Below are 72089 nucleotides of genomic sequence, written 5' to 3' on the forward strand. Positions count from 1 at the left end.
GTTTCTCTCGATTTTTGTGGTTCGATATCAAACTTTCCATTCAGCCCTGGTCTTTTCTGTGCAAATACCTGGAATTCTTCAATTTTGTTGAATGCCCATACTTTCCCCTGGAAATATATAGTCAATTTTGATGGGTAGTTGATCCGTGGTTGCAGGCCCAGCTCTCTTGCCTTTCTGAATATTGTATTCCAAGCCTTACGGTCTTTTAGTGTGGAGGCTGCCAGATCCTGTGTGATCCTGATTGGTGCTCCTTGATATTTGAATTATCTCTTTCTGGCTTCTTGTAAGATTTTTTCTTTTGCTTGAAAGCTTTTGAATTTGGCAATAATATTTCTAACCGATTTCTTCTCTGGATCGAATATGGTGGGTGTTCTATGGATCCTTTCGATGTCTATATTGCCCTCTTGTTGTAGGACTTCAGGGCAATTTTGCTGAATAATTTCTTTTAGTTCGGAGTCCAGGTTTCTATTAATTTCTGGGTTTTCTGGAAGACCAATTATTCTCAAATTGTCTCTTCTAGACCGGTTTTCTTGGTCTGTCACTCTCTCATTGAGATATTTCATATTTCCTTCTATTTTTTCAGTCTTTTGACTTTGTTTTATTTGTTCTTGTTGTCTTGAGAGATCATTGGTTTCTAATTGCTCGACTCTAGCCTTTAGGGACTGGTTATCGGCTATAATTTTTTGGTTTTCGGCTATAATCTTTTGGTATTCCTTTTCAATCTTGTCATTTCTGGTGTTCAATTTGCTTATCAGTTCATTTGATTTCTGAGCCTCACTTTCCAATTGCAAGATTCTACCTTTTAAACAGTTATTTTCTTGCCAGATCTCTTCCATTTTCCTCAAAATCTCAGTTTTGAACTCTTCCATAGCTTGTGAGGAGTTTTCCTTATTTGAGGAGGGTCCGGATGCTTGTTTGTTCTCCTCCACTGTTTGCTCGGTTGTCTGGATTTTCTCTGTGTAAAAGCTGTCGAGTGTTAAAGACTTCTTCTTTTTGTTATTATTCTTTCTCTTCTGAACCTCCTGATGCTGATGCTGAGTAGTCATCATTAGCCCAGCAGCTTCTCAGCTTTATCCTCGGGCTCAGTGTCTGTTCCCAATCTATTGGCTCCTGAGGTCTGAATTCTGGTTTTTTCCAAGGTCAAGCCCCCTGGTGGGCCCTCTTGTTTGATCCTCTGCTGGAGGTTTCTTTACAAGTCTCAGGGCGCTGCTTCCACAGTCGTACACCCGTCTGCACTGGTTCCCCACTTAGGCTTAGTTCTGCCTCCACCCACGCCTCTACTCAGCCAGCACTCTGCGCGCCCAGCGTCCTGCTCCGGCGCGCGCGCTCAGATTTCGCGTGCTTTTTTTGACTTAATGGGGTCCTAAGTCTTGCTGCTGTCAGGAACAGGTCCCGGAGCTGCTGATGACTCGATGGGTGCCCCAAACTTGCTCTATTTCTTTTTAGCTGGGTTCGGAGCTATAGGTGAGTGTGGAGGGGGTGGGGGTGGGGCGGTTGCTCAGCTCGCGTTTGAGTGAGTGAGAGCCCTTTTTAGCCTGGAAATGTCTCGATTCCACGTACCTTCCACGCTGTGCCCTGTTGTGGGGTTCCTCCGTTCGTCTGGACTTGTTTTTATGTCCCCTTGAGGAGTTTTGTATGTTTCGGTCAGGAGAGGTTAAGAGCTGGTTCTTACTCTGCCGCCATCTTAACCCGGAAGTCCTAGCTGCTTTTTTAAAATAAAGTTATCATTAAAATGTTAGAAATTGTCTTTCAGTACGTCAAATCCAATTTTTTACTGATTATATATAGCATATTTTCACAAATGCTTTATCTTCATCTCTTACTGTTCTTGACTTGATAATAGTTACTAGAACTTTATTTTTCTCATATCTACTCAGTCTCTTTCTAGTAGTTGCTTCATTACTTCAATGAGGTATATTGAAATTCTCTTCACAACTTATTCATGGAAAGTTATAGCCAATCTGGAGGTGAGCCTTTAAAGATTTAGCTAGAGTGGTCCTTGGATGATAGATATATAGTCTGTCAACAGACATATTCTTGAAACTATTCTAGCTGGGTAAGTCTTGCCCAAATACTAGCAGAATCTTCGAGACACCTTGGTCACCAACAGGTCAGCATGTAAAGTACTGGAGGACTACTAGAGCTGAGGATCTTTATTCATTGTTTTATTGATTGAAGAGACCTTAGAATATGATAAACAAAATGTTACTAATGCAGCTTAAACTTATATTTGTGTATATGCATGCATTTATTTGTACACATGTATAAAACCAATGTACATATATTTTCTCTCTCAGAGCCATTTGCCTAATATTTCCCAGCACACCCCTGCCTCTACCTTTAAATCTATCATCTGATGTTCCCTTGAACTAACCTATCATTAGGACATGACCTTGAAACTTCTAACTACATACAATGTTTTGGTCATTCTGCTATAGTGAAATTTGTTGTTGTTCATTCATTTCAGTTATGTTCTACTCTTCATGATCCTACTGCAGTTTTCTTGGTAAAGATACCAGAGAGGTTTGCCATTTCCTTCTCCAGCTCATTTTGTAGATGAGGAACCGAGGCAAACAGGGTTAAGTAACTTGCCAAGGGTCACACAGCTAGAAGTCTCTCTGACATCAAGCCCAATTCTCTACCTGCTGTACCACCTACCTGCCTCAGTAGTGAAATGATTAAAATTAAATCTGTATCAGTAATGAAAATTTAGAATCAGCATTGAAACTGAAATCCCACAGTCCCCAAGGATAAATCAGTGCCTTAAAATATCAGTATTCTCATTGACTCAATTGAAAATCATTTAGTTTCCATAAATATGAATTTCTGATCACTGGCCTATATGTTTAAATATAAATTCACATATCTATATCTATCTTTAAACATCCACGACTCTTAAAAGGAATCGTGGGGCGAACTATTTGGTGAAGCAAAGATGCTTTCCATAATGTAATATTGTTCATATGCTTATCTTTCTGGAAGATGCATATTCTTTTTTTTTTAACCCTTACCTTCCATCTTGGAATCAATACTATGTATTGGTTCCAAGACAAAAGAGTGGTAAGGGCTAGGCAGTGGGTGTTAAGTGACTTACTTTTGTTTGTTTATTTAATTTATTCTTCTTTCTAAATAACAAAGATCAATACACTTTCCCTCCTTTCTTTGCTTTACAACAAACTCCACTTAAGAATTCTTATTGGCTATGCTCAAAAAGATTTTATTTTATTCTGCATTCTGCCCCTCAAGTTCATAAACTCTGTCAGTTAGATAGCATCCCTTTTGAAATCATATCTGGCAATTAAGCTGAATAGAGTTCTTAAAGACTTTCATAATTGTTTCTTTTTATAATGTTATGATTATTGGGTGAACTATTCTTTTGGTTTTGCTTACTTTACTCTGCATTGCTTCATACAAATTTTCTCAGGTTTTATTGAAACAACCTATTTCATAATTTCTAACAGAAAGTCATTTCATCACATCCATAAAATCACAAACTGGCCATTCATGAACTTTTGGTCACCCTCTCAGTTTCCAGCTCTTTGTTACTACAAAAAGGTCTGCTATAAATATTTTTGTCCACATTAATCTTTTTCCTCTTTCTTTGATTTCTTTGAGGTTACTGACTCAATGATTGTTTTCTGTGTGAAAGGGGATGCACAATTTAATGATTTTGAGGTATAGTTCCAAATTACTTTCCAAAATAGCAATAAATACACAGCTCCACCAACAGTGCACTAATGTGCCTGTTCTCCAATAGCCACTCCAACATTTATCATTTTTTTCTTTTTTTTTAAATCAACTTTGACAAGCTAATGGTAAAATCTGAGAATTGCTTTAACTAGACTTTTTCTATTTACTCATGATTTGGAGCATTTTTTCTTATAGCTATTGATAGCTTTAATTTCTTCCTTATAAAACTCCCTATGTGTATTTTATGACCATTCATCAACTAGTGAACCTGGCTCATACTGTTGAATAAGATCAGGAAAATGGTCAATAGTACAACTTAGTGAAATATAGATGAGGAAATTAAGATTCAAAGAGGCTGCTTGATTAAACCTGAGGGCCATATAGATATTAGGTACAAGAACAGGGCTTCAAACCCTTGCATTTTGGCATCATCCAGAACTTGAGGATTTTGCTTTTTCTCCTTTTTGTTGGATTGCTTTGCTATTTGGTTTTGCATATAGTTTTGTTTGGAGAATTTCTTTAATAAAAAAGAATATAGTGATTAGGGGAGCAAAAAACATCCAGTAGAAGGGAGTTATCAACAGATTCAAAAAATAGTTGAGACCTCAAAGATGATAACTGAAAAGACATATTGTTTTTAGTAATTAACATGTCATCAGTTACACTACAGAGAGCACTTTCAATAGAGTATTAGAAGTGGAAATCTGTCTGCAAAGGGTTCATTAGAAAGTGGGTGGAGAGGAAGTGAAGACATCCAAAGTAGATAAGTTTTTCAAGAAGTGTTTAGCAGTGAAGAGGAAGGAGATTGGTAATTTCTTTTTGGTTAGAAAGTCTAGAGAAGGCTTCTTGGGGGTGGGGGCTTTTGGGGACTTTGATCATGTTTGTAGGCAGAGGGGAAGGAGTCAATAGAGGGGAAAATTGGAAATGCATAAAGGAAAAAAGGACAACTGCTGGAGTTAGAAAGACGAGATGAGCATAAAGGATCCAGATAGAATGATTAGCCTTAGTGAAGTACTGGGATATTTGACCAGACAGAAAGAGGAAAGAATAAAAAATAACATGGGAAATTTTTGAGGTATGAAGGAAGGTAGCTAAAGGAGCCTAAGTTGGATGACCTCAATTTTCTCAATGAAAGAGGAGACTAAATCAGCTGCTGTAAGTATAGGGGTTGTGGTGTGGCTGTGGGTTTAAAAAGAGAGGAAAAGGTTTGAAACCATTGTGGGGGGTTACAAAGGGAGTCAGTAGCACAGCATAGAAGAATTATCAAATAATAAACAGAATCTAGCTGAGATTTTGTACTATGAGTATATAGTGAGTGAAATCAGTTTGATCATATACCCTTTTTTAGTGATACTTTGTAGATTCTAATCAGGAAAAGGCTGCTCACCAGGTAGCTCCAGCTGATGGGAACCAGTATGCTAATGAATCTCAAAAATACCTGATGTGTATATACTGATCTAAAAAACTAGGAATGTTTAGCCTGGAGAAGAGAAGACTTAGGGAAACAATGATAACTGTCTTCAAGTATTTAAAGAGCTTTTAGTGGAAGAGATATAGACTTCTGCATTACTCTATAGGCTAAAACTAGAAAAAATAGGAAGAAGTTTCAATTTAGGTTTGATGAAGGGAAAAACTGTGTAAGCCTTAGTTACCCAGAAATGGAATGAGCTTCCTCAGAAGTTTGTAGGATCGTAAATTTAGACTAGGAAAATATCTAAAAGCCACATAGTTTGACTTCCTCATAAAAAAACAATTTTTTTTATTATGAACTCAGCCAGCCTCAACAAACATGAACCTTTCAATATAGAGGTAGCAAAAGACTGTATATGAAACTGGATTTCATTTATCTACATATAATCTTTAAAGTATATGTTAAATTAACTATGACAATAATAAGACTCTCCTGCTTTGTCTTACCTTCTGAACTTCCTTCTACTGTTTTCTATGTGTTTTTTAATAGTCCATTGCCATTCTTTTTCTTCTTTTTTGGTGAGGCATCTCTATCATTACTCACCAACTCTCCTCACTGACCCACTGTTCATTGGAAAAGATGTTTTCAAAATACATATAATCAGAGTCAGGCAAAATGAATATAGTAGATGCTGGAAAATATGACTCATTCTATATTTCTCTAGTACATCACCTTTCTGTCAATAAGAGATAGGAATGTCCATCATCAGAATTCTGATTAGTCATGACATAGGTTAGAATTCTTATATCTTTCAAAGCTAGTTTCCTTTTATACTATGTGTAGTCACTAAAAATTATTTTCTTGCTTCTAATCAAGTTTTTTGTTGTTCAGTCATATCTGACTCTATGTGATTTTATCTGGAGTCTTCTGAATAAACAGTACTGGAGTAGTATGTCATTTCCTTCTCCAGTATGTCCTCATTTTACATATGGAAATTTGAGGGAAATAGTGGACTTTCCCGGAGTTAAACAGCTAGTAAATGTCTGAGTCAGGATTTGAATTCAGATCTGCCAGACTTTCTGACTTCTTGAGGTCCAGTGTTCTATCCATTATACCACCTAGCTGACTCCTACAAATCTCCCCAGGTTTTTCTGTATATGTCTTATTTGCCACTTTTTATAGGCTAATAGCATTCCATCTTGCCCACTTTGTTTCCAATTCTGTGCTACTATAAATATTTTTAGATAGGTCTTTTCCCTATTTCTTTTTCTTTTGCAGAGTGGGGGTGGGGAGAAATACTAGTAGTAGAATGAAAGGGTAAGCATTTTGGACAGGTAGTGACTCTGAACACAGTTAAATTTTTTTCCCCAGAATTTCCAGAATTCAGAATCACAGCTCTACCAACAATGCATTGGTATGTCTATCCTTCCATTGACTCTCTAATAATTGCAATTTTCTTCATTCTTCCATCTTTGTCAATATTATGGGTGTGAAATTGAAGCTTGGAGTTGTTTTAATTTGTTCTTGTTAACTATTTAGAAAATTTTTCAAATATTATATTTTATAAGTTGCATTTCCTCATTTGAAAAACTGCCCGTTCTTATCCTTTGATCACTGACCTAATGAAGAATTGTTTTTATTATTACATACTTATATCAATTCCTTTTATATATTCAACATCAGATAAATCTTCTGTAAAGATTTTTCCTAGTTAACCATTTTTATATCAATTCTCACAACATTGATTTGTTTTTGCAAAAAATTACAATTTTATATAATCAAAATTGCCTGTTTTATCTTCTATAACATTCTCCCCCCCTTATTTAATTTAGAATTCTTCCTTTGAATTTAATTGGGATAGCTAGTTTCTTCTCTTATCCTCTAATTTGTTTATTCTATCATCTTTTATATTTGGATCAGGTAGGCATTTGGAGGCGTTATGATATGTGACATGAGATATTGTTCTAAATATAATTTTGGTCAGATTGATTATACTAAATATGGATCTTAAATATCTTAAATAGTTGACATTTAGGGGCTTATTTACCACTATATTACTGTATTTGGTTACTTTTGGATCTTCTTTACCTAATCTATTCCAGTGACCAATTTTTTTCTAATCATACCAAATAGTTTCAATAATTACTGATTTATATTATAGTTTGGGAATTGGTATTGCTATTCCTCTTTTATTCCTACTTTTAAAATTATTTTTTCTGAGATTCTTGACTAAGTTGTTATTTTCTACTTAATTTTACAAAGTAACTCATATGAAATTTTATTTAGTGCTAACCCTATAAATCTATGTAGATGGTGTTATCATCTTCATTGTAGTAGCATAATCCAATCATGAATAGTTAATATCTCTCCAATTAAAGACTTAATTTACTTAAAGTGTTTTGTAATTGTATTAATATAAATTCTGAGTGTGTCTTGGTATGTGAACTCCCAAATTATCCCTCCCAGAACCAGCCCAGGTAAGAAATGGAACAGGTCAAAGATTTCTTACTAATCAGTAGTGGGATTAGGTCCATGACTGCTACTACTCATCCTCCAAACTGTAGGAGAGAGATTCAGTCTTTAAAAACAACAACAACAACTTATTCTCTAAGGTTTCCTTCCACTATGATATTCTGTGGTTCTATAATATTTGATTTCTGGTATCCCTAGATCAGAAGGGTTACTGTGGTGGTTTAACTGTATTTTTAGAGAATTAGTCACAGAAAAAGAGTGATGAGTGCCTTAGGGAGGGAAAAATATCCAAAATTTTTTCTCAAGAGCTTCAATATGATATTGATACCTATTAGCTTGAAAACCAATAAAAATATATACCTTAAGGGATGCTGAATTAAGGGCCTCTGGTTCTCTGATTCAATGTAAAGAAAAACATTTATTAATCTCATACTATGTGCAAGGCACTGGGCTCGATGCTGTAGATCCAAAGACGACAATCCAAAAATGACATAAGGAGTTTACATGAGGTCAACTAGGTGGAGTAGTGGATAGAGCACTGGACACTTAGTAGAGCCTGGAGAAATCACTTCACCTTGTTTGTTTGTTCCTCATCTTTAAAATGAACTGAGAAGGAAATGGCAAACCACTCCAATGTCTTTGCCAAGGAAACTCCAAATGGAGAGTCACAAATAGTTGGATACAACTGAATGACCAAAAAGGGAATTTAAATACCTCTCTCCCACCCCATTCGTCCTAAACCTCTCCAACCAACTGAATTAGCTTGGTAGAACCAGATAGATAAAGATTGCTTTCTGATTCCAAGTGTGTAATTGGGGTTCAAAAAACTAAAAACCCTAGTTTTGGGTTCTCTCAAAAATTTTCCCAAATTTGATTTGGGTTGCTTGGATTTAGTCATCAAATAAATGTTTTCTAGGCAGCTCTTTATTGTATTAATTGTACTAAGTTCTGGGAAAACAAAGGAAAACCAAAGGCAGTTTCTGTTCTCAAAAAGTTCACCATCTAATGGGAGAGACAACATGCAAACAGGTAAATACAAATAGGATTCAGACAGGGTTTACTTGGCATTTTCTCTTAGGAAAGGCATTAAAATTAAGAAGGAATGGCAAAAGCATCTTACAGAAAGTGAAACTTCAGCTGAGACATGTAGGAAGTCAGGACAGCCAAGAGGCGGAGATGAGGAAGAGAACCATTCCAACCATGGAAGATAGCCAAAGAAAATGCAAGGACTTGGGGGAGTATCTTGTGGGAGGAATAGCAAGATGTTCTTATATCAAGTCTTCATGGCTTCCATTTCATTGGTCCTTTACCTTTCCAAGTCTTTGATATATCATCTAAACTCAGAAGATCAGATGAGATCCAAAGATGAGGATAAAAAATGATCTAAGGAGCATCAGTACCTACAACAATGCTTTATGGTGCTCTTACATTCTCTCCATTGGTCACACTCAAGAAGATATTTCAAGATGAATCTCTGCAGAGATATTAAAATGCTCTCTTTTTTAAAAAAATAATTTTTATTTTTTAGAAAAGTTATCATGGTTACATGATTCATGTTCTTACTTTTCCCTTCATTCCCCCACCATAACCAAATGCACATTTCCACTGGTTTTAACATGTGTCATCGATCAAGACTTATTTCCAAATTGTTGATAGTTGCATAAAATGCTCTCTTTTAAAAGAAGTTTCTTCTCCTCTAGGTGCAGCATACAGATTAGTTTCCAAGTTTCATTCCCCCTCATCAGTGCATCACTAATGTTTGAATGATCAAATGGTCAAGTCATTTAGAGTAATTCCTGAGTGTTCTCCTCTGGGATGACTTTATGAAACATTATGTGTGAGCTTCCAGGTATTTTGCATTTTCTTTCAACACTTTTATAGTATCATCAGATTGTAATCTACATCAACTTCTAATATCATATCTCTTCATTTTAATACCAATAACATTTTGGGGGAATATAATGATAAATATTAATAAATGGAGGTAATTAGGTGGCTCACTAAATTGAGAGTCAGATCTGGAGACAGGAGGTCTTAGCTTCAAATTTGATTAAACACCTCCTAGCTGTGTGACCCTGGGCAAGCCACTTAATGCCAATTGCCTAGCTGGTACCGTTCTGCCTTGCAACCAATATGCAAGGGATGGGTTTAATAAAAAACTATAAATACTTTTAAGTCAACTTAACACTTATCTTTTCAAAAGTTTGCTGTATGATTAAGAAAGTCAAAGAAATAAGTAATGCTCATTTAAGCAATAAAGCAGCAAAGTGGTATCACAACATCATAGTAAGGAAGCCTGTTAATTAATTATTGTTGTTTAGTTATTTTTAGTCATGTCTACTTCTTTGTGACTTTATTTGGCAGAGATAATAGAGTTGTTTGCCATTGCCTTCTCTAGTTCTTTGACAGATGGGGAAATTGAGGTAAACAAGGTTAAGTAACTTAGGAGTCTTTCTGACTAGCCCTGGCACTCTATCTGCTGCCCATGTTAATTTTGTTATTCAAGTCATTTCAGTCATATCTAACTCTTCATGACTCTATCTGGGGTTTTCTTAGCAAAGATACATAGTGAGAAAAAATGCAACTTATGTCAATGCAATGGAAATAAATTCAAGATCACGAAAAACAATATCAATAGAATTTTCACGGACCAAGGTATAGCAATTAATATGTAGTGAATTAAAATGCTTGCTCAAGTGTTTCTAGGTCATGCTTCATTGATTTAGTTGATCAGTTAAGAGCATCAATTAATCAATCAACCTGTATTATGCTCTTACAATCTAGTATTGTGCTAAATACTAGAGAGACAGACAAAAGTAATAGCAATTTGCTTAACACTATTTTCATGGCAGTGGATAGATTGCAAAAGCAATGCATTTCTGGTTGAGGCTTGGGGATGACATCCAACAAAAATGAAAAACTAAACTACTGATGGAATAAGATCTTCCTGGAAAAGATAATTATCATTGAATCTGTATACCCCCAAATGAAAACTAAAACAACTGGAAAATGCATTCAAAATGAGAAGATGCAATGCTTGATTGTGGTAGAAAAAAATTCCAGAGTAGTCTTATGGGGAAAACCAGGGGAGATAATTTAAATATTATATGTGGGTTCAGAAGGGTGAGTAGGAGACAGGAATGACAAAAGGTGGGACCAAACAAGTTAGGGAAACTGGGTTTAACTATTAAGGGAAAAGACTGTAGACAGAAGTGACAGATAGGCCCCAACTGTCACCTGGCTTCTCCTAGACAAGGGGTCTGTAAAAACCAGCAAGTAAAATGACAAGAGAGTTTGTAACAAATTTAATTAAGGGAACTATGGTCTAAAGCAACGGTCAGCAACCTTTTCGGCTGTGAGAGCCATAAACATCTATGGAAGGAGGAGGATGGAGGCAGAAGGAGCTGGAATATGGAGCCGGGGCTGAAGGGCCCCCTGGGGCACATCCTGGGGCTCTGCCCGGACTGCCTGGTTGGGAGGTGGAGCCAGATATGGCTCAAGAGCCATACGTTGCTGACCCCTGGTCTAAAGGATGGGAATAGGGGTTTATATACTTCCAGACTACGGGCAAATTACAGGGTCAGGGGAGGGACTTATCTACCCTGAACTGAGACCTAAACAAGACAAGGCCCAGAGAATAGCAGGACTGAAGTGGGTATCCTCACAGCAGAGTCCTGACACACTCCAGCGATGTTGCAGCTCCTCCAGGACCACTATCTGCACTCCTTCAGGTGGGTAGATTTGGGAGCTAACCCAGCCCAAGTTAATCTGCTACTCAGGTTGGGATTAATAGTCTCTACCAAAAATCTCCCACAAGTAGATGACAGTCTTCCTTCAGGATCCCAGGGAATCAGGGTACAAACTCCACTTCCTCTGAGGTCTCCCAGAGTCAGTCACAACTTGTTCCAACCACCAAGGAGTCCATCTCAGAGAGAGAGGCCACAGTTCCTGCTTCCCCATTCATTCCATTTAGACTTCTCCAGCCCTTCCTGTTAGGTCTCCTAAATAATAATTAAGTAATCTTCCTCACAACAGTTGAGAGATTAAAATTCTTTTGGATGTAAAAGAAAGAAAGTGAATCTTAAACAAAACAATAACTAAACAGAATTTTAAAGGTAATGGTGGAAAAATATTCAGTAAAAACACAAAGATTAAACAACTGAGACAATACTTTCAAGTGAATGAGACAAAATTCCTTTAAGTTAGCATTAACAAAGCCTAAGCTATCAACAAGCTCAAATTTCATATTGTCACTGATAATACCAAACAGAAGAAAGGATTAAAATGACCTTTGAAGGGGGCAGCTGGGTAGCTCAGTGGAGTGAGAGTCAGGCCTAGAGACAGGAGGTCCTAGGTTCAAACCCGGCCTCAGACACTTCCCAGCTGTGTGACCCTGGGCAAGTCACTTGACCCCCATTGCCCACCCTTACCAATCTTCCACCTATGAGACAATGCACCAAAGTACAAGGGTTTAAAAAAAATGACCTTTGAAGAAATGATAAAATAAACAAGCAATCAACCATATATATTTTTATTAATAATGGAGAAAAAAGCCAGAAGGAAAACCAAAAAGAATCAAGTAAACCTTCAAGAGTTAATTACCTAGGATGAGGTAGCACTAGGTTATTCCCACAGGTAGGATAGATTCCCCTTTTGGGGGTTTGGCTTGGCTTAGCATAGATCTAGAAGGTTTTTTTTTATATTTCTGTTATTAATCTCTCTGTTGATAAAAATCTTCTGTTTATGGAAATAAACCATTTTTAGGGAAATTATTTCAGTGTTTCTAGGATCATTATGACTTCTGAATGGGATCTGTCTGCTCCCCCTCCTTCCCTATGTCTTAGCCCCTTTGAAGCTATCCCTTTACAAAAATTTAAATCTTTCCCCAAAATTTTAACTACACCAGCATTAATCACATGAAGAAGAATTTAGTAGCTCTAAGTTTTTCTTTCATTAAATAGAGGTAGAAAAAATTATAGCAATGAAAGATCAGTAGCAATTGGGAATCATTTAGCTAAGAAACTATTGCTTAGACTGCTAACTGTAGAGATTGAATCAGCTTCTTCCTGAGGTCAGGCCACTAAGGTGAGGGGGAAAAAAATCATCCACCAACTAAGAGAAATAAAAATTTTGAGCCCATCCCAATTTAACAGTCAAATGGGTGGTAGGAAATCCACAGTTATTTCTCATAGACATACTCATCAGTTTTCCACCCAGGATCTGGGGAGAAGCCTTCTCATTAGGTTTTGATGCCTTTGTTTTTGACAGGAACTTGATGAATTGTGGAGCAAGAGTGGTAGGGGGGAGATAAAGGGGAGATAGCACCTAGAGATAAGGTAGCCTGCTTGATTCTCAGCATCTTCCTCCCATCTATGGAGAACCAGAATGGTGGTTTGTTCTGTGCTTCTTGTTCCTTCCCCACAGAAGCTTTAAAAAAAACATATCCCAGAACTACAGAATACATCACCAGCTTGTAACTCTGGTCTAGCATCTGCTTGAATCTCTCCTCTCCATGGCAGCCCTCACAATGCAGATGCTACACTGAAAAATAATTATGATTAATATGATTCAGTTTCTCCGTTAGTATGTACACTCATTGGTTATTGGACATTAAGGATACCAACAGTTAAGCTAATACTAATTTGTTTCAGTTGTGGATGACTTTCTTTCGCTCCATTTTGGAGTTTCTTGGCAAAGATGCTAGAATGGTTTGCCATTTCCTTCTCCAGTTTTTTTTTTTAAATTTTTTAGGGGCAGCTGGGTAGCTCAGTGGATTGAGAGCCAGGCCTAGAGATGGGAGGTCCTAGGTTCAAATCCAGCCTCAGACACTTCCCAGCTGTGTGACCCTAGGCAAGTCACTTGATCCCCATTGCCTACCCTTACCACTCTTCCACCTATAAGTCAATACACAGAAGTTAAGGGTTTAAAAAATTAAAAAAAAATTTTTTTTTTACAGATGAAGAAACTAAAGCAAAAAGGATTAAGTGACTTGCCTAGGGATATATAGTGAGTAAGTGTCTGGGGTGGAATTTGAGCTCATGAAGATAAGTCTCCCTGATTCCAAGCTCAGCGCTCTATCTACTGCTAAAATGTGATTTTTAGTATCCTTTGCCTCTCTTTCCCATTACTCTGTTCTCATCAGTGTAGAAATAAAAAGGGATCGCACAGAACTAAAGACCATTTTGCATTTTTCTTTGTTTTATTAGCTTCCATGTTCAAATGATTTATCTTTATGGATCTCCTAGTGGAGATTTAATTACTTAGTGGAGTACTTGTACTTAATTAGCTAAGCCTCAGAAAGTATACACAGGCTGTTGCTCAGATTGTACTTTAAGCCTTTTTTTTTCTTTTTTTTGGCAAGGCATAAATCCTAGCACTAGAGCTAGGATTTAAAAACTTATTTCCATATCTGAGATATTTCTTGCCACAATGAGACATCATAGCAGGAAAAAATACTGAGAGCAACAATGATGCTGTTTCAAAAGAAATCCTATAGAGGCAGCAAGGTGGCTCAGTGGATAGAGAGCCAGACCTGGAGATGGGAGATCCTGGATTTAAATCTGACTTCTGAGGTATTCCTAGCAGTGTGACCTTGGGCAAGTCACTTAACCCCATTTGCCTAGCCCTTCCCACTCTTCTGCTTTGGAACTGATCCTTGGTATTGATTCTAAGATAGTAGTGAGTGTTGTTAAATTCTTCTTCAGTTTAAGTTTTTGGAAAGGGAGAATTTCAATGGAGCTAAGGCATAGAGAAGGAGGAGGAGCGGACAGATTCCATTAGAAAGTCATAAACATCCTAGAAAAACATTGAAATAATTTCCCTTACACTTAAGAGTTTTTAAACCCTTAACATAGTTCTTAGAATTCATACTAAATATTGCTTCCAAGGTAGAAGAGCAGTAAGGGCTAGTGACTTGCCCAATAAACTTTTTTTATTTTTCATTTTTTGTTTAATTAATTAATTTAGAATATTTTCCCATGGTTAGATGATTCATGTTCTTTCCCTCCTTTCTTCCCTCCCCACTCCTGGAACCAACAGGCAGTTCCATTGGATTTTACATGTATCATTGTTCAAAACTTATTTCCATATTATTAATATTTGCAATAGAGTGATCATCTAAAATCAACATCCCCAATCATATCCCCATTGAACCATGTGATCAAGCAGTATTTTTTTCTGTGTTTCTACTCCCACAGTTCTTTCTCTGGATGTGGATAGTGTTCTTTCTCATAAGTCCCTCAGAATTGTCCTGGATCATTGCATTGCTGCCAGTAAAGAAGTTCATTATGACGGAGCAGGCACTGATCTGCATTGGTAGAGGATGTTTCCTTATTGATCATCATCATTATCATCAACATCATTGGTTATTATAACACCATTGACATTTTCCCTTCTCATTCCCAGGTTTCCCAGTATTGCTATAGGAAGCCATAAAAAATGCTAATCTTGTCCTCTAAAAATTCATAGTTATGATTAAATTCTCTGGAGACAATATTAATTTATAATTTGTTATTAGTAGAGGCAAGAAAGAGAGATCACATGATCACCTGGCCACACCTAATTAATAACCATTTCAAACTCTGCTTCAGATTGTCCAACAAAAGTGGCTTCAGTTAGCCAGTGTCCCCAGTCTTTGCATGCCAAGAGTTAAATGCCCTAGAAAAGGGAGAATTTGAAGACAGTCCAGCAAGAGAGAGCTTGTTCCTGCATCCCCTTTCTGCCACTCTTCTGGGACTCTCCGGTGGACAGACTGAACCTCAACCCAGGTCTGAGTCCTGACTTTTTGACACACCACCCATCATGTGGGGACTTTCACCAGCTCTATCTGTATGCCAGGATGCCAGGATGCCAAGATGCCAAGTAGCCATGCAATGCCTAGTCAAAGGGTGGGGCTGATACCGATCAAAAATGGGTTTTCACAAAATCCCTTCTCTGATTCTTTGGGAGATTAGCATGCTAGTTTTGCCAACGAACCATCCTGCATAAAATATCTACACATTTCAGTATTGTCTCACCAGAGTGAAGAAGGACACAAATATATTATATATTTCATGGACGGGCTAACAACATTTTAGGTGTTTCTTAACATATTTTAAAAATGATTCATGGGCATTCCCTTTTCTGGCACAAGGGTTTTATAATCAGGAAAAAATAATGATGCATGAGAAGAACAAAAGTGAATGGAAGACCCAACCCCTTCATAGTTCAGTTCATTATATCCAAAGATTCACTCAGAGTCTTATGATGTAGTAGTTGATTTGTGGGGACATCCTGGATTACTGTCATGTTTTTTTTAAGACCTTCTGGAATCATGATGGTCCTTATGGCATCTTCTCTGGGAGATTTGCTTTCCTGGTTTAGGTTGTTGGTGATTTCATACCCTAAATTTGCTTTAAAAAGATCTTAGTCTATGGACTTTTAGGATTACTTCACATCATTATATTTAGTTACAACTGGGCACTCATTTCCATTCAGCAATCCCATAATAATAATAACAATTATTATTATTATTAAAATCTTAATCACAATAAAATTTAATATTGATTCATACAATATTGTAACATGTACCAATAATAATCTGTTTTTTAAACTCTTTCCTTCTGACTTAGAATCAATTCTAAGTGTTGGTTCCAAGGCAGAAGAGTAGCAAGGGTAAGCTAAGAAGTATCTGAAGTCAGATTTGAACATAGAACCCCTCATCTCCAAGCCTAGCTCTCTAATAATAATTTTAAATATTATTATTATGTTTTAATCAAAACTGCCTTCTCCCTTGGAAAAGGTCTTTTCTATGCTCAACAGAGCAAATGTTTTTTATAGGAATCAAAATTTTATTGAGTCAAAAGTGACTTGTCAATTCCATTAAATTTCTAATTTGGCAAAGTTTGGAATGCAGAAGATAACAGATACTCTCTATTGCTTAGAAGGAAGCATCTGAGAAGTCCTAAGTTCCTCCAAGAAAGAATATGATGACTAGAAACATATGACTTTACTAGAGTAGACATAGTAGGCAAAGGCTTCAAGATACTATCCTTCAATGGTTTTTCTTCTTGACCTTCGTCTCTTTTCTTTTTGGTATGTAGGAAAATAGAGCCTTGCTTCTGTTCTTTCTTCTTCCTGGTTGATCAAGTATTCTTCCATCTTTTTCAGGAGATTACATGATAGATCCTGCTCTGGTTAGGACAAGTATTAGTTGGCGATCCATTTCCATATTTCTTCCAGGAATAGTTACATGTTCCATGTATTTATATATATATATATTTTAAGATTTCCATTTTCAGTTTTATAGGAAACATTTTAATGGAGTTCTACTTTGCCTTGAGTTACTCGCCAGGAATTTTTTTTTAAACCCTTACCTTCTGTCTTGGAGCCAATCCTGTGTATTGGCTCCAAGGCAGAAGAGTGGTAAGGGTAGGCAATGGGGGTCAAGTGACTTGCCCAGGGTCACACAGCTGGGAAGTGTCTGAGGCCAGATTTGAACCTAGGACCTCCTGTCTCTAGGCCTGGCTCTCAATCTACTGAGCTACCCAGCTGCCCCCAGGAATTTATATTCTAATAGAGGAGAAAACAAGTATATTGAAAAACAAACAGCATAAAGTTAATTAATAGAAATACATTTCAAGAATTTAAATATAAAGTAGTTTGAGAGGGAGAGCATTATCAATTGGGGTAGGGAGTGGAGACGGATCAGGGAGAGTGTTATGCCAAGGCTAATGCTTAGCTATCTGGAAGAAAATCCGTTTCAGGTATGGGGAATGGCTAATGCTAAAGGCACAGAAATGGAAGGTAGAGTATTGCATGTAAGAAATAAAGAGAAAGTCAGTCCAAGCTACAGTGAGAAGGATTATTATTTCCTTCTATAGCATGCTCAAAGAATCACAGAATTAAAATCTGACTCCATTTTGATTTAGAATAAAAAATTTCAATGTTGCAGTACAGCCTTTAAATTTAACAGAAAAGATTAATGAGTCCAAGAAAGATTAAGCAACAGGCTGATAACCAACTTCAGTAACTAATTAGTAGCAAAACCAGGAATCATATTCAAGTCTTCGGGCTCTTAACCTCTGTTCCTTTTTTTCTTTTATTTTCTTTTACTCTATCTTATCAACTTAACATATTAAGTTTCCTGGCTCATGATTTATAGTTGATTATAAAGGTAGGAAACAGATGGTCGGCTGCGATGTGGCACATTTGACAGTTGAGAACAATTTTGGTTAAGCTGAGGTATAAAGGTTTTTATGTGTATATCTACATGAGGGCATATCCTTAAGCATTTAAATTAATGGAATTTTTCTGACATTTTCCCTAAGAAATAGATGATAGAAAGCTAAAAGTCCAGATGTAGAGTCTTCATTATGGTTGTGGTAAGGGTTTCCTGTTGAAACAGACCAGAGAAGATGACTCGTGTTACAATAAACCATGATTAAAGAATTTATAAATGGAAGATAAGGAAAATCTGACTCCACTGGGGTAGAGTAAATTAAATCCACATTGAAGACCACGAAAAATCCTGGAAAATCTAAAAGAGAATGAGTCAGCAATGATGGGAGTAAAAGAGATTGGTTAGCTCATTATTGGTTATCCCAGGAGAAAATCAGAACTGAAAGAAGCACAATATTAGAGAGCCTTGCCTCAGCACTGGGAGGCTTAGCAGGTTCAAGCTGTCATGTTATAGCCAGTAACTGATCACTTCCATTCTGATAAAAATCAAAATGATTAGACTGAAATTTAGAGAACTTGAACAATTTTTTATTTCTCCTTCAAAAGAGGTATTAGAGGATTATAAACTCCTTGGGCTCTTTTGAGATCTCACTGCATCTATAAGAAGGTAAGCACAATGTTTGTCAGATAGAAAATGCTTAAAAAGTAGTTCTTTAAAAAATGAACAATATGGAAATATGTTTTGCATGATAATACATGTACAGCCCAGATCAAATTGCTTGCTAGCTCTAGAAGGAGAGAATGAAGGGAGGGAGACAATTTGGATCATATGACTTTGGAAAATTTATGTGGAAATTTGTTATTACATGTAATTGGTAAAATAAAATATCTTCATAATAAAAAAGTAGTTATCTATCACCCTCTTTCTAATAGAGAAATTAGCATATCTGAACCATAGCTGAAATTTTGCTTATGGAAAAAGTCTTGATTTACAATTTTTCTAAAAGTAAAGTCTTAGGGCTTTAATATTTAGGATATCATCATATTGGGAAAAATGGATTTGTCCGTCCTGGGAAATAAATAAGTTTATTTAAGCAGAATTGTTTAGAACTTTGTGACTTGGAATTTTAAAATGAAGTTATATTAAATGTGAAATCAACTGCTCCAGGAAAAATTGGTTATTTTACAAATTGTTGCTATTCTATTGTAGAAGTGATATTTTTCTAGAGTGAATGTGAGGATGTAAAACAGATGCTTTAAAATACAAGGGTTTAAGGAGTGTGTTAACTAGCAATCAATGATGTTTAGATATTTATTCAAATAAGCAGTCCAATAAATGTATCGAGTAGATCAGATACCACAATGAATTTCTTGAGTTTATATGAATGATTTAATTTGAATTTCATTGGCTTGGGATTTTTCCTCCAATAACTATGATCACTCAAAACCCAAAGACATTCATTAATACTCAACAGTAGGTACTACTTCAACAAAATTAAATTCACTCAAAATTTGATAAGTGCATTCTCCACAAAAGGCGTTTTTCTAGGTGTAGAAGATATAAAGATAAAAACAAGATTGTTCCCACCCTCTAGGAACTTATATTTTATTGAGAGGGGGAGGGATATGACATGTGAACAAACATAAGAGTAAATTAAAAGATTAAATTGCTTTTGCTGTATTGATTATTTCTATGAGTTCACAGTAGGGAGTTTCCCCCTTATAGGCAAATGTTGTACAACTTCTGATCCTATAGAGTTGTCTGGGACACTAAGAGATTAAATAATTCACAAATAATACTATGATAAGAATGTGATAACAGGTGGGACTTGAACTTGGGTCTTCCTCATTCCGGGACGAGCCTCTACTATCCCACAATGTCTCTTACAATGCAAATTAATTTCAGCAGAGAAAGATTATTAGTTGGGGGTGTTGGGAAAGGTTTAAGGAAGTAGTACCTTAACTGTATTTTGAAGGATAAATTCTGTAATATAATAAAAAAAAATAAATGTAAATTCTGGTGCTGTGGAAAGAGTGCCAGGTTTAGAATCAGGGAGATTCATCTTCCTGATTTCAAATCAGGCCTCAGACATTAACAATTGTGTGACACCGGGCAAGTCACTTAACTGTCTGCCTCAGTTTCCTTATATGTAAAATGAGCTGGAGAAAGACATGGAAAACGACTTCAACTTCTTTGCCAAGGGATCATGAAGAGTCAGACACATAAGAGGCTAGGAGAATCTGGTTGTGAGAGGAGTGAGAATTAAGGGTCAAGAGAAGTCAATAGAGATGCCAACTTTTCAAAGACCAGGATCTTGAAATTGAATTATAAATACAAAATTCATTTTTATCATATCATTTCTTTCTGTGATATTTTGGGAGCAATCTGCGTTGGGTTAAATTATTGTGATTTTTTGGTTAAGTAAAGAGAAATGCTGTTGGATTTACTGTTTTTAGTTCCCTCTTTCTTTAAAAAAAAAAAAAAACTGATCTTCCATCTTAGAATCAACAATGTGTATTGGTTCCAGGCAGAAAAGTAGTAAGGTCTAGGCAATAGGAGCTAAGTGACTTGCCTACGATCACACAGCTAAAAGCTTCTGGGGCTGGATTTGAGCCCAAGAACTCAGCCTTCTATTCCTGGCCCTAAATTCACCAAGCACCCAGCTGTCCCACTAGTTCTCTCTTTCTGGTGTATATGGGAGGGAGGTGGCAATCCGGTGTTGGAGAAAGGGAAATTATTTGGCTAAATGATTAGATAAGAATGTGGTTGGAACCACCAATAGTCTGCTTTCTGATTAGCTATAAGCCAGGATTATAGAATAGCTGCATGATCTCTGTCCTGAATGCTCTGATGAAAAGATCTCCAAAACTAACTTGAAGATATTTTGGTAAGTGATATTCAGAACTCAAGAATCTGAACAAATTAAGCCAGGTCTGGAGAACTTTAGTTCAACATTATTTTGAAATTATACATGTTTTCTTTAATATGAATATTGAGTTAACTTTCCCTAGCATCTTATTTTTTGAATGAGTTTCTCTTTTCTCTCAAAAAATATCAATTTATCAATTCTGAAGCATTTATTTAGGACCTACTATGTGCTAGGCACTAGATACAAATGTAAAAAATGAAACAATTTTTCTTCTCAAGGAACTTACATTCTACTGGAGAAGACAACACATTTCTATATAAGTATATATAAAATAAATTATAGATGGCAGACACTAACCCATCAATGAAGGCTTCATGTGAAAGGTGTCAGACTTGTGCAGTATTTAGTGTAGAGGATACTCTACAGAAGATAGGAACCAAGATGGAGAGACAATGGCAGAATAAAACATATTGGCAGCTGGGGGTTAACTAAGACTCTGAGCACAGGGACAAAGGAAGATCAAGACTTATAATCCATCAAGTTGGAAATTCAATAATTTATGAAAAAACTTTTAGCAAGTAGAGAAAAGTCAAAGTTCTGAGCTGGATTCTTTGTAACCAAGCTGCATGAACTTTCCTCTTCGAAAAAAGTTATTTCTTAAAAATGTGGTCTGGTAACCCTGGGGTATTATTGAGAGAAAAGCTCTCCACCCCCCTCCCCACCATGGTTACTTTGAATCTGGAAAGATCATATGGTGTTGGTTTCTGTAAATAAAACAAAGCTTGTTTTCTGTGCCCAGCTAGTTCATCTATTGTTATTTTAATTTTATTTTTGGTGCTCTGCCCCCCCATGTTTTCATAGTCTCCATGCTAACATCTGTTTGTAAAGGGTCTGCCTTCCCAAAATCAAGACTATATTTTGGGAGGCAGTTTGGAGGCTTGGTGTATTGAAAGCCAGATTTAGAGATAGAAGGTCCTGGATTCAAATCTACACTCAGACTCTTCCTAGCTAATGATCCTAGGTAAGGCACTTAACCTCCATTGCCCAGCCCTTCCTGTTCTTCTTCTTGGTAGCCAATATACAATATTGATTCTAAGGTGGAAGATAAGTTTTTTTTTTAAGACTGTGTTTTTATTCCTTCAGATTCCAAATTGATGATATATGTTCAGGCACTATACTAGGGAGCTCTTGGTGACACAATGTGAGGGCATCAATGAAGCAAATGGTAAAAGGTATCTGAAAAAAATTGACACAATTAATGGAGAGGGTGAAGTGGGGATGAGGATGACCTAAAAACCCCAAACCTTTTTAATACCCAAAACAAAGTTACTAAGGGAACATCAATGACTACCTACTGCCTACTTTCATATCTATACAAAACTATGAGAATTAAATATACAAAGAGAGAGCATCATTGTAATAGATCCATAATTAAATGTTTATGAAAATGAATTAGCTGACATGTCATTCCTCTACTGGATACTGACCTAAGTTACTGCCTATCAGAGAGCAGCTCCAGACTGGCACGAAGTCTTTTATTTAAAGCTAGAGAAGTTTTTTGTTGATCATCTATTGCAAATGTCTTAAATTATAGAGGAGGAAAGTGATATCTAGAAATAAGTGGTTGACCCAAAGTCAAAGTATTTGTTAGATCAAGTCATTGATTTTGGCCAGAGTGGAGGGGGTCATAGATGGAAATGGCATGAGCACTAAGACCCTTTATTTGGTTGTCTCCCATTTAAATACTGACCAAGGGTGTCTAGTGGCTTAGAATAAGAACCAGAAAAATTGGAATCTGTCTCTAACTGGATCAGTACATTTGCTTTTTTCCCTTAATTTGAATAAGTATAAAATAGCTATCTTTCTATAATGTGAATGTAATTAAGAATAGTGATTTAAGCAAATAAACATAAGGAGAAAAATTAGAAAGCTTTAAAAGACTATAATTTTACTTAAAATTGTATGTTTGTATTTCTATCCTTGAATTCTAACCCTTGACAATGAACCCTCACCCTCTCACTCACACTATTAATTTTTTTATTTTTCATTTTTTATAAACCCTTACCTTCTGTCTTACAATTGATACTGTGTATTATTTCCAAGGCAGAAATATGGTAAGGGCTAGACATTTGCAATTAAGTGTCTTGCACGGTTTGCACGTCTAGGAAATGTCTGAGGTCACATTTGAACTCAGGACCTCTCATCTTTAGGACTGGTTCTCAAATAGCTGTCTCACTCCACCCCCAATTCACATCATTTAAAAAAAATACATTTTCTTACAAAATTTCTTCCTGACAGGTATACTAGCCAGCAGCAAAAGCAGCTACTCTGACGTCTGGTGAGTAGAAGAGGTGCAAGTGATTGCTGACACAAACAGGTTGGGACCACTCTATTTGCTTAAATTAAGAGTAAAGTGCTTAACTGCTTGTATACTTCAGGAAGGCGTTCTTGTGTATGTGATATAGAGAAGGGGGAGAGGTCTATTCAGATATCTTAGTTTCCTTGATGAGGTATACAGAAGACTGAATTTGTAATCAGGAGAGAAATGGGGATTTGAAATCCAGTACTGACATTTACTAGCTGTGGGAACATGGACTAGTCATTTAATTTTTTTGAGTCTCACTCAGTCCCATCATCTCTACAATGGGGCTAAAAACACCTGTAATTCTCATGTCAAAGGCAATATATGTAAATTACTTTCTAAACTTTATGCCCGTGTAGATCATTTATCTTTATCATACATACACAATTTGCCTGAATAATTACTGATCCCTTGCCTCTTGAATCTGGAAAACCTTTAGCTCTAAAAGATTTGATAATAGTTGAGATGGGGGAAAGGAAAGTTATTATCTTATAGCATCTGTCATCAGAAAACTTGGATTCAAATCCTACTTTTTCTTCTCACTAGCAATATGACATTGGGCAAGTCATTTGAAAATCTCTAGAACTTGGTCTCATCTTCAAAATGAGCTTTTAAAATCCCTTTAGTACCTACTTCACAGGGGAGCTAGATGGTACGGTGGATAGAATACCAGGCCTAAAGTCAGGAATACTCATCTTTCAGAGTTTGAATCTGACCTCGGATGCTTTCTAGCTGTGTGACCCTGGTCAATTCACTTAACCTTTTGCCTCAGTTCCTCATCTGTAACATGAACTGGAGCAGGAAATGACAAACTACACTAGGATCTTTGACAAGAAAACCAAAAATAGGGTCATAAAAAGTCAGATACAACTCAACATCAACAAACCTACTTCACAGTGTTATTGTGAGGATGAAATAAAATCATTCATATAAATTGCTTTTGAAATAAAGTGTTTTAATTCTTTCCTAATATACTCTGTCAAGACTTTCCTAAATGGGTTTTGAAATGGAACAGTAAAAATGGAGTGGCTGCTGAAATGCATCAGTTGTCAGAAAGGATAATGGGGTAAAAGGATTGTAAATTTATTACTGGAAGGGATCCGAATATCTTATGAGGAAATTGAGTGTTAGTGATGTGATGTGACTAGCCCAGGGTCCCCCGACTAGTCCATGTCAAAAGCAGGATTGAATCTCTGTCCTAGTGACTGAGAGTCTAACACAATAACCATTATAAAACACATTTTCCTGGATCTGCAGGGATAGACATAGTTCTCAGGATCCAAAATAATGTAGGGAATACAGTAGAAGCTTAATTAATAATCCAGCATTCAACATTTTTACGTGCTTAGTATATAGGAGGTACTGTTATAAACTCTGGGTATATAAAGAAAGCAAAAAGGTAATCTCTTCTCTCAAGGAGCTCACACTCTAATGGAGGAGACCACATGCAAACAACTATGTACAAACAAGACATATACTGGATAAATTGGAAATAATCAACAAAGGGAAAGAACTTGCATTCAGGAGGATCAGGAAAGGCTTCTTACAGAAGGTGGAAATTTAGTGGAACTTGAAGCCAAAGAAATTAAGAAGTGGAGCTGAAGAAGAGAGAATTCCAGGCTTAGGAGACAGTTAATGAAAATTCACAGGGTTGGGTGGTGGATTGATTTATTCATTCTTTTGAAGCTCTTTATGAATATAAATTGTGTTTGATAACTATGATTTCCTTCTCAGTCATTTTTTTTGATGCAAATATTCTTTGCTATGTTCTGGTCCTTATAGGGAACACCAGAAATTTGGTGGCTTTGTTACCACATGCTACTGGTCCAGTGTTTATCATTTAATTGAATTGACCTCAACTGAATTGGAAAAAATGGCCTTTTTGTTTTTCCTGGTTCTATCAGCTCTCTTTATGGAGTTCAAATCAGCAATTAGAAGTAAGTTTCTGTCTTTTTAATGATTTTTTTAAAAAAAAAGGTATTTTATTTTCCCAATTACATATAATAACCATTTTCTACATACATTTCCAGAAATTGTAAGATTCAAATTGTTTCCCTCCTTTCCATTCCTTCCCCAGACTCAGAGGTGGTAACCAATTTGATCTGGGTTTCACATGTATAATCATGCAAAATATATTCCCATATTGGTCATTGTTGTAAGAGAAAACTCATATAAAACCAAAACTCCCAAATAAAAAAATAAACAAATGAATGTGAAAAATAGTATGCTTTGACTTGCATTCTGACTACAACAGTTTTTTTCTCTGGAGCTAGACAGCATTCTTTGTCCTAAGTCCCTCACCATTGTCCTGGATCATTGTATTGCTGAGAGAAGCTAAGTCTTTCATAGTTAATAACTGTATGATGTTGTTAACATTATGTACAATATTCTCTAGGTTCTGCTTATTTCACTTTGCATCAGTTCATGTCAGTCTTTTCAGTTTTTTTCTGCTATCATCCTGCTCATTATCTTATAGCACAATAGTATTCTATCACCATTATACATCCTAATTTGTTCAGCCACTCCGCAATTGATGGACAACTCTTCAATTTCCAATCCTTTGCCACAACAAAAAGAGCTGCTATAAATGTTTTTGTACAGGCAGGTCCTTTCCCCTTTATTATGATCTCTTTGGGATACAGATGCTGTACCAAAGGGTATGCACTGTTTTATAGTCCTTTGGGCATAGGCCAAATTACCTTCCAGAATAGCTAGATTAGTTCACAACTCAACCAGCAATATAGTAGTGTTCCAATTTTGCCACATCTCCTCCAACATTTATCACTTGCCTTTACTGTCATCTTTCTATTGATTTAAAAAGTGTTTTAGTTTGAAAAAAACACCTATCTTACTTTAAATAATAAAACTCATTTCATGTATTTATGCTTTATCTTAGGGCATTTGCTGGGTCTAAGCTATCAAAGCCAAGGTTCTTTTGTATCTCACTAGTTTTCTTTTAGCAATAAGCTTTAGGACAAAAAACTCATTTGAATGTGGACTTTGCTCCTACCTTTCCATTTATGTCTTTGGCCAAGTAAGTCAAGACAATCATACAACTTTTTTGTCTCTCAGTTTTCCTGTTTGTAATATGAAAGAACAGGTCTCTTTTAGATTTCTTCAACTCTAGAGTCTGAGTCTTTGACAAATGTAGCCTGCTCCTACATAGACAAGTAGCTTTTCCTTTGAAATATGGTAGACCCTTGTTTTATGTGACTAATACATTCCAACACCCTTCATTTAAGTTCAAAATTGTATATAATAACAAACTATTATTTAATAAATATTCTTTATACAAAAACACTTAGGTACTTTATGACTTCTTAAGATTATCAGAGCTGTCAGCATCAATACTCTTGTATGTTGGAGCTATTATTAATAGCTAAATAGCTTTAATGAAGCAAAGAGAAACACTGCTCTGACACGGGCATGATTTATTACAAGAGAGAATTCCCAACAATGACTAAAGTAGGAACTAATGTTCAGCACAAAACAATGTAATGATTTATACTAATTTTTCTTAAAGTGAGAATAAGTGTGACTGGGTGAACTGCTGGGAGACTTATGCCATGTGAGATAATGGTATGGATTTAGCACATAATTTAAAAATTTTATTTTACCTATTTTTCCTCCTTTATTTTTTGGGGGGTTGCCAATCATGTATACTTTAATTTGTGTGTATTGAGTTTAAGTAGAATGAGCTCCTACTATATTACATTGAATCTAGTTTGAAATTATAGCATCATAGGTTTAGGGCTGATGGGGACCTCAGAGGCTCACTTGACTAACACTCATTTTCCAGATGAGGAAAGGAAAGAAACAAATATATATTAAAGTGCCTACTGTGGACCCATAAACACTTTACAAATATGTCACTTGATATTCATCAATTCTTTGAGGTAGGTGCTATTATTATCCCTTTTTTAAAAAAGATATTTTTAAAAACCATTACCTTCTGTCTTAGAATCAATATGCTTTGGTTCCAAGGCAGATGAACAGTAAGGACTAGGCAATAAGGGTTTAATGACTTGCCCAGGGTCATACAACTAGGAAGTGTCTAAAGTCAAATTTGAACCTAGGACCTCCTGTCTCTAGGATTGGTTTTCAAACCACTTAACCACATAACTGCTCCTCATTCTCCCTTTTTTAAACAGTAGAGGTCCCTAAGGCAGATAGGTTAAAAGACTTGTCCAGTGTCACACAGTTAGTGAATGTCTTAATTCAGATTGTTATGTAAATCTTGCTGATTCCAGGTCTAGCTCACTATCTTCTGCCACCTAATTGCTTCTGTGGCTTAGGGTGCGTAAGTAAGCATTTCAAGACAACACAGACAGTAAATATCAGAGGATAGATTTTAACAGGTAATCCAAATGATTACCAGCATCCTTTCACAGCTGTATCAGATTCTAGCATATTAATGTCTGATACAGTTAGGAATTAAAATTCTAGCATGAAACATTTTTCAAGTAATTCATGGGGAGATAGGGTGATGGAGAGAATGGTAGGTGATACTGGGGATAGAGTGCTGAGCCTGGAGTCAGAAAGACTCATCCTGCTGAGTTCAAATCTGGTCATAGATACGATCTGTGTGATCTTGGGCAAATTACTTAACCCTGTCTGCCTCAGCTTCCTCATCTGTAAAATGACCTAGAGAAGGAAATGACAAACCACTCCAGTATCTTAGCCAACAAAACCCTAAATGAGGTCATGAAGAGTCATATAAGATCGAACAGTAGTGACACTGACAGAATGTGGAAAGTCTTTTTTGTTTTGTTTTGTTTTTGGATTCACTTTAGTCTAATTTGTCTTCTTCATTTGTAGTCAGAAGCCATAGAGCAATGGAAAATGAGGCTCTCATTGTGTTGTGTCCGAGACGACCAAAATCACCCGGGTCTCAAGTTTATTGGACTCACTTTGAATCTAATAAAAACATTACTACTAGTAAAAAAAATCGGGTATATTCCTCAGGGGTCCAACTCAAATTCCTACCAACTTCAGTGAATGATTCTGGAATATATTATTGCGCTATAAAAAGGTATGTAGTCCTAGGGGGAAATAATAAAATAAAAATTCTTCAAGCAGTCAACCTATGAATGTCATTTTGATCTCAGTCTTGGCAAGATGATCTCTGATGAGAGACAGGAGAAATAATTGATAAAGATCCTCCCACGAAGCCAGGAGGACTTGAGTTCACATCCCACATCTGACATAAAATGTGTGTTTCTGGGCAAATCAACTAATATCTCAGTGCTTGAGACAACTCTCTGAGAATGGCAGTTTCAGAGAAGGCAATGATTGCCACTGGAACAGGAACTTTCCTCATTTAGTAATTGGGTACTCATGAAATTACAGCAACCTCTAACCCTCAACATTTTCTCATTCCTCTTTTAGGTATTTCTTTAAGGTTCCTTCTTTGACGCCTCCTTTAAACAGTCTTCTGAACTTAAAATGATTGTAATTTGGAATCAATGCCAATAGCTATGCCAGTAAATGTTTTTGCCTGAATGTGAATGACAAATATAAAGCTAAATAGGAAAAGCACCTGGCTTTACCAATGACTGAAGGGACTTAGAGAAAGCTTGGCTTTGAGTTCATGGAAAAAATAAGAATCAAAAAATAAGAAAATTCGAGGGACAAAAAGGTAAAACAGTATATTTAAAACAGTTAAAACAGGGAGTACTTGGAATAATCAAATGAACAGATTAGAACTTATTAAATTCAAAAAGGTAATATTTCACTGTATTTTTTTCATTTTGAATATCATTGCCATGTTTGAGAAATATAAGCATATTCACCTTATGTGGAGAAAATTGATAGAATAGAATCTTTGGCTAATAAAAGGATTTCAGTTTCCCCCCCCCCAGTCATTAAGCTTCTCTGGTCCTTAGTTTTGTCTGATCTTAAAGTTTTCATAAGTTTTAGCAGTGATTCTAAATATAATTATTAAAAAGGAAACCACAGACCAATAAAGCAAGAGGCCAAATTTGGAGGAAAAACAAAAAAGAAGCAGGTAGATTTTAGATGATTTGTCATGGACATTTTCAGTTGTGTCCAACTCTTTGTGTCCCCATTTGGGGTTTTCTTGGCAAAGACACTGGCATGGTTTTATTTCCTTCTCCAGCTCATTTTACAGATAAGAAAACTGAGGCAGATAGAGTTAAGCAATAGAGTCACACAGTTAGTAAGTGTCTGAGGCCAGATTCAAATTCAGGAAGATGAATTTTCCTGACTTCAGGCCTGGTACTCTCTCTAATTCAATAAAAGGATTACTTATTCTTTAAAGTTTTAGAAGAATTTTCTTTGCTAATTTACTGAAGCCTACTGTCCAAAATGTGGCAGATCATTAATGGTCTCAGATCTTGAGATTTGTCTGTTTTGTTCTGTCTGGTAACTTTCTAGATTTTATTAATGTCAAGTTAGGCTAGTAATTCCTGATAGATTTCTTGATTTATTTTATATTTGTTGCAAGATCTAATTTCAAGATTTGGTTATTTGATTTTTCTTTTTCCCTTTGAAAAATCAAATTTCCTAATGGTTTGTTTCAAAAGTATTAAAAAAACTTCCACCCAAATTGCTTTAGTTTTATTAGTTTTATTTATCATCAATTCAATTGCTCTATAATTTTCCATTCAACTAAACTTTATTTAGTTTTTCAATAATTGAATAACAATTCAATTAATCAAGTTCTGATCTTGATTCTCTCCCCTTTTCCACTTTCATTTGGGTATTTATTCATTATCTAATTTAATTAGACTGGAAACATTGAGGTATTTAGTCTTACAAATTTGCCTCTAAATCAGCCATTTTTCCCACTCACTTGGGCTATTGCAAACACCTCCTAAATTTGCCAATATTGTTTCCCGACTTCCAAAATTTCCTCTCTCCAATTCATCCTCAACATAACTGCCAAACCGATATTTCTAAAGCATAGACCTGACCTTATCAATTCTCTGATCATGAAACTTTCTTCAGTAGCTGCCTATTACCCTTAGCAATGTGTTTATCATTCAGTAGTCAGCCAGGGGACATAGTTAGCCAAGGCATTTATTGGTATAACATGGTTAGATTTACAATAGAATGTTTATTCCAACAAACAAAATCCATGTTCTCCATCAGGTATATATGCCATCAATGGAGAGATTGAATAAGTCTAGAGAGTATAATACATGCAGAATGCATGTGGAGGGGCAACTTGCATCTCCCATATCTCAGGGCCATTGGTTTCTTCTCATGGTATTCTCAAGCTGTTCCTCAGTGACTCTTGGATTAGTCAGTCTTTTGTATTCTTTGGTCCTTTCCCTCACTGTCCATAGCATCACTAATGGACTTATTTGGTGTAGTTCCCACCAGCACACATCATTTGTGTTAGATGGGGCTTGTGATTCCACTGCTCAATCATAGTTTCCATTGTCTGCTGGGATCCTGGTCTTTGGATGTGTGGTGTACATTTATGTGGCATGAATGTGACTTTTAATCAAGATAGATTATGAACAACAAGCCAATAAACTGTTAGAGTTACTGGAAAAATTAACTGAATTGTGGAAAGAGCAGAAACCTTTAACCTAGCACCAACAGGAACATTCCTAGATTGATTCCTTCAGAATCTGAGCTCTGAAGCTTTCCGTCCATGAAAATCAGCATCCAGATACTCCTCCCCTACTCTTGAGAAAGAATGATTATCTCTTTTAAATTCTAACATCCAACTGTGGGCAGAGAAAGGGAATATGCAAAGGCCAACTTCATATTCAGGGTCAAGTCGATTGTATTTGCCAATATTGAACTGGTCCCTAATCATTTTATAACCAAAGTCTCATGCCCTTGACAAGCTGCAAATTTTAGGTTTGACACCCTCAGTGAGATCAGGATGCCCAATTTTATTAAGAGCCCCCTAATCATTCCCTCTATTTTTTTAAAATTAATGCTTTGTTTAATAAAAAATTGAGAAGAAGCTAGGTAAAACTGTGGATAGAGTGTCAGGCCTGGTGTTGGAAGTATCTGAGTTCAAATCTGCCCTCAGACACTTCCTTAACTGTGTGACCCTGGGTAAGTTACTTAACTACAGTTTCCTAGTCCTTACTGCTTTCTTTTCTTAGAACCTATATTTCGTATCAATTCTAAAACAGAAGGTGAGGGTTTTAGAAAAATAATGCATTGATAAATTTTGTTGAATTTTATATATTTTTATTATATTCTGTGTTCTGATTGGCATGTAATATTTAAGATTTTTAAGATGTCATTTGTAAATTTCGCTTATGCCTTATAACATGGTTAAGTTTTATCACTTATCCTCATATTTGAGGCAAAATGTATATTTATGCTCTATTACCCCAGTGCATTATCTTCATATATGGATTAAATCTAGTGTCTTTAAAACTTTGTTTAAAGCCTTATAATATATTCTGAAGTTATGTTTGGGTATGTTTGCCATGTTCAAGTTGTGAAGTATTGAAACCTCCTACTATTACTAATTTTCATTTTTATTTTCCATGAGACAATAAGCTTTTTCTTTATATGTTTAGCTGTTATTCAAAATTAATATGCTTCCAAGGTACCTTTGAGAATATAATTTCTGTTTTTAAAACATGGTCAGATACTCTTCCTGAATTTGCACATTTTCTTGATCAAGGTGAATAGAATAAATTTTAGCTCATAAAATTTATTTGAATCTTGATATCTTTTGGCATTAGATATATTTCTTACAAGGAACATTTTTGGGGGTTTTGTATATTCTTAATCCTTTTGATTTTTTAAAATGAGTCCAATCCATTTATATGACCTTGGAATTGTTACATTTGTCTTCTAACTTTCTTTGTCAAATTGTAATCTGTTTTTTAAAAAAGCAACATATATTTACTCTTATTTTTTCTATTCTTTGACTATACCAATAAATTTTTGTACCATTTCTGATGCTATTTATTATATTCTTTCACTGTTCCTCTTTTCCAACAGCTTTCTCCTTTCTTATAATATATTTTAAAAGTTGTATCAGTTTGTTGCCTCTTAAATGAATTTTCATTTTCTTGAAGGATTTCTGGTAATTTTGTTTCTTTTCAAAATTTCAATTGACTTTATTTTAAGGGTCAATTACAAGAAGGCAGGTTTAATTGCAACTTTCATCTTCCTAGAAGTCTCATGGTCACTATTTTTTCTGTAAGAAAAAGATAATTCTCTATCAGTTTCCATAAAGTATAAAAATAATAAATTACCAAGGTTAGGTTTATTTTCTTTCAGATTCCTTAGTGGCCACCTTGATTTTAAAAATATTTGATTTTTCTTCTTTTTATTTTAGCAGCCCTGATATTGTTGGATCTGTGAATGTTACAATATATCCGAAACAGAAAGATTGTACTTTCCCCAAAAATGTGTTATATATGCCAGAAGAAGGAACAAAAATAGCATCACAGATTCATTGTCCTACATATGAATATTATAATAAAACATCACATTTGGAATGGTTTAAGGTAAATGAAAAAAAGCAATGATGTGGATTGATGATAGAAAATTGATTAAGAGCTTAAAAGGTAACTGGGAATTGAATTACAATATTTATTTTTCAGGATTGTAAAGCCCTTAAAGGACGAAAGTACTATGTAAAGAAAGATTATCTGATAATTCAAAACTCAACTGCTGCTGATACAGGCAATTATACCTGTAAATTAATTCACAGTGAAAATGGAGTTAATTATACTGTGACTGCAACTAAGTCATTGATATTTCAAGGTAAATTGATGTTTGATAGTGAGGTCTTTGGTGAGAACAAAGTAATAGTTAAAAATATGTGCTCTTTGAAATCATCCCACTGCCTCACGTTCTTTGAGAATCTTTATTGATAACATCAAGGATGGATTTTCCCAAATTGTGGTTATTCTTTTTGCTTTGCCATTTGATTTTCTTTAATCATAAATTGCTTTAGAACCATATTATAATAAGGGACAAAGAAAGCGCCAACTTTCCATAATATATATTTCCCATTTCATCATTAAAAATTTGGAACATAAATTCATAGCATCCTAGATTTAGAGTTGGAAGGAACCTTAATGGCCATCTAGTTGAGCTCCCGCATCTAATTAATCCCCCTCATTTTGCATATTAAGAAACTGAGGCTAGTAAAGATTAAATAGCTTGCCTAATGTCATGCATAGGGAATAAATTAATAATAATAATAATAATAACAATAATAAATGGTGGCTAGCACTTGAAATTGGGGCTTTTGGCTCCAAATCCATCACAGAAAAGTTTGACCATAATGTAGAATACAGGAAGGGGAATAGTATAAAATAAAGACTCAGATTGAGATTACCACTCATCCAGTTTATATTTTATGTCATATTTTGTCTTTCAAGCAATGGGAAACCACTAAAGACATTTAGTAGATAAGTGGCATAGTCATAACTGTGTATTAAGAAGATTTCCTGGCAGCTGTGGAAAGGATGATTTGGAGAGAAAAGAGAGGAAATGAATTAAGAGATGGTACACCTGGGGGGAAATGGTTAAGAAGAATTCAACCATCACAATAGGTCTGGGAGTAGAAGAGAAAGGCAAAAAAGGGATATTGTGGCATTGGATTGAATATGAGTTGGCAATACATTGGGCAATAGTATAAGAAAATCATAACAGTCAAAAATTGTTCTAAGATTTTGAGGCTGTGAATGATGGGTAATTTAGTAGGAAGAGTAGATTTGGTAAGGAAGACAATGAATTCAGTTTTGAACTTATTAATATTCTGAAATCCAGGTGGAAATATCCAGCAAGCAGTTGGAAATGTAAAACTAGAAATTAGAGGAATGGTCAGATCTGGAGACAGAGATATTGGTGTCATCTGATATTAAGGAAAATTATAGACTCAGAAATGTGAAGTTTCAAAGTTCAAAAGTTTAGATATCAAGCAGAAGACGGCAAAGAACAAAATCTGATGGAATTCCCATATTTAAGAGGTGAGAGAAAGAAGAACTAGCAGTGGAGATTTAGGAGAGATCAAAAGAGATGAAAACTAGTCCAGTGCTTTTTCCTAGAGTTCAAAAGAAAGATGCTAAAGATGGTGAGAGGTGATAAACAGTATCAAATGCTTTAGTAAACTAAAAATGAAAATAAACAAAAAAAGCAAAGAAGACTAATAGAAGATTCCCTTGGATTTCATGGTAAGGAAGTCATTAGTGACTTTAAAGAGATATTTCACTGTATGAGTAGGGATGAGAGAGCCCATATAGGAAACTGAAGTCTATGTGGATGGTAAGAGCATTGAAATTTAGTGTAAGGAGTTCTTCCCAGGAATTTGGCAGTGAAGGGTATGAGATATATTGTGACTGCTTTGAAGGACATCAGGATCAAGCAGAGATTATCTTTAGAGGCCCCATATAATTATCACAATATTTTTTTAAAATTCACTTTAATTCTTAAATATATAGTCTGTTGACTTTTCAGGAACAATGAAAAAAAATGTCATTCTATGAAACGAATGGCATAGTATCATGACTCTTGGGAAGCCAAGGTTCCCTAAAATAGTCTGCTCTATAGGATGAAATCATCTCGCCTGATATATGGGCCCCTTGATTTAAATGAAGGCAATATAGTATAGTGGATGGAGGTCTGGCCTTTGAAAGGAGGCAAGGGAGGGAACAAACATTTATTAAGTGCCTGTCCTAGACCAGACATTGTGCCAGATTATTTACAAATAATAATTCATGTGAACCTCACAACTATGGGAGATAGGTGCTATTATTACACACCTTTTATAGTTGAGGAAACTGAGACAGGCAGAAATTACATGATTTGCTATATATCTGAGGTCAGTTTTGAATTAAAGTCTTCCTAACTTCAGATTCACTGCTCTATCTACCATACCCTCTATGAGACATATTGTTAGCATGACCATGAACAAGTTAATTAATCTCTCAGAGCTCCAAATAACTACTCCAAAACTGCATCAATAGATCATAGAATATGAAGATGGAAAGGACCTTAGAAATCACCCAATCTTACACTTTCATTTGCAGATGAGGACGCTGAATTCTAAAAAAGCAGAATACCTTGGTCACAGTCAAACAGATGAAAATAGGAAAAATGTGGAGTTCCATGCCAGAAATTCCCTACACAGCTAAACAAAAAACAAAAACAACTAAATTAACAAAATGCTTAAAATGAAAACAAAGATCAGAGAATACTGCCTACAATTTCTTTAAGCAAATCCATGAACTCTCCATTAATACCATTGTTAAGGATAGCTGGATGGTACTGTGGATACAGTGCTGGGCTTGGAGTCAGGAAGATTCATCTTCTTGAGTTCAAAGCTGGCCTCAGATATTTACTAGTTGTGTGATCCTGAACAAGTCACTTAACCCTATTTTAACTAATTTGTAATTTTTTCATTTCTTTTTACTTTTATATTTGAGTAATTTTACTCATTTCCTCAATTTACTCATTTGAAAAATGAGGTGGAAAATTCCTCGAGGATCTTTGCCAAGAAAACCCCAAACGAGGTCACAAAGAGTTGGACAAGACTTAAAAATGACTCAACAAAGCTTTCTAGATTCAAGACTAGACTTAATAAGATTAGCAGCTCAATTTGTGTTATTGGAAAGGTGCAGCAAACCAAAATTCTCATGATGGAATAAATGACTTTTTCCTTCCAGGAACCACATGCATTGGTAGGATACTGTGAGTAGTTAAGAAGAGAGATTGATTCCTAATTGTGATTGGGCTTCTTCCAGTATGCTTCCCTAGTTTCCTTTGATTCAGTTGGAAAACATCCCATGCATAAATGATAACTTGGAATCTGAGCTTCAAGGTCCTGACTTGCTTAACACTTGATATTCTCTTCTTTACTTTTAAGGTGAAATTCGTTTCTCTATGCTTCCAGAAATCACTTCCCCAGTGAACCAAAGTGTAATAGGAGTGGAACTTGGTAAGAATTTCTTCTAATACCATCATGGTGGATTGAAATGTTCAGGACTTTGTCAAATTTATTTGCTACTGATTAGGATTCTTACAGTTCCTCTAATAGGTTTTGGGAAACATTAATGTCTCATGAATTACAGTTCTAGAGATTTCAGAGCATTTCTCTGATGTCACTTGGCATAGCATGAAAATGTCTTAGTCCATATGATGCCAAATAAATGAATAAGTTAAAAAATGTATGGTAAAAGCACTTTACTAAGTGCTGGGGACTACAAATAGGAAAATCCAGCAGCCCCTGCTCTCAAAGAGCTCACATGCTAAAAGGACATAAGAAGAATTAGATGGGTTCCAGAAGAGAAAATTTGACAATAGCTGCAGAAGATGCCTACATACTCTTTTGCTTCTTGCTAATAACTTGACTTTCAAGGGAATCTGTGTTTAGGGGTGGGTGGGTGGAGTTTCTAAATATACTTATTACAGGCAAGTTATTTTTTTATATGCTTTATGGTCCAACTGGAGGTTGCAATGGGAACTGTGGTCAGTGCCAGAGTAAGTAATTCAAGGTAAAGGGAATTTCTGCAAGTGATATACCTTTTAAAACATTGTTATATTGGAAATGAAGCAAACTGAGGGTCACTGGTGGCAGAAAGAAAGAGGATTACACTGAGAATTCAGAGAGGAAGAGTAGAAAAAAAACGTTAAGATTATCTCATCTAAGATTTCTTAATGTAGAAGCCATGAACCCCCCTAGAGATCCATGGAGAGATTTCAGGCAGTCTGTGAACTTGGATGGCAGAAGTGATACATCTTTATTTTCACTTATCTCTTACTGAAGTTTAGTCTTCCTTTCAATTACAAATATAAACCATTATTCTGAAAGGAGTCCATAGGTTTTACCAGATGACCTTATATCCTCCAAAAATAAAGAACTTCTGATCCAGTCTAACTCATTCATGTTTTCATATTTTTTTTATAAAAAGAAAATGAAGTCAAGAGAGGAAAAGTGACTTGTCCAACAGTAAGAGCTATTAAATAACAAGTTGAGGACTCTGTCTTGGGTCTTTTGGCTTCATATTTAGTGTTCTTTGGGGAAGAGCAATTTATACCTTTTATTATTAGTAGAGGCAATGTGGAATAGTGGGTAGAGGACTGGCTTTGGAGTTGAAAGGACTTGAATTCAAACATGACCTCTGATATGTACTAATTAAGTGATCATGGGCAAGTCATTTCCACTTTCAGGTGATTCCTCTAAGACTATACTTACAGATGAGTTGTGTTGCAGGTTTGTATTGATGAAGGGAGTTTGCATCTATGGAAGTCTCCTATATTAGTGAAATCACAGATTAGTTCCTTCTTTTGAATTACATATGTATGTATAAATACACATCATGCACATGCACACATACATATGTGTACAACCTGCATGTACAGTGCATATTTATTATATGTGTAGGCCCATAAACAAATGTAAAATTGTATAAATACAGTATGCAAACATATATATAGATGTGTCCTTTCTCCCCATAACTAGATTAAAATCTATTTGAGATTAGGAGCCATATATTAATTCTTTAGATATTCCCCAGTACCAGCACAGTAACCTATTAAATAATTGCTCAAAAAACGTTTGTCACTTAATACACGTATAACCCAGTGGAATTGCTTGTTGGCTCTGGGAAGGGGGATGGAAGAGGGGAGAGAGAGAATATGAATCATTTAACCATGGAAAAATATTTTGAAAATAAAATTATGTTAAAAAAAGAAAAAATGTTTGTCACTGATGAAGAAAGCTCCACTATGGGACAGGGAGCCAACCTTTTAAAAGAATTACAGAAAAATCCAATTTAGAGTTTGAAGGAGCCTCAACAATCATCTAGATAATTCAGACCCAAAAGGAACTCTGATTATAACATTTTACGAATGTTTTTCTAGTCTCTGAATGAATGTTGCCAATGAAGGGGAACCTATCACTTCTCAGGGCATTCCATACCAGTTTCAGTTGTTCTTGCATAGTTGTTTTTAGTCGTTTCTGACTCTTTGTGACACCATTCGCAGTTTTCTTGGCAAAGATACTGAAGAGGTTTGCCTTTTCCTTTTCCTTCTCATTTTACAAATAAGGAAACTGAGGTTAACAGGGATAAGTGACTTGCCTAGGTTCACATAGCTAATTTGTGTCTGAGAGTGGATTTGAACAAAGGATGATGAGTTTTCCTGATTCAAAGCCTGGTGCTCTGTCCACTGGGCAACCTGACCGCCCCACTTTCAGCTCTAATTATATTAGGAAGTTTTTCTTTACATAAAAGTTAAATTTGCTTCTTTGTATTTTCTTCTCATTGTTTCTACTATTATGCTCCAAGACCAATCTAATCTCTGCTATAGGTGACAGCCCTTCAAAAACATGAAGATACATCTCTTGACTCTCTTTGTCATTTTTCTGGTTACCCTTCTCTGGATGCTCTGCAGTGAATCAATGCCTTTCTTAAAGTTGTGAACCAAGATGAAATAAAACAGCACAGATATTATCTGACTAGGTTAGGATATAGAAACTCTATGCCCTTCTTATTCTTTTAAGATATGCTCTTCATAATGAATTTTAAATATAATAAAACTTCATGTAAAAATATAAAAGCTATTCTTAGTCTGAAGGTCCTTTGCCAACCCTACTCTGTCTATTAAGATCTTTTTTTTTTTTTTTTAGATTCTGCTTCTTTCTTCTGGTGAATGCTGTAGACATCCCATATTTATATTTGTAAATTTGTTAAACATGCCATTTAACTTATTTATTTATTTTTCAAAAGCCCTTATCTTCCAATTTATATTTTTAAACATTTATTAATATTTATTTTTTAGAAAAGTTAACATGGTTACAAAATTCATACTCTTACTTTCCCCTTCACCCACCCGAGCTACCGCCCACCATGGCTGATGTGCATTTCCACTGGCTTTAACATGTGTCATTGATCAAGACCTATTTCCAAATTGTTGATAGTTGCATTGGTGTGGTAGTTTCGAGTCTACATCCCCAATCATGTCTGTATCAACCCATGTGTTCAAGCAATTGTTTTTCTTATATGTTTCCACTCCTGCAGTTCTTCCTCTGAATGTGGGTAGCGTCTTTTCCAAAAATCCCTCAGAATTGTCCTGGATCATTGCATTGCTGCTAGTACAGAATTCCATTACATTCTATTTTACCACAGTGTATTGGTCTCTGTGTACAATGTTCTTCTGGCTCTGCTCATTTCGCTCTGCATCAGCTCCTGGAGGTCTTTCCAGTTCACATGGAATTCCTCCAGTTTATTATTCCTTTGAGCACAGTAGTATTCCATCACCAGCATGCACCACATTTTGTTCAGCCATTCCCCAACTGAAGTGAATACCCTCATTTTCCAGTTAATTGCCGCCACAAAAAGCACAGGTATAAATATTTTCATACAAGTCTGTTTATCTATGATCTCTTTGGGGTACAAACCCAAAAATGGTATGGCTATATCAAAGGGCAGGCATTCTTTTATAGCCCTTTGAGCATAGTTCCAAATTGCCAGCCAGAATGGTTGGATCAGTTCACAACTCCACCAACAATGCATTAATGTCCCAGTTTTGCCACATCCCCTCCAGCATTCATTACTCTCCCCTTCTTTCATTTTAGCCAATCTACTAGGTGTGAGGTGATACCTCAAAGTTGTTTTGATTTGCATTTCTCTAATTATTACAGATTTAGAACACTTTCTCATGTGCTTATTGATACTTTTGATTTCTTTATCTGAAAATTGCCTATTCATGTCTCTTGCCCATTTATCAGTTGGGGAATGGCTTGATTTTTTTATACAATTGGTTTAACTCCTTGTATATTTGAGTAATTAGACCCCTGTCAGAGTTTTTTGTTATAAAGATTTTTTTCCCAATTTGTTGTTTCCCTTCTGATTTTGGCTACATTGATTTTGTTTGTATAAAAGCTTTTTAGTTTGATATAATCAAAATAATTTATTTTACATTTTGTAATTTTCTCTAACTCTTGCTTGGTTTTAAAATCTTTCCTTTCCCAGAGATCTGACAAGTATACTATTCTGTGTTCACTTAACTTATATATAGTTTCCCTCTTTATATTCAAGTCATTCACCCATTCTGAATTTATCTTGGTGTAGGGTTTGAGATGTTGATCTAAACCTAATCTCTCCCATATTGTTTTCCAAATTTCCCAGCAGTTTTTGTCAAATAGTGGATTCATGCCCCAAAAGTTGGGCTCTTTGGGTTTATCATACACTGTCTTGCTGATGTCATTTACCCCAAATCTATTCCATTGATCCTCCCTTCTGTCTCTTAGCCAGTACCATATTGTTTTGTTGACCACTGCTTTATAGTATAGTTTAATATCTGGTACTGCTAGACCCCCTTCCTTCACATTTTTTTTTTCATTATTTCCCTTAATATTCTTGATCTTTTGTTATTCCAAATGAACTTTATTATAGTTTTTTCCTAATTCAGTTAAGAAGTTTTTTGGTAGTTTGATAGGTATGGCGCTAAATAGGTAAATTAATTTGTGTAGAATGGTCATTTTTATTATGTTAGCTCCTCCTACCCATGAGCAATCAATGTTTTTACAATTGTTTAGATCTAGTTTTAATTTTTGGAAAGTGTTTTGTAGTTGTTTTCATATAATTCCTGTGTTTGTTTTGGTAAATAGATTGCTAAGTATTTTATATTGTCTAGGGTGATTTTAAATGGTGTTTCTCTTTCTACCTCTTGCTGCTGTGATGTGTTGGAAATATATAGAAATGCTGATGATTTATGTGCATTTATTTTGTATCCTGCAACTTTGCTAAAGTTGTTGATTATTTCTATTAGCTTCTTAGTTGATTCTCTAGGATTTTTTTAAGGGTGCTGCCTATTAATATATTCTTTGTGGAGCTGTGAATCAATCCTGGTTTCTGGCAAGCAATTTCAGATCATGACTCCCAAAGTCATTAAATTGTGCATAATCTTTGTCCTAGAAATGCCATTACTGAATCTATAACCCCAAAGAAATCAAAGAAAGAGGAAAAGGATCCATGTGTATAAGAAATATTTATAGCAGCTCTATTTATGGAGGTAAAAGCTAGAAACTAAGGGAGTACCCATCAATTGACAAATGGCTAAAAAAATTAAGGTATATGAATGACATGGAAGACTATTATATCCTAAGAAATTACAAAAAGGATCATTTTAGTGAAAACTGTGAAGACATATATGAAGTTATGTAGAGTGAATTGAAGAGAACCAAGCGAACAGTTTATATAACATTGTAAAAAAGAACAATTTCAAGATTAGTATTGTCAAAAGAGTATAACTCTAGACAGTACAAAGGCCTGCCATAATTCCATAGTACCAGTGTTAGACATATTTTGACAAATAGGTGATGAATTCAATGTACAGATTAAGATATACATTTTTGGACATGGTCAATGTGGGAATTTGTTTTGCTTGACCACGTATGTTAACATGAATTTTGTTTTTCTCCCCATATGTTTGAGGAAGGTTAATGTGGGAGAAAGAGAAAATAAATATTTGTTCATTGAAAAAAAGTGTTTGAAAATGCAAAAAAAGAGAGAACACATCAATAAATTCTTTTAATTTCTGTCTATAGGAACCAATGTGAGTATAGCATGTAAAGCTTGTTTGGGAAGAGGCTCACAGAATATAGATATTGTCCAATGGTGTATTAAAGAGAATAAGGGTGATATTCAATGCATCAAGGATTCCCGATTTCATGAGGAAAATGAAGCCAAAAAGTAATATTATTTGGTTTTAAATATTTTTTCTTTCATGAATCTTGCAACCTACAGAATAACTAATAAAAGTAACAATTTGCTTTCTTAGTCCTAGGGATATCTTTGAATGTAAAACTGTCAATTTAAGAATAGCCAATGTGAAGAAAGAAGATCTCTCATTGGAATTTTATTGTCTGGCCTTAAATAAGCATGGATGGAAAAGTCACAGCATAAGAATCGGAAATAAGAAAACAAGTAAGAAATAAATTTCCTTTGTGTGTCTGTGAAAGTTTTGTTGATATTTCAGCAGTTTTGTCACATATTTCTGTTTGTCTAATCCTGGGCAAAATGGTTGGTTGAATTCCCTCCTAAAGATAGACTATGGGCATTTTCTTGACTTCATGGTGAATGTGATCCAACTAATGCCATGAAACTTTGAGAACATGGCTTTCTTGTGGCCCAGGTTACTCAACAACCTTTCCTGGGTAAGAAGACATGAATGATTTGAGGCGCCTTGCTTTTTCTCTCCCTGCTTGACTAGTATGTCAAACTCCCCAAACCTGTCTTCCTTTTCAACTCTCAGAAACATGCTTTTACTACTTTTCTTGGCCCCTCTGCCACTAAATCATCTTTTCTTCTTCATGGATTCCAATAGCATTAGTCCTTTAAATCATTACATATAGCAGGTAGCTTATTTGTTATTATATTTATACATTTTATTATTATAATTTAGCCAATACATATATTTCCTTATAAAGTATAAGTGTGTATACACACATATGTACACAAATACACTTTTTGGTTGTACCTGAAGTTAGCGAGACTGTTTTCCAATTGAATTAGCCAACTAACTTTGGGAAGGCAGTATGGTCCAGTGGGAATGAGTGCTCCTTTTGGAGATTGAGAACCTGGATTCAAATCTTTCCTCTGACAAATAAACACTTTATGATCATAGAAGCAAGAAATTAATGTCTGTATTCAGCTTCAGAAGATGATAGATTCAGTATACATGATTTAATGGAAATATTCCTGTTGTAGGAGTTACAAGGTCATGGTTCTGAATAAGCTCAATTGCTAGCTCTGTAACTGGGTGAGTCATTTTGTCATTGTAAGCCTCAGTTTCTTTATCCATAAAATGAGAAGGATTTGAATTAAATGGCCTTAAAGGTTCTTAACAACTTTAAATTCATGATCATATTAAATGTAACTCATCTAAGATATGGTTGTACCTAATAGTACATTGTATCAAAGACACAATAAATGTTTATTGAATTAAATTGCCCAAATCACTTTATTCTGATATTTATCCTTATTTTGTTTGCCAGAGTTGTTATTGTTTTACAAAAAGGCAAGACCTTTATGGGAAGAAATGCTTTAGAAGAAAATAGAATAGAACAGGCAGCTGTGATGCATGTCCCTCTCATGACAGCTCAGCTAACATTTTTACCAAAAGAATCTAATACTAAGAACAATTCATATTTACCTGGTGTTCTCAGGTTTATAAGAGACTTTTCCCCTAAGAGCCCTGTTTAGTCAGAAATATGATAATCTCTAATTTTATAAGTTAGAAATTGAGACTGAGCCATGAAGTATCTTTCCCATCCTTACCCAACTACTGCTCATTAGATCCAAAATTTAAACACAGAAGTTTTGATTCTAAGTCCAGCACCCATCCCATTGGTTGCATTGTCTCCTGAATCTTCATATCACTGTTCTCTTCCCTATGGACAGTAGCAGCAGGAGGTGGTACTTTCTCACTCCCTGCTTATATCTCCCCTTTCTAGTAACCAATACAATAAAAAAAATCGATTAAGTAGCTAAAAGAAAGGTAACCTTACTATTGTTTAATGATCAACTGCTTTACTTTTATCTTCATATTTCCTTGAGAGACAAATAATATAAACATGAATATAAATTTAAGTGGAGTATTTGTTTGAAACAAAATGGCATCACCAAAAAGGCAACTTGTAAATTCTAAGACTATAGCATCTCTTTTTTAAAAATCTTAAAACATTTAAATAAAAATTTATTATTTTCAAACTTTTTATATCAGGCTTTTCCTTATATGTGCCCCTCCATATATACACATCACACCATGAAACTTTCCTACAAAACAAAGTTGAGCAAAAAATACCAATACAACAAGATTATGTGCAATATTCAGTTCCTCAAACAGTAGTCCACCCTTCACCCCATTTCTGCCCAGATGTAAGAAAGTCACATTATTTTCCAAAAGTTACAAGTTTTAGATAGGAGAGTAAGTTTTGTACAAAAATATATACTAGATGGAAGTGGTACAGCGGATAGAGTTCTTGTCCAAAAGTCAGGAAAACTGGAGTGTAAAGTTGACCTGTTTTGTGACCTTGGGCAAGACATTGGACCTCTTTCATTTCTAAAGAGAGGATAATCAGGATAACCAGAGTTGCTGTGAGGATAGAATGAAATAATACCTGTAAAATACTTTATAAACACTAAAGTATCCTATAAGTGTTTATATAGAAATGTTATTAACCTATATATAATCTATTTATATAAACCATATGTATAAACTTTATAATATTAAGTTACCATGTAGTTGAGATATTAGTGCATCGATATGTCACTAAATAATTATGGTTCCTATTTTTGCCTCGATGGTCACACATTGCTTATGTATGTTGTTAATGTAAAGATTACTTGAAGGTAGCCATTATATATAGTGTACAGGTATATTCTGTATAAAACCTAGAACAATAAATACTAAATAGCTACTAATATCACTTAAGAAAGTGGTGGGGGAAAAAAAGAAAGTGGTAGGGTTGAAGCCTGAAAGCAGTCAATGGCAACAACTGTATTTTGGAGTCATCCTTGGCTTTTCTCTCTTCCTTCCTTCATTCATCCATGACATGCCATTCCACTGCTCAAAAATCTTCAATGACTCCCTATTGCCTTCTAAATAAAGTTTAAATTCCTTTTCCTGACACTCAAGGATCTCCACAATTTGGCATCATTTTATCTGTCTAATCTTCTCTCATGTTATTACTCTCCATACACTATATATTCCAGTCAAACTGAACAATTCTCTGTCCCAGTTATAATCTCTTTATTTCCCCACCTTAGTACTGCTATTCATTGCTATGCCTAAAATACCATCTCTTTCTCTTTTTGTCTGTTACATCTCTTCCCATTCATTCATCAAAGTCTATCTTTTATGCCTGTAACACTTAGAGAGGCTAAATCCATTTAAAATGTTATCTTAGAGTACAATCCATTTTGCATATTATTGCCAGAATAATCCTTGTCAAGTGATGTTAAAGTGTTCTTATCAGGGGGCAGCTGGGTAGCTCAGTGTATTGAGAGCAAGGCCTAGAGATGGGAGGTCCTAGGTTCAAATCTGGCCTCAGACACTTCCCAGTTGTGTGACCCTGGGCAAGTCACTTGACCCCCATTACCTACCCTTACCACTCTTCTGCCTTGGAGCCAATACACAGTACTGACTCCAAGAGGGAAGGTAAGGGTTTAAAAACATTTTTAAGTGTTTATATCAATCTTACCAACAAAGACCTAAGAGGTTTGGAAGAGAATCAGATGCAGAAGAAAATGGCTTCAGTTATTAACTAACATTTGTTAAGATTCTTTAGTAGACTGAAGTAGAGAGATAAGCTTGTTACATCTCATCATGACTGTTAAGCAGTATTTGTAAAACTATGTCTTATTTTTTTATTAATAAGTTGTCATCTTGAGCAGTACCATAATAATCAATGAATTAACTATTCTTTTTGTAATGCTTTTTCCCCCTCCCTTGCTCAAAAAGCAACCAAACAACCAAAAAAAATTCAAAAAACAAAATCAAACTTCAATGACTACCTATAGCCTACAGGATAAAATCTAACTCCTAACCTGGCATTTCTGGTTCTCCACAATCTGATCATATTCTATTTGTCTACATTTATTTCCCGAGAGCAAAATCTTCATTTTAGTCAAGCTAATTTATTCCTTACCCCCCGCCAAAATGCCTCATACATTTTTATCTTTCTACTTTTACCTACTCCATTATTGCTAAATTGAAATGCCTTTTTCTCTACCACTCTGAAGTCTTGCCATCCTTCAAAGCCCATCTCAAGTCTTATATTAAGAAAAGATATGTTGTCCTGGGAAAAAAGTAAGTGATAACTAGGTTTGAATAATGCATCTAACATTTGCTTGCTGTGTGATCTTGAGGAAATGTCTACATTTTCCTGGCTATAGGGTTATTGTGAGGATCAAATGCTTTAATGTATTTAAGGAGCTTTGCAAACCTTAAAGTATTATGTAACATTAGCTAATATTATGTTAAGACTTCCCTGAACACTATGGAGTTCCCTAATTCACTTTTCAGTGATTTCACTCTACCCATATTATCTCTTTCCCCACTGAAGAAACTCCTATACCAGAGTCTTCCTCTACTGATTGATGATTTCCTCCTTGGGAGCATCATGTTAGGAAGGAGTCTAGACATAATCACACATCAGTTTTTTAAAATTTCTCCTTCATTCATATCTCCCAACTTATAGCCATTTAGATACTATCTTTCCCCCCCCCCCCCACTTCCTTCTCTATAAGCTTTGTATTCTTCCATTAGGATATATCTCCTTTAGTTGTGGGGCTATTTTGCTTGCTTGCATTTTTTTCTCCATCTCTTCGTACATTGTCTAGCACTACTAAACAAACTACCCTTCTCTCTATCCATCTATCCACCTATTGTCTACCTGTCTGTCTATTGTCTACCTGTCTCTATCCATCTCTATCATCCATCTATCCATCTATCCATCCATCCATCTATTGTCTACCTGTCTATTAATCTATCTACCTATCTATCCATCTACCTGTTCATCCATCCATCATTCTATCTGTCTGCCCATCTATCTCTATCTATTTCAGATCAGAATAACCTCTCTCATCTTTAAATATCTTTAACTAGGAAACGGTTGCCATAGTCCATGTTTGGAAAGGGGAAGAGAGAAACATTAGGAAGACAGAAAAGACAGAATTACTGGGCAATGAGAGAATCCAAAGAGTCAAAGATTCATTTACATACTCCTATTGTATACTTACTTTTGTTAAATTTATTACTTTTTCATATGGATATATTTTATCTTATCTGGATTCTAGGTGTCTTGATCTTAGGGACTCTCCTTATATTTCTTTGAAGCTGCCACATGTCACTGCCTAATATAGACTCATATATAGTGTTCTGAAGAGATAACAAATGTATTATTGCAAGTAAATCAAACTTTTGGTATAAACTTTTTTTAACCAGATGTCATATATACTACCTTGCTTTAGTAATATTTTTTCTTCTTTCTTTATCTCTTCTTTCCCCTTTCCTTTTTTCAAAATAGCTGATCAACGAAGCACCTACTACTTGCTTGCAGGATTTAGTACATTGTTATTCTTACTTATTATATTAACAGTCCTATTAAAAGTATTCTGGATTGATTTTATTCTGCTCTGGAGAGATGTAGTTAGACCTTATAAATCCAGGGATGGTAAGTATTAAATTTAAAACCTCTTTTTGGAAAGTTTTCATAGAAAATACATATCATTGTCAAATTCTTATCGTTGATTCCGTTATTAACTCAATAGATTGTTGTTCATTAATTTTACAGTTGGGTCCATCTCTTCATGATCTCATTTGCAGTTTTCTCAGCCAAGATAACCTAGTGGTTTTTTTCATTTCTTTCTCATTTTACAGTTAAGTGAATTTCCCGATCACATAGTTTATAAGTATCTGGGGATGGATTTGAACTCAGGAAGAGGAGCCTTCCTGACTCCAGACCCAGCACTATATCCACTGAGCCACCTAGCTGCCCCTCAATTAATAGATAGTTGGTTTTTAATATATATTTTTTTAAACCCTTGTACTTCGGTGTACTGTCTCATAGGTGGAAGAGTGGTAAGGGTGGGCAATGTGGGTCAAGTGACTTGCCCAGGGTCACACAGCTGGGAAGTGGCTGAGGCCGGGTTTGAACCTAGGACCTCCTGTCTCTAGGCCTGACTCTCACTCCACTGAGCTACCCAGCTGCCCTTTAATATTTTAATCATGAATATGCTGCTAGTGAGTTAACAGTGAGCTACACTCAGAGTTGCCAAGTTATTATCTAGATTTTTCATCTATTTTTCAATTTGATTTTTTAAAAAAATTTCTACTGCTGCAGAAATTGGTCCAAATTCAGAGTTGTTTAATATTTTGAAAAATGAATGTTAGCACCTACCCCCTAGTCTTATTATGAAGAAAAAAATAGACATTATTTGTAAAGTGCTTTACAAATCTTGAAACACTATCTAAATGTCAGTTATCATTATTAATGCTGGCAAAACATCATGAGACTAAAAATGAATAATGATTCTGTTTGTTCGCTGTCCAAATGTGAGCAGAAGTCAGTGAGTTAGTGGAGCTTGGTGAGCTGGCAGATTTATAAATATGAAAGAACAATTTCATGTATGTCTAAACATATGAGGACAACCTTTGTCTTCCTGATTCCAGTTCCAAAACTTTAGCTTCTGCAACACCTAGATTCCTATGGGCACTCAAGCTTATGTCCTCTAGCTGTGTGACTCTGGACAAGTCACTTAACTTTGCTTGGCCTCAGATTTCTCATCTATAAAATGAGGCCATTAATAGCATTTACCTTGCAAGATTGTTGTGAGGACCAAATTAAACAACATACATAAAATACTTTATTATATAATCCTAGTTATAACCCAGTTAGAAATTCACAAAATCTCAGAGTTGGAAGGGACCTAAGAGATAATCTAATCCAACCCACAACTGAAAAAAAATACTCTGTATAACAAGTGTCCATTCATCCTTTGTTCAAAAACCTTTAATGAGGAGAAAGACAGTACTTGCTGGCTCAAAAAGCAAGCAACTGCTCCCATCTTCCTCCCCCTACAATGAACAAACAAAAACCCTTCAATAACTGCCGATAGCCTACAAGATAAAAGCTAGCTCCTAGCCTGGCATTTCTGGTCTTCCATAATAATATATCTACTTTTGGACGCTGAAATTGTTTGGAATTTTCCCTTCCATTATACATTTATCTCTCAAAAACTTCCTAATTGTTCCCCTTTCCCTCCCAAGCAGAATAAGTCTAATGGAATTTCCATGTGATAGCCTTTCAAATATTTGAGGTCAAGAATCTGTCTTTTTAGTAATTTCTTCTCTAAGTGAAACATACTCCAGTTCCTGTAATGATCCTTGGGAGGCATGCTCTTCATCCCCCTTTGCACCATTAAAAAATAGTTATTTATGATAGATGTATTTTGGATTCCTGTTCAATTAACAAAAAAAATAGTATGTTTTCTGGTTATTCCCAGATATCACCAGATGTTACAAGTTTTCTTCTGTCTCATGCATTTGCTTTTTAGCATTTTCATGAGCACATTTACCAGAGGGAAAATGAAGAAAAGGAAAGGTAGAAATTTACATCATCAAATTTAATTATGTACTATGAATGCTATTATAAAATTTGATAGGTTCAACTTATTGATAGAGGACTCCTACTAGAATGTATCTAAATTTTTCATCATTTTCTATTAAACAGAGTAATTAATACCATATAGTTTCATACTTAATTATTTGCTATGCTTTGTGTAAACATTCTATTCTCAATTATATTATTATGAAAATCAAATAATTGTTGGCTATCTGATTGATTAAAATTCCTTGAAGACAAAGGTCATATTTTTTTTGGTATTCTCCATAGGTGTAACAAAATGATGTACAGATGGTAGAATTCACTGAACTAGCAGCTTTAATCTGTCTAACAACAACTTCATATATGTACACGTATGAGAATATAAGCATACATACTTATGGACCTAATCATAGAATTTCAAAGTAGTTACCATGAAACCTCATTTTCGATTTGGCTTTGAGGTATAAGGTACAGAAGAAATTGTGTTCCATTGTGAGATAAATCCCGAATCTGTGAACCTCAAGAATAAGGCTGTCTTTTTCAGTTAACCATCAACAGAGTCTAAAAGAGGCTAGAGAGAGCTGGCCTTTGAATCAGAAACACCCGAATTCGAATCAAAGTCATTAAATGAAAAATACATGTGGATTAATTAGTAATACTGATGAATAATCAGGAGATGATTCAATTTGACTTACCTCAAACAGATCATATTCTTGATTCTTTATCTACTGTTATTTAGCTGGAGATGGTTAAGAAAGAGAGAGAAAGAAGTCTGTGGTTAACAGATTTTTTAGCAACTATTAGCTACTATACTTATATACCTGGCTTATTTTTGTAGGGTTGAGGATGTATATGCAACTGGTAAAACACACACACATATGTATAAACATATACATATACCCTCAGCCATCTACATCTCTCTCTCTCTTTCTTTCTCTCTCCCTCCCTCCTTCTCCATCTCTTTCTCTCTCACTCTCTGTCTCTGTCTCTCTTCTCTCCCTCCTTCTCCCTCTCTCTGTCTTTGCCTTTTTCTCTGTCTCTGTCTCCCCCTCCTTCTCTCTGTCTCTGTTTCTCTACACACACACACACACACACACACACACACACACACACACACACACACACACACACACACGTCTCAAATAACCACTGAAGGACAATAAAAGAACTTTGATTTATTTTCAGATGGGAAGATATATGATGCTTATATCATCTATCCCAGAAACTACAAAAAGAGGACTGAGAGTGTTAATTCTTTGGAATATTTTGTTCACCATATTCTGCCTGAAGTTCTTGAAAAGAAATGTGGATATACCTTGTGTATCTATGGAAGAGACCTACTTCCTGGAGAAGGTGAGATTTTAATATCCTGCAATGGCTCACTTTCATTATTATAGAATGTCAAATATAAATTCTCATTTCATTTCATTCTCTCTTGAAGTATAACTGAACAAGATACTCCAATCCCTGAGGCCCAAAGCTTCTAGATACATTCCATAGTGAAGCATTTTTTCTGTACCTTGTTCCTCAAAGCTAAATCAGTTATGAGGTTTCAATGTTAATTATCAGTGGTGAAAGTTCTGGGAGTTGATTCCATTTCCTTGAAACTTGTATTGTGACAATATTTGATTATACGCATTTTCTCTTCTCTTCTGCTCCTTGCCCTTTCTACCACAAATTCTAAGCAATCTCTGAAACTCCTTAGTTTGAAAGATTTGCAGTGGGATTAAGAAATCTAAATTTTTCTGCAAACTGCTGAACTGGAATACCATATCCATCTTTATATTAAGGTTGTCAGAAATTGCAATATCTCAAAAATCTTTTGTGTACTTTTAAACTTTAACTACTTAAAACTGAAATAAGACTTTAGATTCACTGAATATAGTACTTTTATACTTATACAATCTATGATTCTTTGATATAATTGTTTCTTCTTTGACTTAATCATTTATCTAGAATTTTTAAAGTACTTACCATGTACCTGGTATTGCACTAGGTGTTAAGATATGAAGACAAAAAAATTATCCTTGCCTTCAAAAAGCTTGTATTCTACTAATTCCAGGTCTAAGTAAACAGTTTCAGAGTTGCTGCAGAAATTTTCTGGCATATAATCAGTCACCACCAAGCACTGATAGGATTTACCAGACAGCTGGCACTACACTAACAGCTTTCAAGAGCCCAAGGTCACCCAATCATCATAAGTAGTTTATCCAAGTAGGATTTTAGTGGGGACGACATGTGGATATGACATGAGGATAATTTTAAATATCTACAATAATACTTTTTGGAATATTGTAGGAAATCAAATAAAAATTAATTTAAACTATCCTTTAAAATGACATTGCGAGCAGCTGGGTAGCTCAGTGGATTGAGAGTCAGGCCTAGAGATGGGAGGTCCAAGGTTCAAATCTGGCCTCAGACACTTCCCAGCTGTGTGACCCTGGGCAAGTCACTTGACCCCCATTGCCCACCCTTACCACTCTTCCACCAAGGAGCCAATACACAGAAGTTAAGGGTTAAAAAAATGAATGCTCCTCACAAGTAAGAGAATGAGTGATGTTGGTGGCATTGTTGTTAGTTGAAGTGGCTGTGGAGCCCATGGACCCTGGTGACTGAGTTGGGAAATACTGAAGAGATAGTCCAAGTTGACTATGTAAGAAGTACTCAAAGTCCATCAAACATCTTTTAAATGACCACAGAACAAAAAAGACTCAAAACAAATACTAGAGTGACAAAACCAACAGTGTTCTGGCTCAGAATAATATGGAGAGGCAGCAAGAAGGATTTATTTTACTGGGGTAAGAGGAAAGAGTGCTGAACAAACCTCAATGGAACTCAGACTCAATACAGTGCAAGTGCCATGGAAAAGGGCACACCTGGCTTAGTCCAGCCTCAGGGTAAGAACAAAAAAATGGAGGCTGCAGGGGGAGGAACTCAGCCTAATGAGGTCCAGCCTCTGCAGAATTAAGAAGAACCCAACACAAACCAGGTGAACTGAATAGCTGTAAACCTCCACCAAACAGGACAACCAAGCTACCTCAGAAGAGTGCTCAGTCTGAGACTGAGACAGCTGAACCAAACCCAGGCACAGTACAAGCATGGGGCAATACTCCTTCCATCCCAGGAATGGAGCTAATCTTGAATATATAGAAAAATATGGGAAAAAAGAAATCAAAATGAGCCAAAGACAGAGAAAAAGCCCAATACTAGAAAAATATTTCAACAAGATAGGTGACCAAAATAAAAGTTCAGTTTGGAAAGCAATGCAAAAATGAAAACACATGAAGTCTCAAAGGAAGATAAGAAAGCATACCAAGCCTAAGATGAACCCTTGGAAGAGCTCAAAAAAAGAAGAGAAAAATAAATAATAAGAAATTTGGAAGAAAAGTTAGAAAATAAAATGATAGAAAAAAATCAATAGTTTACAACAATGATGGCAAACCTTTTAGAGAAGGAGTGCCCAAACTACAACCCTCAGAGTGCATGTGAGCCCCTTGCCTTACTCCAGACAGGGGAAGAAGGGAGTGTTCCCACTGAGTTACTGGGCAGAGGGGCAGGTGATGTGACAAATGTCCTCAGGCACGCATGGAGAGGACAAGGAAGCAGCTCACTCTGGTGCACTACAGCATGCTTGCCATAGGTTCACCAAGATAGGCTTAGAAAAATAATTTACTGAAGAAAATAATTCACTAAAATAGAAAATAAAATACTCTAAATAGGAAAATAATTCTCTAAGAAAGGAATTTAACTATACGCTCCCTAATTCTTCCTGGATGGGTCTTTCCCCAGTCTAAGTCACACACAATTGCTAGAATATCTTAAAGTTGTACAACGAATGCTCAATCAATAAACATTTAGTAAGTGCCTACTATGTTCCAGGCAGAGCAATTAGGTGGCACATAGGATAGAGCATTGGGCCTGGATTCAGGAAGATGCAACTTCTTGAATTCAAATTTGGCCTTAGACACTTACTAGCTATGTGACTCTGAGCAAGTCACTTAATCTTATTTGCCTCAGTTTCTTTATTTGTAAAATGAGCTGGAGACTTACTCTGGGGGTCATGAAGAGTTGGACATGACCAAAATGACTCAACAACAACAACAATAATATGTGCCAAGCAATATGTCAGTTTCTGGAGATATAAAAAGAAACAAAAGACAGCCCCTATCCTCCAGGAGCCTTCTTCCAGCAATCATCTTCCATCTAGGAAAATGGGGATTGAACCTAGATCTTCTGAAACCAAGTCCATTATTCTTCAAAGGCATTCCGGGATCAGATCAGCTCTTATTTTTAAAGATTCCCATGAGTATTGTGGCTTCAAGATCAGCTCACTATCTACCATGAAGAAATATAAGAAATTTAGAATTACATGGGGTTGTTCCTTTGGAATATAATAGAATCATAGATTTTGAGCTAGAAGGAACCTTAGAAAAGATCTAGAAAGGCAATATGGTGTAACTAAAAGAGCATTGAACATAGAGTCAGGAAAACTCAAATTTAAATCCTTTTACAGATGTTTACTAGCTATGTGAACCTGGGGGAGTCACTTAATATCTCTTGAGCTTATCTGTAAAATGAGGGGTTTAAGTCCAATAACTTCTTAAATTCTTTCTAGATCTAGATCTAGATGATGTAGGCCAATCCTCTTATTTTATAGATGAGGAAACTGAGACCAGAGAGGCTACTTTCCAAAGGTAATGAAGGTGATAGTCTAGGATTTGAATCCTAGATACTCTGACTTCAGTTCACTCTTCATTCCATTAGAACTGAGGGCCATTAGAACTGATGTGCTTCCATAAAACCAATAAAGTCAAGAAGAATCAATGCCCTAATTTAGGAGGTAGGAATAAAAAAAGCAGAATAGTTTCAGAGAAGGACATTATTCTTCTCTATCCCATTGTATTCTTTACTCTTCAGGATTAATAGAATGAACATGTAGTTGTGAAGTCCATGCCAAACCATAGAAATTCTATTGAGAGAATTTTTAATGGTGTGTAATACTTATATTTGGAATAGGTATCAAACTAACAAAGGATTCACAAAACATTCTTTGTCACCTTTGTTAACAGATGCAGCCAGTGAAATGGTAAAATGCATACAGAAAAGCAGAAGGCAAATTATCATATTGAACTCCCAGGTGGAGCATGGTGAGGAATTTGCCTATGAGCAAGAAATTGCTTTACACTGTGCCTTGATGCAGAATGAATCCAAGGTGATCCTTGTTGAAATGGAGACAACAGGTGAAACCAGTGAACTGCAGGATTCCCTCAAGCACATTATTAAACAGAGAGGTACCATCAAGTGGACAGACAACCACATCACCAAAAAGCAATCATTAAATTCCTACTTCTGGAAATGTGTACGGTACCAGATGCCACTAAGAAGCAAATCCTTAGATCCACTTCACAGTGGCTTGTGAAGATCATGACATAGATGATGGCTTTCTCAGGATCCCTTTGACAAAAATGCTTGCTTTTGTAGTTAATGTGTCTTTAGATTTCTTTTTCCTTCTTTTCAATTATTTTTCTAGATTAAATGTCAATTAAATTACACAATTAGTTATGTAATTAATTAATTGTAATCATAACCATTTTTAATATGTGGAGTTTTTTTTGACATTTTGCTATCCATTTTATTTTGGGGTTTAGTTGATATTTGAACCAGAGTACGAAGATAGGAAGAAAGGTATAAACAAGGTACAGAGACAAGCATACTTTAAGAAATCTTCCTTTGGAAGCTTTAATTCCTTTGTCTTAAATTCTAGTCAGTGCAAACAGCTCAGAAAGTTTCCCATTTTCTGTCTGCTTCTGCTCCATTTCCTTCTCCTTTTGTCACACCCAATGGGCACGTATGAGGGAACCATTCTCTCTTTCCCACTTCCAAGTCATGTTCAAGTTGCAGAAATTACCAGTCACTGTAATCTACTGAATCTAATAAAAAAAAAAAACTGGACTAATGTGATGAGAGTTGGGTTTTCATCAGTGATCAGGGTACTTCCCAGAATACTTTCATACTAAGAGTCTTTAATGAATATTTAGAAATGCCAAAACTTTTGTGAATATTTCATTTTCAAGAAGAGTAGAGAGGAAGGGAAATTCTGGGAAGATGATAACTTAGAAGCAGCAAGGCTCTAGACCTCTGTAAACCCCTCAATACCAATCAAGGACAAAGGACTTCAAGGGGACAGAAAACTAAATCTGACAACAGAACAGAGCTGAGGGATCCTCCAGCTGTAAAAGTGAAATTTGGGAGATGCCATCTAAAAGTACATATATTTTCTATGGACACATGGGAACTATCAAACTACATTTCCTGTGGTCCAACGGGTTTCCAGTTCTGGTTCTTTGGGTGTGGGAATACCTGCGTCACCACACAGAGAACAGTTTAAATGGGAGGAGAATCAAAAGTAAGCCCTCTTGGCTAGCAGGCTCGGGGAGAGAAGAGAGGTAACAAAATGGAGGCAGCAGTTTTGAATTCTTACCAGTGCGTGGTCTACTGATTTTACCAGCATGGCCATGGCTTTAATTAAAATACTAATTTCTATATTTATATCAGTTTTAATTATTTTTAATCGTAATAATTATGGCAACCTTACGAAGTTTGGATTAAGAATTCTCAATTTTCCAGATAGCCTTTTAGAAACGATAGCCATGCTTTCTTTTTGGCCTGGCTCAGCTCTTTTGAGCACTTTTTTTAAAAAGGAAAGTGGCTTTCCTTGCCATGCTTTTGCTAAAAGCAACAGCATGTTTTTGCCTCAGGTGGGACTCAGCCAGCCAGTCCAGCCCAAACCACCTTGGGAGGTCAGGCCAGCCAATTCTGGCTTTTGGCTTAAAACTAAAATGCCAGAGCCCAGCCAGTGTGCCTCTGCCACTGATCTCCTGACTCCAGACCTGATCTCCATTCCTGACTACAAGCCTGCAAGCATTCTACCTACTCTGATCTCCACCGCTTTTCCTGACTCGCCAGAGCAGACCACTTCTCCCATCCTGCCGCTGGTGCTGCTAGTCCTGCTAGTCCCAGAACCCCAAGCCCCAACATCCATGCCCCCGGCTGCTGCCTTTGCTGAGATCTCGATCTTCAGAGACTGCTTCAGCTCTGCTGATAAAGAACTTGGGAAGTATATTCCCCTTTCTCCCTATTTTCTAGCCTTCCATGTGTTTCTGTAAAGACCTAATTTAGGCAACCCCCACCCCCACAAGCTCTACACGTGGTATTTTCTACAAAACTGACCTAAGCTTTTCTCTAACCTCAAGCCCAAGCGTCTGAAACTCTCAGGCGCATGGCCTATTCAAACTTTTGAGATTATTAAAAACTGAACTCAGGGGAAGAAATTTCACCCCCATACCTGCTCAGAACTTTGAACTTTAAAAAACCCCTTAAACTCAGCAGAACTCAATCTTTTAAACTTCGGAACTGAATGAGTTTTATTTCTGTTTTAAAGAGACTTTGTATCTTACTGCATTTTGCTAATTAGTTTTGTAAATTAATCTTGATTATTTCATTGATTTTTCCTGTTGCACTGAATCATTTTACACTAATGAAGTTTCTGCTTATGATGTTATTATATTTCCTCATTTACTTAAAGCTTACTGTAGTAGAAACAATGCGGTTATATGTACCACCTATGAACATCTTATAGGAGCACATGTCTTTTAAATTTATTCTGTCTTGGTAATTGTAAAGAAACTTGGAAGTTTCCATGCTTTGAGAATTACCTTGTAATTTTACAAGAGGTCTTACTTTAAATCCTTAAGAATTGTTGTCTTAAAGGATAAAGCTGTTATATATTTTATTATAAGAGAAATTATTGCCTTAAATGGGTAGAAGCATTTCCTACCCAGGATTTTTTTTAAAAACAGGAAGCCAAGGAGCTCCTGTATATTCTTATCTGCGGATAATTTAGACCAGAAGGTTTCTTTTTTAAATATCAGATTTTGCTATGGAAGCAATAACAGAATTTGTTGAGAAGCTCTTAGCCAAGATTTAAAAGTTGTAACAAGTATATGATTTTAAACATCATTGTTTATTGTTTTAAAATGTGCTATTGGAAATAATGGTACTCTATTTGAATGTGCATTGTGAATTTGCTATTTGTAAGATCTATTTACACTCACAGAATGAAAATCTCATTTTTGGGTAACATAACCCTTCTAGTTCTAAGCTATATATATATATTTTTGATTTTTAAAAAAATTTTTTTTAATTAGAGCAATTGATTTTTCCTTTTTATCATCTTGTACTAGAAGTACATATATAATCATTATTTATCTTTTTTTATAAGCTTAATGCAAATACCTGAGACTATGGGATTATGATTAAATGCCTCTCTGATTCCAGAAGGGAACATAAAGCCATTAATTTGTGCTAAAGAAAGCACATGGTCAGAGACTTGATTGACTAAAAGATCTGCATGGATTGCAGAGTTCTATGCCAATACTTTAGGGCTTGGAAATTGGGGTTTGAGTCCTGGAGTCCCAGTCTTTTCTAAAACTTTAGAGGACGTGGGTCCCCTCGACTTAGATTCCTAGAAAGCACCTAAGATTGGTTACTTATTTGGCTCACTTCCCTGAAAAGCTGATGGTAAATCAGATCAGAGAGAGACATTTCCCTTCAGTCCGGACCCTAAGTGGGTAATAGCAAACTACTTAAATCCCTTTCATTGGGCCTTGGTTTAAAGGTCTAAGTTTATTTCCCCTACGTTTTTTGCACATTTTACATTTCATTCACAAGTTAATTTTTTTCTTTTTTCTTGAATTTTATTCTTTTTATTTTGTCATCCTTAGCTGACCTGAGGTACCCTTTTTCAAGGAAAGAAGGTGTGATTAGAATTTTCCTCAGGGGGATGTCTGTTAAGTTTTTTAAAATTCGATAATGTCAAAATATATGTATATTTAACTCTTTTAGGAGTAATTTCAGGGGGAATTGTATAAATCTTAGAAGAAAATGTATGTTTTGTAATCTATAATGTAAAGTTAAAATTCTTTTGAGAATAATTTCAGGATAAGGATCTTGCCATCTCCCCAGAATCCAGATGACGAACCTGTTTAGTAAAGACACCATGAAGATGTCTGAAAAGCCTTCACTGTACCATGAAGACCAAATTTGAACTTTGGGGTGCAGTTGATTGAACTATGGGGAGTGGAAATTGAGTTGTATATATTGTTCTAATTGTACACTGTTATACCAATAGGGGACTACCCCTAAATTGGTTTTTTGTCAATGCGGCTAGTTTTATCCATTTGTTTATCCATTTCTTTTATCCCCAAATTCCTAAAAATTTAGAAGTTGTCTATTTTTACAGGTCCAGCGAAGAACTAACCTTCTTTTTGCTGGACCTCAGGGGGAATTGTAAAAGTGAAATTTGGGAGATGCCATCTAAAAGTACATATATTTTCTATGGACACATGGGAACTATCAAACTACATTTCCTGTGGTCCAACGGGTTTCCAGTTCTGGTTCTTTGGGTGTGGGAATACCTGCGTCACCACACAGAGAACAGTTTAAATGGGAGGAGAATCAAAAGTAAGCCCTCTTGGCTAGCAGGCTCGGGGAGAGAAGAGAGGTAACAAAATGGAGGCAGCAGTTTTGAATTCTTACCAGTGCGTGGTCTACTGATTTTACCAGCATGGCCATGGCTTTAATTAAAATACTAATTTCTATATTTATATCAGTTTTAATTATTTTTAATCGTAATAATTATGGCAACCTTACGAAGTTTGGATTAAGAATTCTCAATTTTCCAGATAGCCTTTTAGAAACGATAGCCATGCTTTCTTTTTGGCCTGGCTCAGCTCTTTTGAGCACTTTTTTAAAAAGGAAAGTGGCTTTCCTTGCCATGCTTTTGCTAAAAGCAACAGCATGTTTTTGCCTCAGGTGGGACTCAGCCAGCCAGTCCAGCCCAAACCACCTTGGGAGGTCAGGCCAGCCAATTCTGGCTTTTGGCTTAAAACTAAAATGCCAGAGCCCAGCCAGTGTGCCTCTGCCACTGATCTCCTGACTCCAGACCTGATCTCCATTCCTGACTACAAGCCTGCAAGCATTCTACCTACTCTGATCTCCACCGCTTTTCCTGACTCGCCAGAGCAGACCACTTCTCCCATCCTGCCGCTGGTGCTGCTAGTCCTGCTAGTCCCAGAACCCCAAGCCCCAACATCCATGCCCCCGGCTGCTGCCTTTGCTGAGATCTCGATCTTCAGAGACTGCTTCAGCTCTGCTGATAAAGAACTTGGGAAGTATATTCCCCTTTCTCCCTATTTTCTAGCCTTCCATGTGTTTCTGTAAAGACCTAATTTAGGCAACCCCCACCCCCACAAGCTCTACACGTGGTATTTTCTACAAAACTGACCTAAGCTTTTCTCTAACCTCGAGCCCAAGCGTCTGAAACTCTCAGGCGCATGGCCTATTCAAACTTTTGAGATTATTAAAAACTGAACTCAGGGGAAGAAATTTCACCCCCATACCTGCTCAGAACTTTGAACTTTAAAAAACCCCTTAAACTCAGCAGAACTCAATCTTTTAAACTTCGGAACTGAATGAGTTTTATTTCTGTTTTAAAGAGACTTTGTATCTTACTGCATTTTGCTAATTAGTTTTGTAAATTAATCTTGATTATTTCATTGATTTTTCCTGTTGCACTGAATCATTTTACACTAATGAAGTTTCTGCTTATGATGTTATTATATTTCCTCATTTACTTAAAGCTTACTGTAGTAGAAACAATGCGGTTATATGTACCACCTATGAACATCTTATAGGAGCACATGTCTTTTAAATTTATTCTGTCTTGGTAATTGTAAAGAAACTTGGAAGTTTCCATGCTTTGAGAATTACCTTGTAATTTTACAAGAGGTCTTACTTTAAATCCTTAAGAATTGTTGTCTTAAAGGATAAAGCTGTTATATATTTTATTATAAGAGAAATTATTGCCTTAAATGGGTAGAAGCATTTCCTACCCAGGATTTTTTTTAAAAACAGGAAGCCAAGGAGCTCCTGTATATTCTTATCTGCGGATAATTTAGACCAGAAGGTTTCTTTTTTAAATATCAGATTTTGCTATGGAAGCAATAACAGAATTTGTTGAGAAGCTCTTAGCCAAGATTTAAAAGTTGTAACAAGTATATGATTTTAAACATCATTGTTTATTGTTTTAAAATGTGCTATTGGAAATAATGGTACTCTATTTGAATGTGCATTGTGAATTTGCTATTTGTAAGATCTATTTACACTCACAGAATGAAAATCTCATTTTTGGGTAACATAACCCTTCTAGTTCTAAGCTATATATATATATTTTTGATTTTTAAAAAAATTTTTTTTAATTAGAGCAATTGATTTTTCCTTTTTATCATCTTGTACTAGAAGTACATATATAATCATTATTTATCTTTTTTTATAAGCTTAATGCAAATACCTGAGACTATGGGATTATGATTAAATGCCTCTCTGATTCCAGAAGGGAACATAAAGCCATTAATTTGTGCTAAAGAAAGCACATGGTCAGAGACTTGATTGACTAAAAGATCTGCATGGATTGCAGAGTTCTATGCCAATACTTTAGGGCTTGGAAATTGGGGTTTGAGTCCTGGAGTCCCAGTCTTTTCTAAAACTTTAGAGGACGTGGGTCCCCTCGACTTAGATTCCTAGAAAGCACCTAAGATTGGTTACTTATTTGGCTCACTTCCCTGAAAAGCTGATGGTAAATCAGATCAGAGAGAGACATTTCCCTTCAGTCCGGACCCTAAGTGGGTAATAGCAAACTACTTAAATCCCTTTCATTGGGCCTTGGTTTAAAGGTCTAAGTTTATTTCCCCTACGTTTTTTGCACATTTTACATTTCATTCACAAGTTAATTTTTTTCTTTTTTCTTGAATTTTATTCTTTTTATTTTGTCATCCTTAGCTGACCTGAGGTACCCTTTTTCAAGGAAAGAAGGTGTGATTAGAATTTTCCTCAGGGGGATGTCTGTTAAGTTTTTTAAAATTCGATAATGTCAAAATATATGTATATTTAACTCTTTTAGGAGTAATTTCAGGGGGAATTGTATAAATCTTAGAAGAAAATGTATGTTTTGTAATCTATAATGTAAAGTTAAAATTCTTTTGAGAATAATTTCAGGATAAGGATCTTGCCATCTCCCCAGAATCCAGATGACGAACCTGTTTAGTAAAGACACCATGAAGATGTCTGAAAAGCCTTCACTGTACCATGAAGACCAAATTTGAACTTTGGGGTGCAGTTGATTGAACTATGGGGAGTGGAAATTGAGTTGTATATATTGTTCTAATTGTACACTGTTATACCAATAGGGGACTACCCCTAAATTGGTTTTTTGTCAATGCGGCTAGTTTTATCCATTTGTTTATCCATTTCTTTTATCCCCAAATTCCTAAAAATTTAGAAGTTGTCTATTTTTACAGGTCCAGCGAAGAACTAACCTTCTTTTTGCTGGACCTCAGGGGGAATTGTAAAAGTGAAATTTGGGAGATGCCATCTAAAAGTACATATATTTTCTATAGACATATGGGAACTATCAAACTACATTTCCCATGGTCCAACAAGTTTCCAGTTCCGGTTCTTTGGGCGTGGGAATACCTGCGTCACCACACAGAGAACAGTTTAAATGGGAGGAGAATCAAAAGTAAGCCCTCTTGGCTAGCAGGCTCGGGGAGAGAAGAGAGGTAACAAAATGGAGGCAGCAGTTTTGAATTCTTACCAGTGCGTGGTCTACTGATTTTACCAGCATGGCCATGGCTTTAATTAAAATACTAATTTCTATATTGATATTAACCTTTATTATTTTTTATTGTAATACAGCTGAACCTAACTTAAAAGGTACATGGGGGGAGGGAGGGAAGGCTGAATTCTTTGAACTGTCCAGTTCCTGAGGTGAAGGGAAGAAGGAAGATCCCAGGTTCCCTCTCCCACCTAATGTACTGAGTCTCCAGGGGATTCTGGAGTCTTTGGGTGAGCAAGGGTGCTGGTCTGGAGGGAGTGCCTTGCCAGTGCAGCTGTGCCAGACTCAGGGCTTTGATCACAAACAGCAGGAAGGCAGCTAGAGGAGAAAACCAGAGAGGGCAAAAAAACATTCCATTTTGTGGTGCCCCCCCCCACTTTCTTGAGGTTCTGACTTCAGGGTACTTCAAGCTCTACAGATCAACCCCACCCTGGTTTAATCCTATCAATACAGCAGATAAGTCTTCAGAGGGCAGAGAAGCTCCAACACACCTCCCCATAGGCTGCAGTGAAAGTTGCCAAAATCACATCTTTAGCTTTTAGAACCAGCTGGGGAAGATCTGGACTCAGGTCCCACTAACCTAATTAATCAACAGAGCAGAGAAGAAGCCCTTCTATAGGATAAAAAACATAGCAAACAAATGAAAAAAAGCAGAAACAATAAATGCAACCTTTTCAGGTTTTTTTTATTATATATTTCATAATGCAATAAAAAATAGTTATTAGCAAGGGTATATGGAGAGGCAAACCAAAAACTAATTGGAAATTAAATAATATGATGCTCTAAAATCAGTTAGTTAATGAACAAATCATAGAAACAAGAAGAGAATGACAATGATGAGACTTCTTATCAAAACCTATGGAATGCAGCCAAAGCAGTACTAAGGGGTAAATTTATATCCTTGAGTGCATATATTAACAAATTAGGGAAGGCAGAGGTCAATGCAACTTAAAAAACTAGAAAATGAACTAATTAAAAATCCCCAGATGAAAACAAAACTAGAAATTCTAAAAATTAAAGGAAAAATTAATAAAATTGAAGGAAAAAGAACTATTGAATTAATAAGACTAGAAGCTGGTACTTTGAAAAAATAGATAAAATAGACAAAATACTGGTAATTCTAATAAAAAGAAAAGATGAAAACCAAATTAACAATATCAAAAATGAAAAGGGAGACCTCGCCTCTAAAGAAGAGGAAATTAAGGCAATCATTAAAAACTATTTTGCTCAATTATATGCAATAAATATAGCAATGAAGGTGATATGGATGCATAAATTGCCTAGATTAACAGCAGAAGAAATAGAATATTTAAATAATCCCATATCAGAAAAAAAATTGAACAAGTCATCAAAGAACTCTCTAAGAAAAAATCACCAGGGCCTGATGGATTCACAAGTGAATTCTATCAAATATTCAAAGAACAACTAATCCCAATACTATACAAACTATTTGACTTAATAAACAAAGAAGGAGTTCTACAAAATTCCTTTTATGATGCTAATATTATACTGATTCCAAAGCCAGACAGACCAAAAACAGAGAAAGAAAACTACAAACCAATCTACTTAATGTACATAGATGCTAAAATCTTAGATAGAATACTAGCAAAAAAGACTCCAGCAAGTGATCATGAGGGTTATTCATTATGATCAGATGGGATTTATAACAGGAATGAAAGGAGGGTTCAATATTAGGAAAACCATTCAAATAATTGACCACATCAACAATCAAACCAACAAAAATCACATGATTATCTCAATAGATGCAGAAAAAGCCTTTGACAAAATACAACACTCATTCCTATTGAAAACACTAGAAAATAGAGAAATAGGAGCACCATTCCTAGAAATAACAAACAGTATATCTAAAACCATCAGCAAGCAATGGGGATAAATTAGAAGCCTTCCCAATAAGATGAGGAGTGAAACAAAGATGCCCATTATCACCTCTATCATTTAACATTGTACTAGAAACATTAGAGGTAGCAATTAGAGAAGAAAAAGAAATTGAAGGTATTAAAATAGGCAATGAGGAGATCAAGCTATCACTCTTTGCAGATGATATGATGGTCTACTTAAAGAATCCCAGAGAATCAACTAAACAGCTAGTGGAAATAATCAACAACTTTTGCCAAGTTGCAGGATACAAAATAAACCCATGTAAAAATCATCAGCATTTCTACATATATCCAACACATCCCAGCAGCAAGAGTTAGAAAGAGAAATGCCATTTAAAATTACCCCAGACACAAATCTGGCCTCAGACACTTCCCAGCTATGTGACCCTGGGCAAGTCACTTGACCCCCATTGCCCACCCTTACCACTCTTCCACCAAGGAACCAATGCACAGAAGTTAAGGGTTTTAAAAATAAACAAACAAATAAATAAAATTACCCCAGACAAAATAAAATGCTTGAGAATCTATCTGCCAAGACATACACAGGAATTATATGAACACAACTATGAAACACTTTCCACACAATTAAAACTAGATCTAAATAATTGGAAAACCATCAATTGCTCATGGGTAGGATGGGCTAACATTATAAAAAATGACCATCTTACTCAAATTATTTATTTAGTGCCATACCTATCAATCTACCAAAAAACTTTCTTACTGAATTAGAAAAAAAAACTATAACCAAGTTCATTTGGAAGAACAAAAGATCAAGGATATCAAAGGCAATAATAAAAAATATGTGAAGGAAGGAGGCCTAGCAGTACCAGATCTTAAACTGTACTATAAAGCAGTGGTCATCAACACATATGGTAGTGGTTAAGACACAGAAGGGAGGATCAGTGGAATAGACTTGGGGCAAGTGACCTCAGCAAGACAGTCTATGATAAACCCAAAGAGCCCAGCTTTTGGGACAAAACCCCACTGTTTGACAAAATCTGCTGGGAAAATTGGAAAACAATATGGGAGAGATTAGGTTTAAATCAACATCTCACAGCCTACACCAAGATAAACTCAGAATGGGTGAATGACTTGAATATAAAGAAGGAAACTATAAGCAAATTAGGTGAACACAGAATAGTATATTTGTCAGATCTTTGGGAAAGGAAATATTTTAAGACCAAGCAAGAGTTAGAAAAATTACAAAATGTAAAATAAATAATTTTGATTACATTAAATTAAAAAGGTTTTGTACAAACAAAACTAATGCCACCAAAATTACAAGGGAAGTAACAAATTGGGGGAAAATTTTTACGACAAACATTTCTGACAAAGGTCTAATTACTCAAATTTATAAGGAACTATATGAGTTGTACAGAAAAATCAAACCATTTCCCAACTGATAAATGGGCAAGGGACATGGATAGGCAATTTTCAGATAAAGAAATCAAAACTACCAATAAGCACATGAAAAAGTGTTCTAAATCTCTAATAATTAGAGAAATGCAAATCAAAACAACTCTGAGATACCACCTCACACTTAGCAGATTGGCTAAAATGACAGCAGGGAAGAGTAATGAATGTTGGAGGGAATGTGGCAAAATTGGGACACTAATGCACTGCTGGTGGAGTTGTAAATTGATCCAACCATTCTGAATGGCCATTTTGAACTATGCCCAAAGAGCAATAAAAGATTGCCTGCCCTTTGATCCAGCCATATCACTGCTGGGTTTGTACCCTAAAGAGATCATAGGGGGAAAGACTTATACAAAAATATTTATAGCTGTGCTCTTTGTGGTGGCAAAAAAACTGTAAAACGAGGGTATGCCCTTCAATAGGGTAATGGCTGGACAAATTGTGGTATCTGCTGGTGATGGAATATTATTGTGCTCAAAGGAATAATGAACTGGAGGAATTCCATGTGAACTGGAATGATCTCCAGGAACTGCTGCAGAATGAAAGGAGCAGAACCAAGAGAACATTATACTCAGAGATGGATACACCATGATACAATCAAACATAATTGATTTCTCTACTGGCAGCAATGCAATGATTCAGGACAACTATGAGGGACCTATGAGAAAGAATGCTATACACATTCAGAGGAAGAACAGTGTGGAGCAGAAACACAGAAGAAAAACAACTGCTTGAACACATAGGTTGATGGGGATACTATTCACCTTAGTGTAAATATCAATTATATGGAAATAGATCTTGATCAACAATATATAAAAAACCTAGTGGAATTGCGTGTCAGCTATGGGGGGGCAGGGGATTTGGGGGAGAAGGAAAAAACATGAATCATGTAACTAAGGGAAAATATTCTAAATAAAAATCAAATAAATAAATAAATTGGAAATCCCCCCCCCAAAAGGATGATTATATAACCTAAGAAACTAATTTAAAGAACTCTCATTTTATTTTATACTCTTCATGTTGAAAATTTTATCCAAATACAGAATTCAGATTTTTCATCTTTAATAACAAATCTCTTCTCTTACTTTTCAATGAAAAAGAAAGCATGTATCCCTCCCCCCAAACTCTCCAAGGCATTTTACATCTCATATTGTGTCTATGGCATGTCCCATTGGGTGGATATGGTTATTTTATTTTATTTTTTGAAAAATCCATACATAATCATACTAGTTATCACTTTAATAGCTCTCTAAAATTTGTGAAACTCTTCACAAAAAGTTACTCCTTTCATTCTCTAAACAACCTTGATAGGTAGGGGCTATTATTATCCCCATTTTGTAGATGAGGAGATTGAGGCAGACAGATATTGCTCAGTCACTCAACTAACATACATTTGAGGTAGGATGTAGACTTACATCTTACTGTCTCCAGGTCTAATGCTCTATCCACAGCACCATCTAGTGGCCTATGTAGATATTCATTAAAAAAAATTGGAGACAGCTAGATAACTCAGCGTATTGAAAGCCCAAAGATGGGAGATCCTGGGTTCAAATTTGACCTCAGAAACTTTCAAGTTGTGTGACCCTGGAAAGTCAATTAGCCACCATTATCTAGCTCTTACTTCTACTTCAGAACTAATATATAGCATTGATTCTAAGTCAGAAGTTAAGGGTTGTTTTTTTTTTAATATTCCTTCATAATGTGGAGAAATAATTTAATTTGCATAATAATTCATATGGATATAAGGTTCTCATAATAATTTTAAAGGGAATTTCACATATATTTTCTTATTTGAGCCTTGTACAAGTCTTGTGACACAGGGCAAAGTAAGTATTATTGTCCTCAAGATGAGAGAAATGAGTCCCATAGGACTTGCTATTTGCTCAGTATCGCACAGGATAGATAATAGCAGGACTGGAACTAGAATCCAGAACTTGTGACTTCTTATCCAGTGATCCATCCAATGCACTTTGGAGCCTCTGGGGTTCTAGATTTGGAGTTAAAATATCTGTATCTGAATATTCTGATACCACCAATAATGTTGGGTAAATCATTTAACTTACTGAGACCTCAATTCCCTCACCCATTAAACGAGGGAGATAGATCATATATCCTTTGAGGTCCCTTCCAGTTCTCAGTCTATGATCTTATGACTTCTAGGGTAACTAGGTGGCAGAGTGGATATAGTGCCAGGCTGATGTCAGGAAGATTAATCTTCCTGAGTTCAAATCTAGCCTCAGATACTTACCAGATATATGACCTGGGCAAATCACTTAACCCTGTTTGCCTCAGGTTCCTCATTTGTAAAATGAGCTGGGGAAAGAAATGGCAGACCACTCCAGTATCTTTGTCAAGAAAACCCCAAATGGGGTCACAAAGAGTTGGATAAAATTGAAATGACTCAACAACAATAACATGACTCTTAGGTACTAGGAAGAGAAGAGACACAGCTTCAAGATTTCTAAATCAGGCTGTTGCTATTCAAAATTGGGAAATAGTTAAAGTTTTTCATTGGGTTGCCTCTATCCAACTTTTTCACTCTTAAAAGTGTATCCTCATATAAGATAGCTTCACTTATCTAAACTGAAGTTTACTTAGCTATAAAAGGAAGAGGTTGGACTAGATCAGATGTCCTTAACCCAGGGTCTAAGCAATGTAATGTATTTCAATGTATGGGATTTCCTTTGTATTATGATGTATTTTATTTTATTAATTTAAAACCATTATTCTAAGGAGTGCCAGAGGAATCCTTTATCTCTCTAAGGGATTCCCTCATTAGATTATTAGGAATAGTGCTAAATGTGTTTAAATAGTAAACTTAGTGTTAAATGTAGAGTTTAGCTTAATACTGAATACATTAAGTTTAAAAGGTTTTGTACAAATAAAACAAATGTAGCCAAGATTAGAAGGAAAGTTATTAGAACTGGTTTCTTAGAGAGAGTTCTCATATCTAAAATATAGAGAGAGCTTTGTCAAGTTTATAAGAATGTGAGCCATTCCCCAATTGATAAATAATCAAAAGATGAATGGACAGTTTTGGGATTAAGAAAACAAAGTTCTATATAACTATATGAAAAAATATTCTAAATCATCATTGAATAGAGGAATGCATATCAGAAGAACTCTGAGATATCATCTCATATTTATCATAATGGCTAAGTGGAGAGAGGGCAAAATAAAATGTTGGAAGGTATGTGGAAAAATGAGGACCCTAGTTACACCATTGGTGGAACTAGAACTGATCCAACCATTTTGGAGAGCAATCTGGAATTATGCCTAAAGGATTATCAAACTGTGCATATCTTTTGACCCAACAATAACACTATTCAGTTTATTTTTCTAAGATGATCAGGAGAAAATGGAAAAGAGCCAAATGTTCTAAAATATTTATAGTAGCTCTCTTTGTGATGGCAAAAACCTGGAAATTAAGGAGTTGCCCATCATTGAAGAATGGTTAAAGAAGATGTGGTATATGATTGTGATGCATCATAAGAAATAATTTAATTTAAAAATTAAATTAATTAAATTAATTTAAAAATCTGGAAATACCTATATGAAATTATGAAGAATGAAATGAATAGAAGCAAAAGGACATTGTACCCAGCAACAGAAATACTCTTTGACAAATGAATTGTGCATGTCCACCTCCAGATCAACAGAAATTAGCAAGACAAAATTTTATACCTGCATGTTTCTTTTTGTCAAATCATGCTTTCTCTAGTATTGGGAGGGGAAAGAGAGAGGGAGATACCTGGGAATTTTAATGTAACAAAGAAACAAATAAATTAAAAATAGAGCTCTCTATCAATGTTAGTCTCTATTATTTGTGTAAGTATATTGTTCTTATTCTACCTACGATATGACTTTCTCCTTCCTTTTCAGAATGGAGGAGTCATATTAACATCTAAATCCCCTCTAATATAATGAGAGACAACAGGATATCATAGAAAGAGTTCAGGGGTCAGGAGCTGGCTTTAAATACTACTTCCCATATTTACTATGTGTAAATCACCTAAAATCTTCAAGTCACAGTGCCTTCACCCTTAAAGAAGATAATAATATCTTTAGAGCTCACTTGGAGGCATTTTATTGAGAATGAGATGAATCAACCAAATTAGACACTTTGTAATCTGTCAGAATTACCAGTGATATCTCTGTAGCCAAATCCTATAGCTTTTTTCAGTCCTCATCTTCCTGTAGCATTTGATATTATTAATCATCTTGTCATTCTGTATAATTTCTTCCAATTGTTCATTATATTGTTCTTTCCTTGTTGTTTTTCCCCTATCTGTTCAACTATACCTTCTCAATTTCTTTTGTTGGTTCTTCATTCATGTTACACACACTGACCTGTGAGTTTTCATCAAACCTCAGTCCTGGGTCTTCTCTTTTTACTCTGGATTAATGGTCAGCAAACATTTTCTGGAAAGGGGCTGATAGTAGATATTTTAGTATCTACAGGTTAAGAGGTGAGATGCAGAATATTTGTTGTTTTCAGTCATGTCTGATTCTTCATGAGCTCCCATGTGAGTGTAAAAATGCTTCATTTTCTCAAAATCCATTTTCCTGTGGAGTTGAGTAGTTTCCACCTAATTTTCAATTTTTAGTCATGTCCAACTCTTTGTAACATCATTTGGGCTTTTCTTGACAAAGATACTGGAGTGGTTTGTCATTTCTTTCCCCAGCTCATTTTACAATTGAGGAAAATGAGTCAAACAAGGTTAAGTGACTTGCCCAGAGTCACATAGAGAATAAGTGTCTGAGACCAGATTTGAATTCATGAAGATGAGTCTTCCTGACTCCAGGCTTAGTACTTTATCATCTATACCAGTGATGGGCAAACTATGGCTGGAGGCTAGATGTGGCCCCCTGAAATGTTCTACCCCACCAAGTGACATTATTCCTAATCTGACGAATACAATGAGTAGGATACAATGCATTGAAACTTCAAAAGAATTGACTTAGAAACAGACTGACAGATGAGCATTTCCTTTCCTTTGGCCCCCTCTTTAAAAAGTTTGCCCCTCACTGATCTATACCACTTAACTACCCAGAGAATACTATGTAGGTACTTATGTCACAAGAAAGGAAACATTTCTACATTAAAAAAATTCAAAACATAATAATAAAAATTGAGTACAATATATGTATTACAGGTCCACTTTTGAGAATGCAGTTCTTTTTGGGGAGGATAACATGTTGCTTAATTCATTTTCAAAGTTAGTGTTCCCTATCATCAAAATCAATTACACATGTTCACCTATTAATGCTGAATTAATGCAATGAATATAAAATATTGAATGTCAAGTAATGAAATTTTATGTATTTTTTCTTTAAAAATATTTTCCCATAGATAAATACTAACAAATAGTTATATCAGTCTATGAGCACATGATTTTAATGGAGGATATTTATCACTTCAACATTATTTTTAAGAATTCTTTTAGATTCTTCTCTTGTCATCTTTTATTTAGTATGTCATTATATTGCAGATTAACTGCTTTTAATGGAAGATCAGTATAAATAGGTGGTGCAGTGAACAGAGCTCTGGCCTCTGAATTAGTAAGACTCATCTTCATAAGTTCAAATCTCACCTCAGACACTCACTAACTATGTGGCCCTGGGCAAGTAATTTAATCTTCCTTGATTCAGTTTCCTTATCTGTAAAATGAACTGGAGATGGAAATGCAAATCACTACAGTATCTTTGCCAAAAAAATCACAAATGGGGTTACAAAGAGTTGGACATGACTAAAATTAAAGATTAGGTAGAAACCATTCCGTTCCATAGTAAAATGGATTTTTGAAATAAGGAAAGTTCTTTTACACTTGGATTGAAGTCTGAAGAACATTACTAAAAATATAGTTTGAGTTCAGAAAATATATCTTCTGTAAATTTGTGTGGGAACGGAGATCTTGCTTCTTGTTTTAACTTTTGACAACATGAAAAGTGTATAAAACAATTTGAGATTATTTCATAGACTCAGAGTCCAAACCAAAGACCAGGTTTTCTTTAGTCTTTTCAGAGTTTAACCAATCTATACACAGTAACAGATAAATGAATAGTGTTTCCCAAGTTGGAAAACACTCCTCTCCTTCAAGTCTTTTACTCAAAGACAGAGAGAGGCAAAGATGTTACCTTCTCTAGCCTTGCAAGAGAAAAGATCCCTGCATGTGGCTCTGTCAACTGCCAGAAGCCAACTGTCAAAATGCCATACCCAGAGCATGTAACTGTCATAGAATAATGTTTACCCATTTTCCAGATACTATTTTCTTCAGTTCTATGAAATAATTTTTGGGTAGTTTCATTGGTATGATACTAACTAGGTAAATTCATTTAGGTAAGAATGCAATTTTTACTTTATTGGTTCAACCTATCCATGAGGAATTAATGTTTTTTTTCCAATTGTTTAGGTCTGATTTTATTTATGTGAAGAGCATTTTATAATTGTGTTCTTATAGTTGCTAGGTTTGTTTTGGTAAGTATTCCCCCAAGTATTTCATATTGTCTAGCATTATTTTAATAGGATTTACTTTTCTATCTGTTGCTGTTGGATTTTGTTGGTGGTAAATAGAAATAATAATGATTTATGTGGGTTTATTTTGTATCCTGTGACTTTGCTAAAGTTGTTGATAATTGCTATTAAATTTTTGGTTTCTTTTCTAGAGTTCTCTAGGTATACCATCATATCATCTGCAAAGAGTGAGAACTTTATTTCTTCACTGCCCATTTTAATTCATTCAATTTCTTTATTTTTTTTTTTGCTCCTATTGCTATAGAGAGCATTTCTTTTTTTTTAAACATTGATTAATATTCATTTTTAACGTGGTTACATGATTCATGCTCCTACTTTCCCCTTCACCCCCCACATACCCCCCCCCACCCATGGCCGACGCACATTTCCACTGGTTTTATCATGTGTCATCAAGACCTATTTCCAAATTGTTGGTAGTTGCATTGATGTGGTAGTTTCGAGTCTACATTCCCAATCATGTCCACCCCAAA

At 35.5% G+C, this 72089-nt stretch overlaps 1 protein-coding gene across 1 annotated transcript; it reads left to right on the forward strand.

Moving 5' to 3' along the window:
* Nucleotides 1-24836: 24836 nt before the first annotated feature.
* IL1RL1 (interleukin 1 receptor like 1) lies at nt 24837-54456 on the forward strand. The gene is made up of 10 exons (XM_044667044.1): nt 24837-24904; nt 27786-27995; nt 32250-32421; nt 32518-32680; nt 35790-35861; nt 41475-41619; nt 41708-41853; nt 46959-47105; nt 50223-50390; nt 54107-54456. The coding sequence occupies exons 1-10, from the start codon at nt 24837-24839 to the stop codon at nt 54454-54456; spliced, it is 1641 nt and encodes a 546-aa protein (XP_044522979.1).
* Nucleotides 54457-72089: the final 17633 nt, after the last annotated feature.

This window comes from Gracilinanus agilis, chromosome 3 (assembly GCF_016433145.1).
Source record: "Gracilinanus agilis isolate LMUSP501 chromosome 3, AgileGrace, whole genome shotgun sequence".
In the NCBI taxonomy this organism is placed as follows: domain Eukaryota; kingdom Metazoa; phylum Chordata; class Mammalia; order Didelphimorphia; family Didelphidae; genus Gracilinanus; species Gracilinanus agilis.

Coding starts and splice junctions, on each gene's coding strand:
- IL1RL1 (XM_044667044.1), top strand. CDS start 24,837: ATGGCCTTTTTGTTTTTCCTGGTTCTATCAGCTCTCTTTATGGAGTTC. Junction 32,422..32,517: donor CACATTTGGAATGGTTTAAG/GTAAATGAAAAA, acceptor TTTATTTTTCAG/GATTGTAAAGCCCTTAAAGG. Junction 41,620..41,707: donor GAGGAAAATGAAGCCAAAAA/GTAATATTATTT, acceptor TTGCTTTCTTAG/TCCTAGGGATATCTTTGAAT.